The 72,089-nt window shown below is 40.7% G+C and overlaps 1 protein-coding gene across 1 annotated transcript; it reads right to left on the bottom strand.

Moving 5' to 3' along the window:
• Positions 1-1,186: 1,186 nt before the first annotated feature.
• On the bottom strand, positions 1,187-20,088 carry STRAP (serine/threonine kinase receptor associated protein). The gene is made up of 10 exons (XM_081082438.1): positions 19,684-20,088; positions 18,792-18,927; positions 10,913-10,994; positions 10,309-10,381; positions 9,358-9,454; positions 8,386-8,523; positions 5,320-5,456; positions 3,158-3,307; positions 2,544-2,609; positions 1,187-1,872 (listed from the first exon to the last, which is right to left on the bottom strand). The coding sequence occupies exons 1-10, from the start codon at positions 19,793-19,795 to the stop codon at positions 1,811-1,813; spliced, it is 1,053 nt and encodes a 350-aa protein (XP_080938564.1). The 5' UTR covers positions 19,796-20,088; the 3' UTR covers positions 1,187-1,810.
• Positions 20,089-72,089: the final 52,001 nt, after the last annotated feature.

Below are 72,089 nucleotides of genomic sequence, written 5' to 3' on the forward strand. Positions count from 1 at the left end.
CTATTTTCAGATTTCCAACCTCCTTAACTTACTCCGTACACACAAGGCTATAAAGAAAACCAAGGCTAACCTTATGAGTTAAACTAGTAAAGTTCCTACAAACATACCCTCTGTTGTTAAAACAAAAGTAGGTGTTAATTATAAGCAACTCTATTACTTGGCAAAATGAAACATAAAATGACTTAATGGGGAAACCGGTACCTTAAACTGTGATAAAAGCGCACGAACTTGACAGCTGATCCCACACATCAGAGATCTGACCGTGAACATTCTAGTCACAGAAGAATAAGGCCTATCAGGACAGCGCTTCATGGCCTGGAACTCAACTTACAGAATAAAACTTAAGATTTCAAGCTATATGCCACCCAGTGGTGGTGTCAGCATGTACCTGTATAGGGTCTTTAGAGTTTTAAAAACTCTAAGTAGAAGACATTCCCTTGGATCATAAATACCAAGGTACTTCATGAGTCTAACCTAGGGCATACAGATCTCAACTTCCGTAGCATACAGTAAGTACCTATGACTCGAGTCTGGCAACCTGTGACACTGATAATACCGCTTCTATAAAGCGGAGGGCCAGCCATGTACGGTGGCCTTCCCTATGGCAAACCTCTCTTGGCCTTCTAAGGTGGTCATAACCCACAGTGCTTTCTTCCCGTCACCACCGGTCAATAACTTACATTCTTTGGTTGGAGAGAAAAAGCAATTTGGCAGAAATGTTATTCAATGTTCGAAAGTATTTCCAAAGCACGAGATTAATATCCCCTCCCTGTTTAAAAAAATAAACACAAATCTAAATTCCATTCATCCATTTTTTTGGAAGGTTGGTAACAAGGCTTTTTGAATGCCATCTGAATCTAAAAGTAAAATAAACATTGCAGGTCTACAATTATTCCATTTTTATAAAACCTTTTCTATCTAGGTCTATATGCACACAAGGATGCACTATTGTGTATTAATGTTCACTGAATTTCAATAGATTTTCAGGATGGTGGAATTTTGAGTGTTTTTTTGCTATATTTCTGCTAATTCTTAATTGTTTTTCTCATAATGACCATGAATCCTTTAAATAAGTTATTATTCTGAAAATTAGTTTGTTTTTAAGGCAGGTCAAGCGTTTCCAAGAAGGTGGTAAGCCAACATGAGCAAATTTCAAAAATTCAGTAAAGTAATTGAATCTCAAAATAGGGAAACAATGTTTACTACAGATTCTTTAATCAGATTATTTTGATACAGTTGTGATGTAGGTAATTTCCTTTTACAAAACTCAAATCTATCAATTTTCCCCAAGAAACAAACATTGTTTTGTTTTAGAGGCATTTTATTTAGACAACTAAAAACAATTAAATGTTCAGAAGCAGTGTACAATGAATGAGAAATCAAGCCAGTTACTTTATCATGAATTCCCCCTCTTCTTTACAATGAAAGACAAAAAAGAGAAGGCTTTCTGCTTTAAGGGAAAAGTCAGAAAAATAGGCCAATATATATTTCTTCTCCGTAATAACATAAACAGCTACAATAAATCTAACTGTAATAAGAGAAATTGGACGTTGGCTTGTACATATTCATTGAAAAGACAACAGGCCATCGAATTACAAGAGCATAACGTCACCTGCCTTCACCTGATACTCTTGCATGTTCACTTACAGGTGACACCAAGTTTGTTAGTTCCACACTGGAGCTAATTCATATTCCTCATAATTTACTGCTCCATGTTTGTCTGACGTAGACACCAACTCTGGAAGGCTGATGCTTTTCTCTGCTTGTCTTAGTCTGTAGTTGTATACTGTTTGAGGCATATGCATGATACTCAGGCCTTCACTTCAGGAGTTGAACTATAGATGGAATCTGAATTCTCTGAAGCAATTTCTTCTACAATTACAAAACAAAACAATCACATTAGTTAACTTTATAAAGAAAAGAAGCAAATCTACATTTCTGTGCAATGAAGGAGTTACAAAGTTTCTTTTAGTGTTCTGGTGAAGGGAAGCAAAAGTAAGTAAGTGTATATGCCATTAATGACTAAACTCATGCCAGTGATAAAGCGATGAGGAAGAATTCATGTGTTTTACCCCTTAACTCTTTTATTCCATAACTTTACCTCTAAGGGGCCCCTTTCCTCAGCTAAATTGCCAATGAGTGTGTCATATCTCTGAAAGATCTAGCTCCTTCATTTATTTGAACTCCACAGAATATGATACAATAAGGGCATATACAATTTGCAAGTCTAGATTTGGTAAAGAACACTTAGTATTTAATAAGCACTTAATCAATGTTAAATACAATTACAACTGTAACAATTTACTTATTTATCTTAGCATCTGCCTCCTGAGTTCGACTTTTAAGTTCAATAAAAGTAACCACATTAGTGTCTCCATAGTACATCCCTGTGCCTACTAGGGATGTACTAGTATGTATTTAAATATTTGTTTTATAAATGTGTATACTAGATACATATTTCAATATGTTCATATTTCATAAATTTCCTTTTGTCCCTAAGTCAAACTCACATAAACACTTGAAGTTAATTCATTAGTATTTACCTAGCTCCTCTTCCGTTGTCTCTGGAAAACTGATCTTTGGCTTTGCCAGCTCACCACTATCTTCTTCTATAAAAGAAAAGCAATGATGATGATGTGAATTACAATATTACCAGTAATAGAAAGTATCTAATATGCAGGAAGAGTAAGCCAAGGCTATTCCAAACAATGAGATACAAAACATAATAGGAACAACAAATTCCTTAGTAATTATAATAGTATGTCTTCCCTCAAAAATTATGTTGGGACCAAAAACTAAGTATTTTGATTAAAAAACATGTCTACTTTATTAGTAAGGAACAGGGAGTAATGCCACTCAGAGATTAAATATATTTACTTACAAACTTCATATATTGTTCTCTAACAAATTTTGAATTAGGTCGATTCCATTCACCAAATTACCCAGTGTACAAATTCAGAAATAGAATAGATTATGCAACAAAAAATTTAAACAAACAAGAGAACACAGTAGCCAATTTATAATCATAGGCTTCTCTTTGCTTAAACCATGTTATATACTTTAAAATCTATAAAACACAGAAACATTGTAATAAAATGATTAAAAATGACACAAAATCATAAAGTTTAATGTGACAGCACTGAATACAAGTTCTTACCAGGAAGCACACATTTCCAAAGGCCATATGTTTTTCCTACTACAGTTTGCCATAGTCTCAAAGTTCCATCTTCAGAACCACTGGCATAGAGTTCTCCATCAGGACTAAATCTCACGCAGTGAATAGGACCAAAGTGTCCCTTGTAGGATTCTGAAAGAGGAGAAGGGCTATTAGATAATTTAATAAATATAGGTTAGGTATTGATACTTAAGAAAATACTGTCTAAATTACTGGGAAGATATGAAATTCCTAAGAAGAAATACAAGGAACTATACTTAATTAAAAATGGTTCTCATTACCAAATGGTATATCATGTCTACCATTTATCCGTAAGATTATCCCTTTCCAATTCTAGCACACATTCTAGTTGCAGGTGGTCTCTCCCTCTAAAATAAAAATAAAAATGAGGCTTTGTGTCCCAATAGAGATGAAGAAAGGGAGTAAATGAAAACCTCCCTAAATTTTACAGAAAGTAAATCTAAAGTCTATCAATTCAATCCCATATCCTAAACTCACTGCCTCTTTACCAGAGAACCAATTTTTAATTATGACTACAGAGAGCCACTAGATGGAGCTCTTTGATACACTCACACTTCGTCTTAATTTCCTACCAGACTATGTAGAGTCCACTAGTCCTTCTGCCACAGAACACTGAAATACCGGATCAATACTGATCCTTACATATTTTAATGTATAAAATTTAATGAGAAAATGTACATATTAGTAGTGGTGGTGATCTGTTTTAGTCATATTCTTATGAACTTTTCTCATTTACTTTCCAATGCCTCATCACCTTATTAGTTTTCAAAGCTCTTTGCTAGACCAATGTTCCAACTGTCTCCATATCCACTTAGCTCAAGGACTTTCAAGCACCATCTTCCCCCATCTCTGTCCTATCAGAGAATATCATGAGAGGATTTATCAAGAGTAAAAATTTTATCATGAGAATGAAAAGAATAAGAGGTTTGGAATGAGAATGGCTGGGCCCAAGAACTGGTTATTATTCACTACTAGAGGCCCAGTGCGCGAAACTGCGCAGGACCCCAGACCAGTCACGCCGCGAGACCCATCAATGCACCTCCTGGTGACCGGTCATTTGGTCATTACGGAGTTATGGCCACTGGCCTTTTATAATATAGATGATCTCAAATATCAGGCAAATAATTTTTCTTCTTTGAAAGAGAATAATACATGTGGCCAAAACATTCTAAAACTTTGAAAATTGACAATAAAAATAAAAAAGAAACTCTTACTTAAAAGTCACTTATATTCAAGTAATATAGGGTGAACCCTAAGTAATTAAACTAGATTCTATATGGTCCATCTGCCAAGGTTCCACTTATCCAACCCAAATTTATCAGCTTTCCCAAAGAAACAAAACGTAAAATTGTCTTTTGTTCTTTGTGTATCATACAACCAAGCTTAGTTCACTGGGTGGTAAAGCAGGATAGCTAGAAACAAAGTGGCAACTTACAGACAAAAAAAAAAAAAGTATAAAAACTAAAACTATTTGGGATGGCTAAAGTAGATTTTGAGAACCATACTATAAAATACCTAGTCCGTCAGATAAATGTAAAGCTAGGATGAGCATTAACTTCAAACTAATCCTACATGTCTTTCCCTTTTCTTTATTAAGGCGTATTATGAAAATGGAAGCAAAGTAAAGACTCCAAAAATAAATAAATACCAAAGTACCCCCCCTTTCAATTCAGATTCCTAAGATTTCCCAATAATGAGTTATAGTTGTCTCCCCCTCCCCCCGCCCCCACTATTCACTATAGAGCCTTAGGGATTCCTATGTTGGTAAAGAGAGGCAGAGCTAGGTAGAGGGAGCCACATACATACACTATACCTCAGGAAGAACTCTCCTTGCATCTGTTTAATATAACTTTGACATAAGATTGCCCCCTTTCAATAAATATACTGCACTATTATATACAATGTCAGAGAATGGTGAACTTAAAAAGGTAGAGTTCAGCATACTTTGTTTATAGTTCTACAAGCACTTGTACCCACAATGAATTAACAATCCTTTACTTTTTCACTTGGAAGCCACCAGTTTTAGTTAGCTGAAAAAATTTGCTGTGTTTTTCATCAATGAAACCTAAAATTTGATAAAGGTAACTACATCTTTTTATGGGAATAAAAAGAGGACAACTCACCTAATTCTTCGCCACTATTATAATCATACTTATAAAGTTTAAAGTCTTCACCACCTGCAACAAGAAATTCTTTTTCAGGATGAAGAGATGCAGAATTGATGGTCGCAGGAGTTTCAAAGGATTTAATTAGCTCCAAACTGGGGGGAAATTGAAATAATAAAGACTTATAAATTTTGAGTATTGCATAAATCATACAAGGAAATAATTAGTTACATTTAACTGGCCCTAAATTCTGAAACCCAAGGAACAAGTAAATATTCATTTAGTCAAATACAGTGATGTTAAAAACAAACAAAAAAACCTCTAAATAATATTAGCAAAAAGTTCAGAAGGCTACTATGCCCAAGTGGAGTTCATCCCAGAATACAAAGACATTTCAGTAGAGGAATATCCACATTTTATGCATTCCTGGAAATGTGTGCTGGCTAATTAAAACAGTATGTCTAATGTACTGGAATTTTTTGCTTTGAAAAAAATTAATTCTGTATTTTTTTATTTTCCCATGACAAACATACATTACCTTTGTAACAGAAAAAGTTTTTTACAGTAGGTAATTACATTAATGGGTTATGTATATATTACGTATTCTTAACTGCTGAGAATTTATAAAGCTTCAGTAACAGGATAAACCTACAATCCCATCATCCTATATAATAAAAGGCTAATATGCAAATAGACTGAACGGTGGAACAAATGAACCGGTTGCTATGACGTGCGCTGACCACCAGGGGGCATGTGCAGAATATGACGGGAGTAGACCATGGTGGGATGGTGGAACACGTGAGTGGGGGTGCCAGACCAAGGCAGGGCGCTGGTCGCTGTCATTGGGGCGAGCCTCTGGTGGTTACTGAAAATTCTTTGCTCCCACGTGCCGTGGTCCCAATTGCTCGGCACCATCAGCAGGTGTGGCTGCCAGCCCCAATTGCTCCTGAGGGCTCTCTACCTCCCCCTGCTCCTGAGGGGCGATCGGGGTAGCAACCGTAGCTCACAGCCGCTGATGGCACCAGCTCCACTCTCACCGCTACTGGCGCCGGCCCCAATTGCTCTGTGCCGTCAGTGGTGCGAGCAGGGCTGGCGCTGTCAGCACATGGGAGCAGCAGTGGCAGGAGTGGGGCTGCCAGCAGACAGTGGACTGGGGGCACAATGGGAAGGGCTGGGCAGGGGCGCAGAGGATGGGCTGAGACCTGCCCCTGTGCCTACCGCAGCCTTGCGGCCCACAGTTCCTTTCAGGGTGCACGAATTCGTGCACTGGGCCCCTAGTAAAATATAAAACTGCTAAAATTGGCTGTTTTTATTATCAGGCAATAAAAGAATAACTAAATTTGAGGCTATAGTTATATAATAAAAATCAATGCATAAAACAGCTTTCCCTGAATATAAATGAGTTTCAACATTGGCTCTTTTCCAGTCCAACCTTAAAATTCCTGAAAGGACTCCAATAGAAAACATTAGTGCATTCCAGCTCCTAAATGCTACCATCCTATTCCACAATAACACTTCAAAGCATGAAAAAGTTAGTCACGATGTAGATGGTATCACTGAATAGAACTTTCTGGTTCAAATGTTAGAATATGCAATAGGCCAGCAAAACCTCTGCCACCAACATGCAACTAGGCAATAGTCTATAGCAGGACTACATTTAGCCCAAATCCAGAAGTGACTAATTAACATAGTTGTGCAATTTAATGGCTCTGGGCAACAGCACTCTATTTTTATCAATTCACTGTGTTATTGAACTCCTTTATATTCTTAATTGCTCTCTTCCATTTTCACTACCTTCTCTTTCCTTCTGTCATTCAGTGAAGCTTAGCTTTGCAAGTGGTCCTTTTGACAAAGTTTAGGACTGCTGATCAGAGTATAATGTAGTATAATCTTTATGGAAATCAATTAAATAACATGTATACTAAAAACTTTAAATTCTTACCCTTTGTACTCTACTTATAGAATTCTATTGTAAGGAAACGCTCAGATGCACCATAATAGTCACTGCAGTTGCAAGTACGGAAAATGACACATAATTTAGTACAACCTATAATGTAATATACCTAGTAAAAAGGTTTTCCAAGAATTTCTAATGGCTAAGAATATTTAAAAAAAAATAAAAATAAAAATCACACTCATTAGGGTTCCAGCAAAGTGGGAGGTGGGGGGGAGAAAAGGACCCCACAAATATACATATATAAAAATGCAGCTACCATTAACATTCTAGAATCTATGGGTAAAATTTTTGAAAATTATATTTTCCAAATTTTCAACAAGAACGTTTACTATGTTTACAGTCACAACAACTAAGTCTGTTAAAAAGAATCATTAGATCTACATATACTTGGAAATGGGGGGGCGGGGGGGAATCACTATTTTTCCAAAATTTTAAAGTGAAAAATAGGAGAATCAAGATCATAGTGGTTTTATATAATAATGAACAACATTAAGTATAGCACCAGCCCAGTTATCCTTTAATTTGACTAACTCCTTTGATTAAAGTATACCATATTCTTTAAAAATACATTATTAATGGTATGGAAACATTTCCCTCCATATTCTATAGCAGCAGTTTTCAGCTTTCTATGCCACAGAAGTTTAAAAACATACAGTACCTGACTATTTAGCCAAGGTCACTGACCTCTTTTCCCTTAGATCAGTGGTTCTCAACCTTGGTTGCACATTATAATCACCTGGGAATCTTTTCAAAATCCTGATTTCTGGGCCTCATTCCAGAGGATGAGAACCACTGCCTTAGATTGTTAAGAAAAAACAAAACAAACAAATAAAGAAAAAAGAAAAAAAAGACAGCAGCCAACACAATAGCTGTCCAGTGTAAATGAATCAAAAGTATACCTTCTTTTTTGTCTGACTGGTAAAAATACATATTTTTGGTGTGCCACAGAATTTTAGTTACTAGATTATGTGTGCCACAAGAGGAAAAGGGTTGCAATCACTGTTTATAGTATAGGCCAAAATTTGCCTTTTAATAAATTAACCTTTTCATATATACCTTCTAATATTTAAGTACTCTAGGTTGTCCTTTGTTAGCAAAAAGAAAATGAAGGTATTTCTTGGACATACCTTACTGCACTATGAAAAGCAATAGATCGTCCATAAGTTATTACCAAGATCTCTCCCTCAGGAATATATTCCATACTGCTAACAGACATATTAAAACTTAGAGATTTCACTTCTGTCATAGTGGCGTGATCCCAAAGGCTGCAAGAAAGAAAGGAAAATATGATTTACTTAAAGAAAAAAGTTTAAATCCTAATTACACCTGAAGATTAACCAATAATCACAACTGTGAAACAATCTCCATCCCAACTCATAAATTATAGATGATACACAGAGAAGTTTTGGTTCCAATACTAGATCAAATTATTTGGCAGTCTGTTGGTAAAGCCAACTTTCATATGTAAACACATTTCCCAAACAATTTAGCAAAGATTAAGATACAGTTAAGATACATAGGTCCCAATCTAATTAACTTCAGTGGTGCTCTAAATAATGGTTCTTAAATTTTTGTGACTTTAATGATGGCTCTTACTTTCCACAGAAAACTACATCAGGTGTCAGCACAAAATTGCGTATAGAATTTCAGGGGTTTCACAGCCTGTCTCTGACCCAGGTTAAAAGAACCTGCCTATAAATGTGTAGTTTTAATTAAGTGTCTTGTGAATTCTGCTGTTTATAATAGTAAATGGAGAGCTCCAGAAGAATGAGACCTATACGCTGTGGAAGTTTTAATGTTCAGAGATAATTCTTCCTACATAATAGTTACAAAAAATATTTTAAATGTTAAGTTCTACAGTCAACTATTTTTCTTTTTTAAAATTTTTATTTATGGATTTTAGAGAACGGGAGGGAGGGAGACAACACTGATTTGTTGTTCCACTTAGCTATGCATTCATTGGTTGATTCTTGTATGTGCCCTAACCAGGGATCAAACCCAAAACCTTGGCATATCAAGACGACACTCTACTGAGCTACCCAGCCAGGGAAAGGTCAAATACTTTTCAAATTTAAAATTATTCAAGAAAAATTACTTACCGAACAGTTTTATCATCAGCTGAAAGAATCTGTTTATCCTCACTGCACCATAGAGCCTTTTTAATTCCAGAGGTATGACCACTGATTTCCTTAGGTTCTTAAGGTGAAACAATTTAAAATACATTTGTTAACATTTAATCTCTAAAACTCAGCATTGGAACAATTCAATATGTAAAAAGGAAAGAAAAAAAACGTATTTTAAATTAGACTGCAACTTTATAAAGCCCAGCACAATTCAAACTTGCCGTCGACATAGAATCCAATTAATTTTTCTATATTGGAACAAAAAATTTTTCTGCATGACAAGGAATCCAAGAACTATGATTCTTGTAGCAAAAGTAAATACAACACACCCTCCAAGCTATTTTTCTGCTTTCAAAAGTGTTATCTATACTTATAATAGGGTAATATGCAAATTAGTGACCCATCAGCAGGAGGGCGGGGCGGTCAGCGGAGGCAAGCTGCAGCGAGCTACTAGCCCTGCATAAAAAAATAACTAATGTGGCACAATTTAATAAGAATATGGACCAAGGAACAAGACAACCTAAACGTATTCTGATACTATCACTAATCATGGACTCCTCATCCAAGCCAGTCAGTAGTAACAGGAAAAAAAAAAATACGGGGGGAGGGTTAAGGAATGTAGAGGCTGGAAGAGAAAAGGCTAATAAAAAAAAATGCAGTATTCCCAAGAATACAGGGTAGGGCAAAAGTAGGTTTACAGTTGAATATGCATTACACAGTAAGTCAACATTCAAAAATATAGCTGTACAGAAAAAAGGACTGGAAGACTATGAACCAAAAACTAAAGATATTAACAGTGATTAATGGATAATGGATTATTTTCATTTTTTCCCACATCCGAGTACTGAACATGAACATGAATTACTCAGGAAAAGTCATTTAAATTAAAAGGAAATAAAACCATAAACACATAAAAATTATGCTTACCTGCTTCAGGTTTGTTCAAGTCATATATGCGTAAGAGTTTATCTTGTCCCGCGGTTAACAAGTAATTACTATCCTGGAAACACAAACAAGTAATATGTTACTAGATTAACCTTTTTAATGGTTGTATCTCTTTGAAACCTTTTCAACACCAAATAAAATCCAAACAAAACTCACAGATGTCAAAAAGAGATGCAACACAGGCCAAATACTTCTGAGAAGATACTGTAGAGCATTTATCTTTTTCATAATGCCAAAGCCCTTTTAACTTCATAGTCCAAACGTGTTAACCACCTATCACATAAATTTGCCTAATCTGCCCTGATCCTGCTCCCCACCCTCCTGAGTAGCAGTTCTTCGATGACCTCAAATTTATCCTTTCCCTTCTGCAAGTAATTGGGAAACATTATTTGGGTATTTTAGATGTCTGCTGCTATTGATGCAGGATTGATAAAAGAGTGTCAGGGAATTTTAAAAGCCTCATATCATAAAAAAAGAATTAATTTGTATAGCTTAACCTACAATCAAATACTCCCCCCAAAACCAAATACAAACCAAATATATAAATAGAAATTTAACTCCTTAAAAAAACTTCATTTTCTAATACCTGTGTAAAATCCACAGACTTGACAATGTGTTTATGAGCCAGGGTCATCAATTCATCTCCTGAGACAGCATCCCACACTTTGCTAAAAATGGAAAGTAAAATTAAAAGTAAATATAATAATTGCCAAATAATTTAGATATTTGAAATGTTACATAAATACACTATAAATCTCCATTATTTCTACTATTCCACCATTGCTATAGTTCATTTGATAACATATTTAAATGAGTCTAAGGGAAAAGAAATTTCTCTGTAAAAGCCATATAACCAATCTAATTCTGACAGTAAAAAATATCTATGAATTTAAGTAAATGAGATCCATGAACCAACACATTCTTACTTTTATTTTAGCCTATAGCCATATTTTAACAAGACCGCAAAACATTTTAACCAATTTTTAGTTTCAACTTTCCAATTTTTCCTCTATTCTCTACTCTCATGTATATGGAAACAAAAATTGACAATAAGAAATCCTTTTAAAATGTACCGAAGAATAAACGACCCCGATACAAGTTACGTAAAATTTTAAGTCAACACAATAGAAAATATTTTCCCTACCTCTTCCTCCAAGTTGACTCTTAAATTCTCAAATCCAAGTCCAATTAACTTCCTCCCAAAGTACCAGCCTTTGCTCTATGTAATACTAACACTCAGGATTATTAATCTCAACTGTATGTTTCCCTGACCCATCCCAACCAAAAACATACGTGGTTGTGTCTATAAAGATATATTATGTCTGTGTATGTCAGGAGATAATAGTTATATAATACTTTACAAATATGCTGTACGGGATTCCCCCCAAATAAAAATGCTTAAACTTTGCATATGGAGAAGAGAACTTTTATTTATTTATTTATTTTAAAAATATATGTTATTGATTTCTTACAAAGAGGAAGGGAGAGGGACAGAGAGCTAGAAACATTGGTGAGAGAGAAACATCGATCAGCTGCCTCCTGCACACTCCCCACTGGGTATGTGCCCACAACCAAGGTACATGCCCTTGACCGGAATCGAACCCGGGACCCTTGGTCCGCAGGCCGACGCTCCATCCACTGAGCCAAACTGGTTAGGGCTAGGGAAGAGAACTTTTAAAAGTGAACAGCTATGCTCAATAAAGGTTTCCATTTTAATGTAACTGACATTTATTTTCAGGAATAAAGTGGAAAATAAACAGTAGAGAAAAAAGAAAGGGATATCTTTCCTTCATTTACTCAATAAATACCCAATAAATATATCCAGTTTTATATTTTACTAGAGGCCCGGAGCACAAAAATTTGTGCACTCGGGGTGGAGGGGGGTCCCTCAGCCCGGCCTGTGCCCTCTCGCAGTCTGGGACCCCTCAGGAGATAACAACCTGCTGGCTTAGGCCTGCTCCCGGGTGGCAGAGGGCAGGCCTAGGTGCAGCCCCTGGTTGGGCTCAGAGCAGGGCTGATTGGGGGGTTGAGGCACCGGCCCCTGTGACACTCAAGGCAGGGTCGATGGGGATGTTGCGGCGCCACCCCGTCACGCACAGAGTAGGGCCAATCAGGGGGTTGGGGTGCTACCCCCTGTCACTCACAGAGCAGGGCCCATCAGGGGGGCTGGGGCTCCGTACCCTGTCACGCACAGAGCAGGGTCGATCAGAGGGTTGGGGAGCTACCCCCCATCACGCACAGAGCAGGGCCGATCAGGGGGTTGCAGAGCTCCCCCATCACTCAGAGTAGGGCCGATAGGGGAGTTGGGGCACCGCCCCCCAGTCACATACAGAGCAGGGCGGAACAGGGGGTTGGGGCGCCGCACCCTGTCACACTCAAGGCAGAGCCGATGGGGAGGTTGTGGCTCTACCCCGTCACACACAGAGCAGGGCCCGTGGGGGTGGTTGGGGCGCCGCCCTCTATCACCCACAGAGCAGGGCCGATCAGGGGGTTGGGGCACTGCACCCTGTCACACACAGAAACGCAGGGCGATCAGGGGGTTGGGGAGCTCCCCCCTATCAGGCACAGAGCAGGGCTGATCAGGGGGTTGGGGCGCCTTCCCCTGTCATGAACAGAGCAGGTCGGATAGGGAGGTTGTGGCCCCGCCCCTGTCACACACAGAGCCTCAGGGCGATCAGGGGGTTTGGGCGCTGCCCCGTCACACTGATCCCGGTGCTGGGAGGCATATTACCCTTTTACTATATAGGATAGAGGCCTGGTGCATGGGTGGGGGCTGGCTGGTTTGCCCTGAAGGGTGTCCTGGATCAGGGTGGGGGTCCCCACTGGGGTGCCTGGCCAGTCTGGGTGAGGGGCTGAGGGCTGTTTTCAGGCTAGCGGGTGACTGAAGCTCCCAACCGCTCCTTTTTTTCTTTTTCTTATTTTTATTCTGGGCCAGCTTTAGCTCTGAGGCTTGGCTCCAGCTCTTAGGCTTCCGCTGCTGAAAGCAGGTATCTGGTTTGTTTGGGTTCTATAATCGAAACACTGTTTCAACTCCAGCTCTGAGATCCTGGCTGGCTGAAAGCAGGTTTCTGGGGTTTTGTTTAGCTTCTATATTTGTAACAATGTTTCAAACTGCAAGCTCAGAGGCTGGCAGCGGCAGGCAGGGAACGTTGGATTCCTCTGTCACTGAAGCAAGCAAGCCTCATGTTAGCTTCAAGCTGCCTGGCTGCCGGCCGCCATCTTGGCTGGCAGTTAATTTGCATATCACCCTGATTAGCCAATGGGAAGGGTAGTGGACGTAAGGTTAATTACCATGTTTCTCTTTTATCAGATAGGATGTCATTCTAGACTTAGTGCTAGGGCACAGGGTGAAAAGAAAGTTCTTGCCTTAGAAGAGCTATAGCTGAGGAGAAAAAGATCCATTAAGCAAATATAATTAAAATACAAACATATGTGGCTATAGAAAGAGAAAAAACACACTACTAACTATACCAGAAAGTCTGGAAAATCTAAGCAGTGGAAGTCAATAGTCTTAAAGAGCAAGCAGAAATACACTATGAACAAAAAACAGGGTATTGTAGACAAGCATTAACAGTATGTACAAAGGTTAAAAAAAACCATGAACGACTATCTAATAGTAATTATTACTAATACTATATAATAAAAGCCTAATATGCTAAGTGTCTGGTCATCCGTTCAACCAATCAAAGCATACTATGCTAATTATATGCTAAAGCAGCTCAACCGCTCGCTATGATGTGCACTGACCACCAGGGGGCAGACGCTCCCACTGGTAGGTTAGCTTACTGCTGGCAGCTGGCCAACCTCTTGCGTCCCTCCCCGGCCCTGATCCTGGCCTGTGCCCTCTTGAAATCCAGGACCCCTCGGGGGATGTCGGAGAGCCGGTTTTGGCCCGATCCTGCAGGCCAGGCCGAGGGACCCCACTGGTGCACTAATTTGTGCACTGGGCCTCTAGTGATATAATATAAATCTTGCCTATTACATAATTGAGCCATGAGTGGCTAAATAAATATATTCTGAGAGAAATAAAGTCAACTATGAGTAGTACTAAACTCTCAAGTAGTCATTTCTGTTTGCAAAGGAAACCCACTCTAATCTCTCTGATTTCCAATTCAAATCTGGCCCAAACCTACTTTTCCCAACTTCATTTTGTATTATTTACTGGTATCTAGTCATACCAGATTATAAACCAGTTCTCAAACAAGCCATATATTTTCTTCCTATGTCTTTATTGAAATTGTTCTCAGCTATCCAAAGTTCTACTCATCCTCAGGGCTCATTTCAAATGTTATCATTTTATGAAACCTTCCATTTATCTCATCTCCAGGAATCATTCCTTTCTTTTCTTTCACAGAACTCAGATTATGCTGATTATGTGTTTAATTCTGCTTTGCTTTTATTTTTAGCACGTTTACTTTTAATCACAAATAAATCAGGGATAAGATTTCACAAAGATTAGGATTCCAGACTGTCGTGATGACAGAGGTGCCAGATGTGAAAACACAACCATATCTGAAATTTCTATCCAGTGATTCACAAGATGCCAAGTCTCAAAAAAACTCTAGGCAACAGCCTTTGAAATACTAATTTTTAAGTATATTCAAAATCTTCAAAACCTCCTTAAAATCTTAAGATTCTTTTTAAATCATGTCCACTCACTTGTGAAAAGAACTGACATGAGCAAATCAGTAAGGGAGGAGGAGGGGGGAGGGTGTGAGGCAATGTACCTTTTTCCTCCCGTTTATAAACTACTGAAATTGAGGATGACAGTCTGACAGAGCATGTTTTTATCACTTGCACTAACTTTGGAATATTTCCATTATTTACAGTAAAAGTTGTAAAAAGGACTTAGAGTCCTCAAAAGAAACTGGAATAAACTAAATATATTTTTCAATCTCCAGGCAAGAAACAGGTATTAACTAGCTGGCTGCAGAACACAAATCAAGACAATGAAGCACCAGCACCAATATCCTTTTTTTATCAGCTGACTTTATGCATAACTCATGAAGTACTTATCATCTTCCTAAAGTCCTGATACTTTTTATATACCTAGTTTCTTGAACATAATAATGAATACCATCTGTTCAATATTTTCATATTCTGTGAATGGACTTACCACAAGTCTCAAAAGAGGGGCTACTTAAGGTCTTTAAAGCCCGAGCAAAACAAACTATTTGAGGGGGAGGAAATTGCCTATCTTAACATGTTAACCAAGTAGTCAAAAAGAAGATAATACCACCTGATTTATTGGGAACCTTATTCAGAGAAAAATTAAATCTTTCTATTGACTTCTACAAGAAAGAAAAAGTAATCATACACTTTGGTTACTTATAGTATAGATTCCTGGGCCCAACCCCAGGTCTAACTCAAACAAACTATGGAACAGAGCACAGGAATTTTCTCTGCTTTTGGCCCTCTGTCCAGATGACTCTCGACGGGAGGAAAGAGGTGGTGCTAAAACGAGCATGACAAGTAATGCTAACATTAGCTTTATGAATTAAAACAAATATAGAGGATAGTGTTTCAGGGACAGTGCACTCATCACCTGACTTGACTGTCCAAATCACCTCAAGATAACATTCTATGACCCACGATTGGCCCTGCTGAATATATTTTCTCCACAAGAAACAAGAACAAAATCTACCTCTGGATAAACATGACATTAATGAATTTTCTGAGAAACATAATAATGAGGGGAGGGGAAAAGAACTTCCTAAAAATGGTCTACACTATGATTAATCAGGTAAGTTCAGGGAGCTATTCTTTAGCTGGATCAAGTTCCATAATAGCAAAGCCCAGACAAGTCACTAGGAGGGGAATATAGACAATGAATGCACACACTCCCACACCTCACAGGCAGACACATAACAAATGAGGGTAAGACTCAGCTACCATTTATTGAGCACCCACTATACTAGCACACTATACTAGACTTCAGGGATACAAGTAGAGAAAGATCCCTGTGATTCTCCTATAACTACTTTGGCCTTACATCCATTTTACAGATACAAAAACCAAAGTTTAAGAAGCATTCCATAATCAAACTGGAAACAAAGTGCGGCCTGCACATGAACTCAGCTTACATCTTTTCCACTGTATCATGGCACCTGAAAGCTGTAACTGAGGGGAAAAACAGTATTTCTTCTTGATATTTGTATCTACTCAAACTTGTCTGCATGAAACCAAAAGGTTTCATGGCTTTACCCATGTGAGTTACAAAATAACATATGATTTTGGTCTAGTGGGGTTGGTAGCTATCACTGTTACCTTACACAAGCAACACTTATATATAGCTATTAGACTTTAGGCAATGCTCTAAATATTAGGGACATATAAACTCATTTAATATTCACAATCGACTTATGAGGTAAGCATTATTACTATTCTCATTTTTATAGATGATGAACTGAGAAAAGGTTAAATAAAGTTCCCAAGTTATTAAATGATGGAGCCAGAATTTTAAGTACAGAATCAAGTTTGTATCAGCATTCATGCTTTTAACACCACTTGTAAATACAGACACAAACTTGAAATGTTAAGAAAGCACAAAAATAACAAAATACCTATCCACAGTCATATCTTCAGATGTGTGATTTTGGTTATTAATGCTCTGAGCCATAAACAAACTGTTCCTCTGGCAGTAAGATAAAATCCTGACTACTCTTTTCATGACTCTCTTAAATATTTCAAGTGCCATTTTTCAAGCCCTTTTCTCTCTCCATTTCAGAGTAATTATCACATGAATAGTAATATCTATCTAATGCTCTATTTCTTTTCCTGAGGATTGGCATTATAATTTGGCCAAATATATAAGCTGAGATCTTCACAGATTTTATAGAGATGGGCATCTTTCCTAACAAGCTTTTGCACAGGTCTCTTAAAGATTAGAGCAAAATACTGAAGACCATCAAGCAAGAGGTGACTATTTTGCTCAAGTAATTAATATTGTTAGGGCCAGATAACACAGAATTGAGGTTAACAAAAATGGATCTTTCCAAAACTGCAATTCAAAAGCTTGTCTCTTTTAATGCTAATGTCCGTAGTGTCGAAAATCTTCTTATATTTATAAACTTAATTATGTTGAATTTAAAATAGTTTGAAATACCATTTTACTAAATATTAACTTATCACCACCAGACTAAGACTTAGTTTCAGAAATGACATTTTAGAAATCTACTTGACCAATATCTGAAATCTAGAGTTATTTAATCCCAATTTCCTACCTCTGGTACAAAATCAATGACATTCATTCCAAAGACAATGTTATGTTCCACGATTTAGCCCTGGCCAGTGCTGCTCAGTTGATTGGAGCATCGCCTCGTACACCAAGAGGTGGTCACGGGCCCAATTCTCAGTCAGGGCACACACCCAGGTTTCAGGTTTGATCCCAATCAGGGAGCCTATGGAAGGCAATCAATCGATTGATGTTTTTCATCTCTCTCTCTCTCTCTCTCTCTCTCTCTCTCTCTCTCTCTCTCTCTCTTTCTCTCTCCTTCCCTTCCTCTCTCTAAAATCAATTAAAAAAAAAAGAAAGAAAAAAAAGCAGGACCACTTTTACTCTCTAGACTCTTAAGTCTAATAAAATCTATTACAGGCATAATAGCTCTTGACATTGCTTTCATTAATTTAAATATTTAAGTATCTGCTAAGTGACAAACATAGCTAGGAACTAGAGATACCAAGATTATGTAAAATATGATACATGCCCAGAGGGGAAAGTGGGTCATTGCAAGCCACTCTAACTACATATACAAAAGCCACAGATCAAGATAGGTAAGGTGTATTCTGGCAACAAATAATATAGCTAGCCTGTAGCACATACGGTGTGCAGTGCCAGATGATGCTGATGAACTGGGATGAGGCCAAATTTTAAAGCTCCAGCAACTGAAATTTAACCTTTGGGCCAGTGGTTCTGAGGCCGCACATCAGAATCACCTAGAACAACTTGCGGGAAGAAAAAAAAAAAAAAAGATGCTGGGCACTCCATCTCCAGAACAAATCAGAATTTCTTGGATACACACACCTGAATATTGTAAATGTTCCTCGGGTTATTCTAATGTATATCCAAGGTCATGAACCATTAAAATCGCAGAAGAAAGACAGGAAGATTACTGGGTAGAGAAGTGACATGATGAAATGTGTGCTTAGGCAGACACGTGGCAATGGAAGATGAACAGAGAGAAAGAGAGTAGTGGCAGGGATGTGAACTAAGGCAGTGACAGAAGCCAAGAAGCTCTGTAGTCAGGAGTCCTGCTTGTAGAATAAAAAAAGATGAAGAAATCTGGGTGTTAAGGAAAAATCATAAAGAGAAAGACAGGACCAGGGTGGAATTTTGGTGAGAACCAACATCATGTGGTCTACATAGCGCGGAATGAGAACTGCATGAATAACCAAGGGTGGAGTTTGATTATTCCGGAACACAACTCGCAGAGACCTCCGAAACTGGGCATTTTGGATATACTTACGCTGTGAAATCCGCAGCTGCGGTGGCTGCTTTGGTGGCATCCTTATTCAATGTGGCACCCCAAACGGCACCCTTATGACCCAAAAAAGTTCCAATCCAGTCTCCTGTGTCCCCCTGGCGTAGCATAGGTTTACCGTCTAAAAAAATATTTAAGAAGATGTGTGATTTAGAGGTTTAGGTTATTTTAAACCTTAGATTCAAACATAAAATGATCATGTTCAACAACAAAGTGGAAAACCGCGTCTGCTCTCTACCCATTCTCTCCCACTGAGGTCACTAAGGAAAGCCCAGAAGTAAGTTAGCGTCTAGTTAACTACAGGGCGGGGCGAAGGTAGGTTTGCAGCTGGTATAGAAAACAACGATACGATCATTAACAATAGTGCACAAACAAGCTGCGTCTCGTGCACTCCACAACTGTATATACTCAGGGTAACTAAGTAACTCATCACCTTAAAAACTGAGCTCTCTGGGAAGCATTCGTAACTCGGTAAGCGAATACCGATCCGCATCAAAATCTAAAACCGAGTCTCATTCTGGATAAACTTGCTAAGCTAAATCTCAGTGTCCGTTTGCAAAATGGGGCTAATGGCACAAGGGAACATCCAAGGAGGTATGGGAGGGTCGAGTCTGTAAGATAAGGTATGACTGAGTCTGGCCCGTTTTCTCCATTTCCCAAACCTCTGAAAGGTATTCACAGCCCCACTTCTCCAGAAATGGCAATAAAAGTAAAAGGAGAAGCCTTCGTTGGAGAAGAGCCGCTCTAGGCTCCAGCGGCGGGACGCCCCGCACCTCTGCGGCGGCCCCCACCTCCCCACGGGCACCGGGGTGCCGGCTCCGCTCCCGGCCGGCCCGGCCCCAGCCCTCCGGAAACCCCGATCGGGGGCCCCGCTCACCTTTGCACGCGCTGATTAAGAAATAGCCGTACGGCGTGATGCCGCTGAAGGCCAGGTCCACCACGGGCCGCGTGTGGCCGGAGCAGGTGAGCGGAGTCTGCCTCATCGCCATGGCGGCGCGGACCGAACGAGCCGGACGGGGAGCCGAGGGTCGTCTGGTTCTTTTCTCTCGACCGCAGCGCCTCCGGCTCCGCAAGGCCCCCGCCCTGGCACCGGGAAACGGGCAAAGGAGGCCAATCCGGCAGCCCCGAGGTCAGGAGAGGGTTAGGGCTGGGTCAGGGAGTCAGCGACCGGCGACCGACCGCCGCCGCGGGAGGGAGAGGGAGGGAGGGAGGAACGTAGGGGAAGGGGAGATCCGGAGAACCCGCAGCCACGACCCACACCGTCCACACCGCCACCGGCCGGAAGTTACGTTCGATGACGCGCTGCGTCCGCCGGAAGTGACCTCTCGGCGGGAAGGCGGGTGTGCTGGGTAGCCGGGGAGAAAGTGGGACAACAGCGCGCAGGCGCGAGTCCCGCACACGTGGGGCACGTGATGCTGGCCCCGCGCCGTCTTGGTTTGGCGCCTGGGGGCGCTCTAGCTCTTTGGTGAAGTCCTTTCCGGTCTCCGACCACCCCCGAGACGTCCTCGCTTTATCGGGGCCAAGTTCGCCAGGTGCCGAGAAGTTGCTCAGCTCCGCCCAGACCCGGTACCTGCGGATCCTGGGGATGACGCACCGAGCAGCACAACCGGGACTGCGGTCGGTGTCTGAACACCCAGGCAGGAAAAGCAGAGCTGTGCTCAGTGGCGGTCCAAACCAGCAAAGAGCGTCCAAGAACTTTTTTGTTTTTTTTTCCAATTTGTATTAACTGTATAGGTAGCTCCTCTGGCATTGTTTACACAGCGGTTCTCAACCTGTGGGTCGCGACCCCTTTGGAGGTCGAACGAGCCTTTCACAGGGGTTGCCTAAGACCATCGGAAAACACATCTATAATTACATATTGTTTTTGTGATTAATCACTATGCTTTAATTATGTTCAATTTGTAACAATGAAACAGGGGGTCACCACAACATGAGGAACTGTATTAAAGGGTCTCGGCATTAGGAAGGTTGAGAACCGAAAGCCTTAAGAAAAGTAATTTCCCCAGCTACCCCTTCTGTTATGGACCATTCCTGTGTTGCTGGTCTTTTAGAGGTTGTTATGTGGCTTTCAATGCAGTGAATTTCAAATCATTTTTCTTTTGAGGAGTGCAGAGAACTCTAGAGCAGGGGTCCCCAAAGATTTTTGGTGGAATATTCGGATTAGTCAAATGTGAGCCCGCACTCCCAATGTACAGATAATTACGTACTAAACTAAATTATAAATTGTAAGTAGAAACTCCGGTATGGTCTTTCTACAGGCAGCCCATTTCGGGAATTGATGTTCTGTGTGTCAACCAGAACTGGTGACTGATTGCTCGTGCAAAAGCTGTCCTAGGCAGGAACGGCCCTTTCCTTGGGCAAGTTGTTTCTTTCCGTTGATGATAGAATTTAAACCGACAACAGCAGACATTTTTGTGACTTATTCACGCTTTTATCCCCAAGGCCATAATGTCGTGGCACATACCAATAAATAGTCACCCAGCATAAATGTCCTTCATGTTTCCTTATCCACCATCATCTTTTTGTGTGTGTGATAAACATGTATTACCATTCAAGAGTCAAGTCTGAAGACTTGAATGGGGACTTGATGTACTCCCCTATTCTATTTCCTTAGCATTTTGCTCAACACTTACTATATATTTTTTCCATTATCTTCTACTCCCTCTCTGTGCCAACCTCGCCCTATGGTCCAACGCACACCTGTACACATACTCCATGTACATACTTAAGAGCTCCTTAATGGCGATGGTTATGACTTTGTCGTGTTTGTACTCTAGTTCCAGAAGAGTGAAGGGCATTTATTCATGGATAGAGAATCCTCAACAAATGCTTGTTTAGTGATTACATAAATAACTGCATTATTGATGGAGGTAAATAAAGAAAAGATACAACGCAAGTTAAAACAACTACTGAGTAAAATATTAATGTCCACATATTGCTCATTTTGTGTAGGTGAATATATAACTGATAATTGCTTTGTCTCTAAAGAATGTATATTTCCTGCTCATTTATATTCTGACTTGTCAAAGTGTTGTCATGATCAGCTGCCTTCAAAGTTGGTTTAATATTAGAAGACAGATTAATGCAATTAATATGATTAACCGCAGTAAAAGTCTAAAGGAGAAATTGATATCCATATATGTGTAAAAAGTTTAAGTTACAATTTAACATTCATTCATGATAAAAACTTCTAGAAATAGAAGGGACCTGATAGGATATCCTAAAGAAATATCATACCTAATGACAAAACATTGAAAGCATTCCCTGTTACGTGGGGTACATGTGAATAGGCAAGGAGAGCCTTCAGGTGCAAATACTGGTTTGAACTTCTGAAAGGAGAGTGGGAAATAAAGAGGATTGCATAGAAACAGACTTAGACTACAATACAAATCTGAAAAAAGTCTTGTCTGGCATAACTCACTTCCATTCACGTTACATTGACGAGATCTGGGACATGTGGCCACACATGTAGCCACAATATAGTCTGGCTGGGCATTCACGTGCTCAGGAAGACAAGAAGAGTAATCATCTGAGTGTGCTGGGAAAGGGCTCAGGCAGTGACTTATTTCCATTTGCTTTCTTCCCTTTGAGTTATATCTTGTCTACTGCACTCTGTGTGCTTTCTACACTTTTTTTTTTTTACTTTGTTTTGAGTCAATTATCTTTCATTCTGCTTCAAATGTAGTTTTTATATGTCATTTGTTAACCTAAAAATAAGAGGTTAAAGTTAGAGGCAGCAAGTATTTATTTGAGATTTTTTTTTTTTTTTTAAAAAGAATTGTGGTTATTGGAAGCACTTATTCAGGCAGAAACCCAAATAGTGTTCATTTAGGAGATGAGACAAAGGGAGCGGGAATAATTACATGAATAGAAGAAAGGAATTTTTATTCTTGTTAATAAGGCAAGGAAGCAACTTCTAGAGGTGCAAATAAGCTAAACTATTCTTTAGGTATACATGGTAGTGGTAATTCTAAAGGATGTCTTTAATATTCAGTCTGGTGGTCAGGATGTACGCCTTCCTGTTAGCTTTGCAAATAGCTGCTTAGAACACACTGTTGCTTTGGCCCGTTCCAAAGGTTATTTTGTTCCTTTCAAACATTCTAAAGGTTTGGGGAGTAGGAGATGCAAAGCAGTTCCTCTGAGATGGCAGCTCCAACTCTGTATTAAAGTGGCTCCATTTATATTATTTCTCCCATGTTCATGGTGTTTAAAAAAAATATTTTTATTGATTTCAGAGAAGAATGGAAGAGAAAGAAATAGAAACATGAATGATGAGAGAGAATCATTGATCAGCTGCCTCCTGCATGCCCCACATTGGGGATTGAGCCCGCAACCGGGGCACATGCCCTGACTGGGAATCTAACTGTGACCTCCTGGTTCATAGGTCAACACTCAGCCACTGAGCCAGGCCGGCTGGGCTATTCATTTTTTAAAAAAATATGTTTTTATTTTTTATTGACTTTTAGAAAGAAAGGAAGGGAGAGAGAGAGATCGAAACATCAATGAGAGAGAAACATTGATTGCCTGCCCCCTGCATGCCCCCTACTGAGGATTGAGACCACAACCTGGGCATGTGACCTGACCAAGAATCGAATCAGCAACCTGTTGGTGAATGGGTTGACGCTCAACCACTGAGCCACACCGGCTCGTCCAGGCTCATGTTTTGTTTCTTATTTCAGTTTCTTTCCTTAACCCTTCCATTGCATCTTCATTTGTTTTCACATTATTTCTTATTTTGTCTCTTGTTATAGAGAGTTCATATTTTTTACATTTTTTAGAGCACATAGGGAAATTTTTGTCTAAACATTTCATTTTTTTTAGTAATTCTTTGTCTTTTACATTTATTTTCTTTTATTTAAAAACAATACGTTTTTTAATGCAGAGATCCCATACCACTCATCTTTATTTTATTTTTTTTAATATATTTTATTGATTTTTTACAGAGAGGAAGGGAGAGAGATAGAGAGTTAGAAGCATCGATGAGAGAGAAACATCGATCAGCTGCCTCCTACACATCTCCTACTGGGGATGTGCCCACAACCCAGGTACATGCCCTTGACCGGAATCGAACCTGGGACCTTTCAGTCCGCAAGCCGACGCTCTATCCACTGAGCCAAACCGGTTTCGGCCCATACCACTCATCTTTAAATGGTGACCATTGTACTTATGTAGTCTGTTACTTGTGCAAGAATAGTGTAAGTGTACTCTTTTTTATTCTCCTCCCTCTTTTATGGTAAATTGTTTTGTTTATATACTTAGAACTTTAGCTAGAAGAATAGTTTATGATTTTGAAATGAAATCAGCTGCTTGGAGGATGAGAAATCTCAAATTATATGTTAAGTGAAGAAAAGGGAGACTATTTGAATACATTGGGTACTGCTTCAACCTTAGGGGGTTTTTTTTGGTGTTTTTTTTTTTATATATCTTTTATTGATTTTTTACAGAGAGGAAGGGAGAGAGATAGAGAGTTAGAAACATGGATGAGAGAGAAACATTGATCAGCTGCCTCCTGCACATCTCCCACTGGGGATATGCCTGCAACCCAGGTACATGCCCTTGACCGGAATTGAACCTGGGACCTTTCAGTCCGCAGGCCGATGCTCTATCCACTGAGCCAAACCGGTTTCGGCAACCTTAGGGTTTTGAACAATAAGATCAGCTGTTATGGTTTTGTAGATAGACATAGACATAGACATAGACATACGGATAGTTTGTTGGATAAAATGAGACCTCCTCCCCTCGCCAACACCTACACTTTTCTGTGAGGAAATATTACATTGTCCGAAAGAATCCATTTGGAGCTGGCACTGTTTTCCCTCAATGATTTATAAAGAGTGATTCCAAACTAAAGTGATAGTTCTAGTAATATGGACATGCTCAGGGGAAAAAAACCCCCAGAAGATCCATATCCAGAAATTCAAGGATTACTTTTTCCCAAAAGAATAGAGTCAAAGTCACATCAATGTGAAGATTATGTCCTCCTCATATCCCACTAGATCATGTTGTGCTAAGAAGAAAATTAATACTCATGGAAGTGAGTTGTTCTTACAGGTGGAAGTGTCAGTAGCACTCACTGAGGAAGAGGCCAATTAATTAGATCACTCACCATCTTTTCCTCACAAAACCGAGCTCCCAGGGCCCCTGGAAAATCCCTGTGTTCCTCTGGCAAACCCCAGGCCCCGAGACACTCCATCACCTTCTGGCCTGTGTAGTTTAACCACACACTCCTTTCTCCTGTGGGGAGAAGTTGAGTTTCCCCAAGAAACCCAGTGGGGACTCTAGAGAGTGAAGGCTTGAGCAGCTTCTGCAGGAAGAAGGTTAGAGTTTGAGGAAATAGAGTTCAGAAACAAGTGGTGGCCATCTGAAGGCCTAAGTGCTGAGGCCTTTCCCCCCTTCCTTTCTCCCTTCTGTGGCACAAGAAAAAGAATGAAAGTCACCACTCCAGGGTTCTTCTACTGCGTAGTCATTGGGAGTACTTATTTAACTCTTATGTAAAAATAGCTGTCTAAGTGGCCGTCGCCACTCCAGCAGATAGGAAGTCTCCAAGAAGCCAGCTGTAAAGCAAATCCCTTATTCCTCTCCAGGGTTGCAGTTTTTCTCTGACACCTCCTGCTGGAAGAGCCTAATGTAGCACCGTGAGGAGTAGTATTTCTGTCTCTAGTCGCTTCTCTCTTGAATCTAGTGATTCTCACTCCAAGCTGTATGATAATACCATCCAGGCCACTTGGTAAAAGAGCTCATTTTTAAGGAGCCTGATTTAATTGTTTTGGACTGGAGTCTGGGGGTCAGCATTTTTAAAGCTACCCATGTAGTTCTAAAATGCAGCTAGCTTTGAGAGCCATTATTTTAGTCTGTCTTCCATATTAGTATCAAATTATTCTATCTAATAAAAGAGAAACATGGTAATTAGTGTACGACCGCTACCCTTCCCATTGGCTAATCAGGGTGATATGCAAATTAACTGCCAGCCAAGATGGCGGCCGGCAGCCAGGCAGCTTGAAACTAACATGAGGCTTGCTTGCTTCAGTGACGGAGGACTCCAACGTTCCCCGCCTGCCTTGCCGGCCTCTGAGCCTGCAGTTTGAAACATTGTAACAAATATAGAAGCTAAACAAAACCCCAGAAACCTGCTTTCAGTGAGCCGGGATCTCAGAGCTGGAGTTATACATTGTTTTGATTATAGAACCCAAACAAACCAGATACCTGCTTTCAGCAGCAGAAGCCTCAGAGCTGGAGCCAGAGCTAAAGCTGGCCCAGAATAAAAAAAAAGAAAAAAAAAGAAAAAAAGGAGCAGTTGGGAGCTTCAGCCCTCAGCCCCTCACCCAGGCTGGCCAGGCACCCCAGTGGGGACCCCCACCCTGATCCAGGACACCCTTCAGGGCAAACCAGCCAGCTCCACCCATGCACCAGGCCTCTATCCTATATAGTAAAAGGGTAATATGCCTCCCAGCACCGGGATCAGCGTGACAGGGGACAGCGTCCAAACCCCCTGATCGCCCTGCGGCTCTGTGTGTGACAGGGGGCGGGACCACAACCTCCCTATCCGCCCTGCTCTGTTTGTGACAGGGGAAGGCGCCCCAACCTCCTGATCAGCCCTGCTCTGTGCCTGATACGGGGGAGCTCCCCAACCCCCTGATCGCCCTGCGGCTCTGTGTGTGACAGGGTGCGGCGCCCCAACACCCCCCACCCCCCACGGCCCCTGCTCTGTGTGTGACGGGTAGAGCCATAACCTCCCCATCGGCCCTGCCCGGAGTGTGAGAGTGGCGGTGCCCCAACCCCCTGATCGGCCCTGCTCTGTCGGTGATAGAGGGTGGTGCCCCAACCCCCTGATCCGCCCTGCTCTGTGTGTGACGGGGCGGTGCCCCAACTCCCCTATCGGCCCTACTCTGTGAGTGACAGGGGGGAGCTCCCCAACCCCCTGATCGACCCTGCTCTGTGCGTGACAGGGGGCAGCGCCCCAACCCCCGTATTGGCCCTGCTCTGTGAGTGACAGGGGGTGGCGCCGCAACCTCCCCATCGACCCTGCCTTGAGTGTGACAGGGGGCGGTGCCCCAACCCCACAATCGGCCCTACCCTGAGCGTGACTGAGGGTGGCATTGCAACCTCCAGATCCGCCCTGCTCTGTGCATGACAGGGGGCGGCGCCCCAACTCCCCAATTTGCCCTGCTCTGAGCCCAACCAGGGGCTGCACCTAGGGATTGGGCCTGCCCTCTGCCACCCGGGAGCAGGCCTAAGCCAGCAGGGCGTTATCTCCCAAGGGGTCCCAGACTGCGAGAGGGCACAGGCCAGGCTGAGGGACCCCCCCTTCCCCCCGAGTGCACAAATTTTTGTGCACTGGGCCTCTAGTTTTATTATAATTTTGTGTTGTGCAAATCCAATAATGTCAGTTTATTGCCTAAAGCTTGGTTATAAAAGGGCCACAGCTTGTCTCATCCTTGGGGTAGTAGCCCTTGTGGGCAGCCTAGGGGGAGGGGGCTGTCTTCCTGTAAGCTTTGAGTTGACAGCCCATCTTACACCACGATGGCCCTCTTATGCTACATCAGCCACAGGAAGCTGATAACCACCTGTTGTTTTCAGGCACTACACCCGGGTCCCCTGTCACACAGCAATAGTTAACTAACACAGCATGCACAAGAGCTCAATGTAGGTGGTTGATGTGGATGCTCCCTTTTCTGAACTCTGTTCAGCTGTTGCAGGGACCCTGTCTCATTCTAGCTGATGTCTGGTGTGTGGACTAATGTGGACCTCTGTTGCCAGGGCTTCCCATTGCCTCTCTCCTCCTCAGTCCCTGTGCTGGCCTTCACCTCATGCCGGGTCAGCTGAGGCCTCAGCTGCCTTCTAATCTGGACAGGGAAGCCTGGAACTTGGTGTGACCCCAGGTCTGGCATCCCCCACGGCTACCCAGGCCCCTACAGAGCTGCCTAAGGATCATCCGATTTTAGGCCCATTTAACACTGAATCCTGGGCACCAATCCCCACCCTGGGCAAATATGTATTTAGCAACTAAAGTTTCACCAGGATGAAGCCCATAAAAGGCTTATCACAGCCAGTAGCACGGACTGGTGCAGGAAGGAAAGTAGGCGTGGGGTGGAGGGAGGGGACTATCCCAGGCCCCTGAGCCGCGGAGAGAGCAATGTACTGAGACTAGGTTTCTTGGAAATGCACAGCAAAAATGTCCCACCTGGCAGGAGGCCACGCTGAAGGTGCTTTGAACATTTGTCCCCTGTGCAGAGGGTATGACGCGCCAGGTGCTGGGAGCTGGGCCAGTGGCTTCTGCTGGCATAGGATGTGTCCTGAAGCCTGGGTCTCCGTGTGCTGATGGCCCGATAACAGAGGCAAAGGCGATTACATGGATGCACAGCCTGGGAGCCCCTTCATCTGTACCAGGTTGTGGTCTGGAATGACACCGGAGGGCAGTGAGGCCCCAGACAGTGCATGGCCTCTTGGGTAGGCTGAGCAGACTTCCCAGCCTGCCAACAGCTCTGGACCACGCGCTTGCCTGGCCTCTGGCCCTAGGGCAGTGGTGGGAAGAGGGTGGGGTATGTTCACCTGGAGCTCCTGGGAACCGTGCAGGCCTCTCCTGTTGGCACCAGCCCCAGGAAGGGCCTTGGTGCCTGAGGAATGCCCCGTGGGAACCCCAAGGACATGGACTAAGAGGCCAGGAAGGAGCCTGATCCTCAGGCCACAGCCACTGATCTGGGATGGACCCCCGTGCTGGCCCTTGGCCGGTCAGTGCTAATCCAGGACTCATGCCTGGATTCCAGCGAGGACACCTGCTGCCCAGCCCTCGGGCTGCCCTGGGCAAGGAGGCCTGTCCTCTTGCTAAACCCCTGGGAATCTCCAAGTGCAGGTTCAAGAATCAGCGCTGGTCAAGACCTTGTTCCCTCTGCTTTCTAGGTGCTGGGCCTGCAGTCAGGGTGCTTGGGGGCAACACGGCACCATGGAGCCCAACCCACACTCCTCCGGAGAGCTGGCTGTCTAGGGAGTGACAAGCCTGCTCCTAGCGAGTGCCCCTCACCTGCCAAAAGGCAATCCCCAAGTTCCCTGGTCCAAATAGAAAGCATACAGCTGCCCTCCAGTCAGCAAATGCCCATTGCAAGTCCAAGAGCTGGTCCTTATGCACCGGAGGCACCAACACAGGCTGCTGTCTGTGAGGAGACGGGTGGGGGTGGGGGGCACCGCTGAGGAGGGACTGAGAGAGGCCCACCGTTCTGGTGTAGAGCAGGGTCCTCTCAGCCACTCTGGAGTGTTGGCTGCAGGGTGTGTGTGTGTGTGTGTGTGTGTGTGTGTGTGTGTGTCCCAGTGTCTCCAGGAGGCAGCACCAAGGGGGCTAAGGATGCAGCCAGCCTGCAGAGCCTAAGGGGCTGAGCCTTAGTCCCTGCTGCAGGCTGATGTGTGATGAGTGGCCAGCTTCCCTGTGGCTTGTCTGTGAACTCGGTGTAAACGGGAAACACCTGCCTGCGGTGCTGGCTCTCTGACCTCATCCCTGGAATTCTAATCAGAATCAGGAAATACAGTGCTCACCCAACAACTTGTTATGGCCAGGTAGTATACTGACGGCAGCTATGCAGCCAGGCAATATCGTGACAAGCATCTCCAGGGCTGGATAACATTGCAAGGAGAGCTATAGGCCTCACAATATCACAGCAGGTCAGACAATATCGCACCAGCAGCTACATGGCCATGGCCATGAAGATAATAACAATAAGCTGGTGGGGGGAGAAGGGGGAATACTCACAATATGGTCTTGAATGGAAAGAGCCGACTTGATTTTTAACCCAATATTTACATTTTTACGTTGTATTGACTATATCAATGCATAGCAAAAAGTTTGTAAGGAAACACACCAGTGTCAGCAGTGGTATATTAGAGGTAGGTCAGCACTGGAATACTTTTGCCCACCCTACAGTGGGTGACTAGTGGTCTGCCTCCCACCGCCTGGCTCGCTGCCCAGTGACCCCGTTGGCAAACCTGGGAATTACCAACCAGTTTTGAGAGCTGGTGCCTCCAGCCAGAGCCTGCAGAGCGCCTCCCCCCAGGGCTGGCCAAGGTGGCCGTCTCTAAGGAGACATTACTTGGAGTGCCACATGTGCTTTCTGGAGACAGCTAAGGGCCTGGGGCGGTTGTTCCCATCTCTGCTCCTCAGGCTGCATTCTGACAGCCTGACCACTGCTGGCAAGGGCACCTTCCTGTTTGTCAGATGGAGCTGGGGATGGTCAGGGATTCCGACCCAGGGGCTCCTGGCAGCCACATCTCATTTCAGAAGGAAAATCCCTTTATCAGATCCCCAGAGTGAGGCCACCACAAAGCCTCCGCCCTCATCGTTTCCCTGCCCCGCCCTGCCCTGTCTCCTTTGAGGCCACGGCCTCAGTGCACCTGACACGAGGCTAGCAACCAGGGCAGCAATGGGCAGCGGCAGTCCATCCGGGCAAACCTCCTGGACCTGTCCCCAAGGTCCTCTTTTCTCTGACTTAGTGATCCAAAGCAGACCAGCCTCGCCTAACTCCCCAGCCCTTTTCTTGTTTCACTGACCCCAGTTTTAATAAATGTCTAAAAGTCACCTGGTCTCGTGTTGTGAAATTGTTTGCCTGTACAAAGTCAAGAATCCGTACACGACCAGCCATCCCTCAGCAGATCCGCCAAGTGTCAGGCCCCCTTTCCAGTAACGGTACCATCCCATCCAATTCTATTTGAATTAGGCCTACCTCAGTACTTAAAAGGTGGCCGAAATTCCCTTCAGCCTTTAACTTCCTTTTGCTTTTATATTTGATTTAGATCTTTTAAGCTTGCAGATGATAACCACAGGATTACTTAGCCTAGCTCGTGTACTCAAGGCTGAGGAGATGGCCACCGTCCCATGTATACGAGTCCTGCATTGGCAGAGACCTAAGAACCGGGTCAAATGGGATCAAATTCCCCAAAATCAGAGAGTGGGAGGAGAGGGGGTATTCCTGTGGGGGGCTACCCTGATGACATATCTGTGTAAGAATGATTTTAAATTTGTCCAAAATAATATATTCAGGGATAGAAATAAGTATTTCTAAGATTTTGGAAGATAATAGATATTTAGGAAAGATTTCAAAAATTACTGTAGCCCATGTATCGCCACTGTTTGCATACAGTGTATCAAAGAAATCTGAAATCCTTCCTACTTTTCTCTTTCTCTATTCCTTTCTTTTCAAAGTCAGATTGCTTGTCAGAAATGATTCCTCTCTGTTTCCCTTCAGTTAGATGATGACTTATTCTCCTGGCAGTACACTTTCAATTTACAATAAACAGTTCCCAGGGAATGAGTCAAATTTGGTAGGCTCAGAGCCGTTTTTCTGCCAGATCAACTGGGCCTTTTGCTCTCAGACACGTGAGGCACATTTCTAATGTCTAAATTTAAGGACTGAATATTATATTCAAGGAGGATTACTACATATCAGAAAAAAAAATATTAGCACACTGTAATTTTTCATGATTTTTCTGACTAAAATATATGTTCTTTATAAAAAAAAATTTAAAGAGTCTAAAAGCTCAAAGAAGAAAACTTAAAATCACACATAATTTCTCCACTCATGGCAAGTATCGTGCAAGTGGCTATAAAACCAATTATACGGGTTTGTACCTGGAGAAATCTAGTATTTCTGCATTTTCATCATTTTCCCTGGTGAAATTTTATTATTTGGAGTTCTAGTGCTAGTGATAGTGATTTCAAAGATATTAGCAAAACATATAGTATATTTTGGTCTTAAACTAGATGTCAACCTATATTTAAAAACAAACCGCTTTCGTGAATTAACATTTTATTTTCTTTACACGATGTTTAGGTTAAATATTTTTCTTATGTATGTTAACACTTAGGGCTACAAACGAACCCCGAGGCATAAACCATGGCCATTTGCTGCATCAGTCTTCCCTAGGATAACAGAAACTCCAAATGCTGTGCTTGCTACTCTCCAGTTTTCTGTGGGGCCTCAGCAAGTTAATTATCTGCTTTGTGTGCTTAATCCTCTTAGAGTGCAGCCCTCATCGCTTCTGCTCGAGACGCCATTCCCTGAGGATGAATGTTTCTCTTTATACTCTGAGTATAGAAATGGGGAAAAGTAATCAAAATAAGAGAACAGGGAACCTAAGTTTTGTATCAAACTAATAAGTAGGTCTTGGATGTCTGCAGAATTCAAAATGTCTGCCTCAGTTCTTTAGTACATTTTAGAGCATAATTTGAATTTTAAAATAAATATTCAAATGAAATTGATTGCTTTTCAGTTATTTCCCTCACCTACTCAAAAAAAAGCGCCATCTGTGCTTATTAATTGCTATTTGGTGTGAGTATAAAGTGAATTTTAAAATAAGTGGAATTATATATAATTTTTCAAAGCTTTTCACATTCATTCATTCAAAGAGCATTTGTGGAGGACTGTGATAGATTAACAAGACACAACTTTTATACAGAGTCTAGTGAATGAGACCAAAGAAGGTATAATTATAATGTATCAAAAAATAATTTATTTAGTGCTACTGTGTTCCAGGCAGTGTCTTAAAGGTTAGGCACAGAGCAATAAACAAAACATATAAGCATTATGCTTTCATGGGGCTTCCACTGTAGTGGGAACAGGCAGAGAATAGACAAATAATCAAGTCCTATACATGGTATAGAACATGGTGATGAGCTCTGCGGGGGGAGGGGAATGATGGAATATAGGGAGTGCCATTGATAAAGTCACATCTTAGCAAAGTCTTGAAGGAAATAACGGAGTAAGCCATGTGGACGCCTGCATGAACATTTCATGGGAAGGGAAACGCAAGGCGGCCGCCAAAGCTTGAGAGGAGAGATCATGTTGGAGATTGGTAGGAAATGCAGTGAGAGAGTTCATGGAGGGGCTGCTGGGGAAGGCATGTAGGTCTGTGGACATTGTAAGGATTTGGGCTATTAACAGAGAGTGAGATAAAGGCCGACTGGACACAAGCTCGGGGCATATCCCCGAGGACAATCCCCAGGACAGAGAATAGAAACTCATACTAGAGAGGTAGCAATGGAGGGGACCAGATTCTAGATATGTTTTGAAGGAAAAGCTGATGAAACATGCTGACAGATTGGCTGGAGGCTGTGAGAGAGTCACGTTTGGTTTATTTTTTAAATGAAAACACATTTATTAAATGCCACCATTACGTTGTGTGAAACACAGCTCCCATTCTGCTGTGACTAGTGTTTGTTCCAGCAGCTACCCTGAGATTGGTTTTTAGTTTCCAAAACCTACTTACTTATAGCTTTACATTTCTTTGGCATCTGTTTTATCAATTATTTGCCCTACATAAAAACTTTGTCATTCCAATGGAATGCAATTGAGAACATAGGGATCTAGTTTTAGTTAGAAAAAACAATAGAATGTAAAATCCTTACTCATCCAATTCTCTCTTGAAAGAAAATAAATCAAGTACTTTTATTTTATATCCAGCATTATGGTGAAACTGGAAGCCTTTCTTTACACACTTACTTCTACAAATTTCACAGAAGAGATCATGCCTTGAAGCATTCTTCTTGAATCTTATCACACGAAGCCATCACAACTGAAAATGCATTCAGTCATCCTCCAATAAGAGACAACCGAGCCACTACAAAAATCAAAAATAAAAAAATCTTCTGAGGGCAGCATCAAACAGACTGTCCAACTACAGGGGGAAGGCCGGGAGAGATGGGGGAAGAGAGGTAAGAGATCAACCGAAGGACTTGTATGCATGCATATAAGCATAACCAATGGACACAAGACACTGGAGGGGAGGGGAGGCCAGGGGAAAGTCAAGGGGAGAAAAAAAAAGGAGACATATGTAATACTCTTTGTAATACTTTAAGCAATAAAACAAAATTAAAAAAAAAGAAAAATAAATCCTCTGATTTAACGAAGCCACTTTTGTGCTTCTTTCCTTATGAAGTGAATGCTTTGCTCAGAGGAAGATTTCATTATTATTTTGTTGATCCACAAGTAGGCATGCAGCAGGTGAAGGAACCTGCACTGGTTTCTTTGGGCTGCCTTAACAAGGTACCAGGAACTGGGTGGCTTTAACAACAGAAATGCATTCTCTCACAGTTCCGGGGGCTAACAGTCCCAAATCAAGATGTTGGCAAGGGCCAAGCTCTCTCTGAAGTTTTCTGAAGTTTTTAGAGAATAATTTATTTTTTGTCTTTTTTTTTTTTTTTTTTTTAACAAATTGATAGCTGAGTCCTACTGCTGGAAAGTGGTATAATTGGTTTGGGATGAACTAGGTATCAGTGTTTTTATTTTTTTTCATAATTTTTTTTTTAATTAATCTCTTTAGAGAGAGTGGAAGGAAGAGGGATAGAGAGATAGAAATACCTATGAGAGAGAGACATCCACCAGCTGCCTCCTGCAAGCCCTCTACTAGGGATGGAGCCCGAAACCCAGGCTTGTTCCCTGACCAGAAATTGAACCTGGTGAGCTCCTGGTTCATGGGTCCATGCTCAGCCACTGAGCTATACCAGCCGGGTGTTTTTTGCCTTTGTCTTAGCTGCTGGTGTTGTCGGCAATCCTTGGCATTCCTTAGCTGCAAATGCATCACTCAGTCTAACCTCTGCCTGTATTTATGTGCTGTTCTCTCTGTGTCTCCTGTGTTTTAGATTACAGGTTTACTATAAAAGAATATAACTCAGGAACAGCCAGATGGAAAGATGTGTAGGTAAGGTATGTGGGAAGGGCTGTGGAGACTCCCCAGCACCCCCGCATGTCCACCAACCTGGAAGCTCAACAGTCAAGATTTTGGGTCCAAGTAATAAAATTATTAGTTAATGAAAAACTGAGTTGATAATTTTATACTGTGACATAGGCCACTTAATTTCTTTAACACCCACGTCATAGATTTCTGCCAGATAGCATGTATTTCCTCTCCAAGCCCCAATGTATATGCACACTCCATATGCCTGGTAAAGGCTCCTGTAATCTTCAGAAAAAGGACCAGACACCCTTGTTCTGTAATCACTATCAGGCTTCAACACTGTTTCTACCACGGATCCCACCGGATCTTTTGGATCACTTTTCATTCACCAGACCCTTATGCAAATTTGGAAATGAGCCACATGGAAGACCATCTCCACCTATTACATTTAATCAAGGTAATTCAAAACTTGGGTGGCCTCATTCAAATGGCGCAATGCCCTAGCTGTTTCCGAGGGAGCCAGGAAGTCTTTCATCACCTACGCTAAGAGACAGTGTTGCCTGGTGTTACTCGGCAGACCCTTTCATGTAAAGCAAACCTTGCCTAAACCATACAGGCATGCCCGAGTCCTACTAATTCTGTTTTAAGTGCCAGCCATAAGCGTCTATAGACCAACTTTAAAATCATTTTTCGTGAGAATTTTCAACTGAAAATATTCAAGAACACCCGGATTGTGAGTAATAGATATATTTTTATTATAACATTCATTACAAATTGATTTTTTAAAATTACATTCAAAATATCGTGGCGTGTTGGGATGGTTTCCGTTTTGGACACGTGGCCGTTAACTGGTTCCAGAGCTGCTTCAAGCTCTCTGCTTTGGGAATTTATTTGGGCTTGAACCTGCAGGAGGCGCTCTCTGTGAGCAGAGGTAGCTGGGGGTGGCAGAGGCAAAGGAAGTGAGTCAGGAAGGACACATTATTCACGGTTGTTCCTGAATATCACCTTTTAAAATATTCAGATGTCATCACCAACTTTACTTGTTCGTTAAACCGGAAAACTAGGACACATCCCTGCTACTGCCAGTCATTTCTGGGCCCTCGGACATGTCACAATTCATTTAAGGAATACTCTCTGCGTCCTTACACTGATGCTTACTGTCCGGAGGCTAAGGATTCAGTGATAAACGAGGGCTCCACTATCATGGTGCTTACATTCTGCCAGGAGAGACAAACAATAAACAAGTACATATGTTGAATGATATCTCAAAATGATAAGGACCGTGGACGAAATAAACAGGGTGATGTAACTGAGTTTCTTTGGTGGGGGCTGAGGAGGATGGCGAGGCTTCTTCAGAATGAGTCAGCAGAGAGGTAACATTTGACATGAAACCTGAAGGATGAGAAAGAAACTGTCATCTTAATACACATTCATTTAAAGTCCAGTGTGTCTACACCTGGTAGTAGGTATTGGGAAAGGTGCACTAAGAGAAAAATATGAAGACATGGTCCTAGCTAATGGACTGGTATCTAATGTGGAAGACAGACATATCTATTAATAACCAGAATTCACAATAGAAGTGCTAGAAGACAGAGGTCAACAAAATGCCAAGGTAGTACAGGAAGTGAGAGACAATTCTCACTGGGAAGATTTGAAAGACAAGCTTCACAGGTGAAGAGACAGCTGAGCTTGGCAATAATAATAATGGCTCATAGTCATCGTGCCTGTGTGTCAGCCACTATGCTAATGGGTTTACAGGAATTCTTTCATTTAAGCCTGCTATCCCTAAAAGGCAGCTGCTATTAATCATTCTCATGTCACAATAAATATGTGAACTGGAATTTGAACTAAGTATAGAACTCATTCTTACGTTACTATGTTCCTAAATAAGATAATCAGTTGGTTAGCTATGTTTTTCTCTTTGTAACATTTTTTTGATGCTGTGTATTATCTAAACGCCTCTCACCACATAATTTTGATTCATAGCAACCTTTCAAAGTATATGCACATAATAAAAATATTTAAAACTATGAGGGAAATGTCGTAACTCCTCACACTCAAGAATGCACAAGGTATTAAAGTGCATCACATGTATCTTGGTTTGTTTTCTTTCTTTTTTGATAGTGTACTTTATTTTTTATGAAAGAAAAAGAAACCAATAAGGTGGTTTGCTGTTTTCAAAAGAGAATTTTATTATTTTTTGATTGATGTCACCTGAAATTGATACCATAAAGTAAATGCATACGTATAGAAAAGAGAAAGTGAATCACTTTTTAAATTCTTTCCCTGTAAACCCATAAAGCCGCCAAAAGGTTTAAACCTGGGTATAGTGCTGGCCGAGAGAATTGGGATTCTTCCTGAAAACCTAATGTGTGAGCTTCAGGCTCTGGCCAATGCTTTCCTGGGAAAACAAGATGATAGTTTGTGTAATTTGTATTTGGAAGGAAATAACACTGGCACACATTATCTCTTTCTTTTCTTTTGCCTTTTATGAAACAGTAATATATTTGTGACCCTGGAGATGTAAGAATGTCACATGTTGATTTATTTGTTATTTTCTGCCTGTGATAAATGAGAGATGATCCTAAGAGTTATGTTCTGCTATATTTTAGGCAGTGATGCTGAGTCAGAGATAAGACTATATGAAATTTTTAAAATGAGATATTGAGTATTAATATTGAGGTTCTCTGGTTTATGTTTACTTCAGTGCTGACCGTAACTTTTTTCAACCTTCTAAAATTTATGTTCTAGCAGAAATAAATGGAGAAGCATAAACTGAATAGCATTGTCTATTTGACGGTCTCACTTTGGTAAGACTTATTCTTTAAACATGCGTGGGGAAGTTTTAGTTTGCTCATTTCACTTCCTTTGGCCTTCAAAAACTGGGGGGAAAGATGACACTGACAGGGGTGTAGATTTATCAATCAGTATTTAACCTAGAAACTGCTATGGGACCTAATTTGATATTGTAATGCATGAAATTCTATACATGGTATTCATTATTACATTATATATATAATCATTGTCTAATATATGCATACTAGAGGCCTGGTGTATGAAATCCGTGCACTCGGGGGGGGGGGGGGGGAGGGGGGGCGTGTCTCAGCCTGTCCTGCACCCTCTTGCAATCCGGGAGCCCTCGTGGGATGTCTGACTGCTGTGGAGGAGGGAGAGGCTCCCACCACCACCTCTGCACTCGCCAGCTGTGAGCCCGGCTTCTAGCTGAGTGGTGCTCCCCCTGTGAGAGTTCACTAACCACCAGAGGGCAGCTCCTGCATTGAGTGTCTGCCCTCTGGTGGTCAGTGCATGTCATAGTGACAGTTCAGTCGATTTGCATATTAGCCTTTTATTATATAGGACTAGAGGCCTGGTGCATGAACATTCATGCATTGGAGGGGGGTCCCTCAGCCAGGCCTTCCCCCTCTCACAGTCTGGGAGCCCTTAGGGGCGGGAGGCGACCTGGCGATCAGGGGAAGGCGATGCCCCCATCACACCTCTGCTCTGCCACTGCCAGCAGCGCAAGCCTCTGCTGGCCCTGGTTACCTGGGCCTCGGGTGGCCCTGGGTGTCTGGGCAGCTGCCATCCGAGGCTTGCCTGCCCCTCGGATCTGCCCTGGGTGGCTGGGCAGCCGACATCCGAGGCTTGCCTGCATCTTGGGCTGGCCCTGGTCGGCTGGGGGGCTGAGGGCGGGTTTGGCCACACACTGTGCCTGCTGCCCTCCCCCCACCCCCGACTGGGCTGAAGGGGCTGTGGGACTCTGGCAGGGCTGAGGAGACTGGGCACCGCCATCTTTGTGATGGAGTGGTGGTCAATTTGCATATTCCCTCTTTATTAGATAGGATTATATGTAGCACATTGTATCTAGTACATATAAGTATGTAATACATATATAGTGTATATTATATATCTTATACATAGAACATGTTAATATCATAATATATGATATTATAATATATAATGATTTGACATTATATGTATAAAAGCAATTTCCTCCTATCTTTAAACATCTGAGGAAAGAGAGACAAGTTGCACTGATTAGAACTGGAGAGACATCTGGTTGGCATTTGGATTATGTGGATGATCCAGAGTTAACCTACAGATAATCACTTGGTACTTTAGTCCCTGTAACAGATTGTGAATTTTAAAGACAATTGCAATGGTATCTTCTATGCCAGGGGTCCTCAAACTACAGCCCATGGGCCACATGCAGCCCGCTGAAAACATTTGTTTTTTACTTCAAAATAAGATATGTGCAGTGTGCATAGGAATTTGTTCATAGTTTTTTTTTAAACTATAGTCCAGCCCTCCAACGGTCTGAGGGACAGTGAACTGGCCCCCTGTTTACAAAGTTTGAGGACCCCTGTTCTATGCACATGTTTTTCAAGTACCTAAAAGGTGGAGTCTAGGTTCCTTCATTTTGAATGTGAGCAGGCCATTGTAACTGCTTCACGTCAAATGAGATCATAACAATGTCATCCATATCTATTTGTTTTCTTGGGACATTCACTATTGGATGATAACTATGCTACTATGCTATGAAGAGGTCCAAGAGGGTCACAGAGGGACCCATGTGAAGAGGAGCAGAGGCCCCAGGCCACAGCCACAGCTGAGCTCCCAGCTGACAGCCAGAACCAACGTGCCAGGCACATGAGTGAGCCACATTGAAACTAAATCCTCCACCCCCCAGGCAGGCCACCCCAGAGAGGAGCCACCCAGCTAAGTCCTTCCCAGATTGAAGATTTCTAAGTAAGCTAATTGATTGTTGCTTTAATCCCCACTGTGTTTTGGTATGGTTTGTTATGAGGCAATAGAGAACTGATGTAATCACCTGATAATTATGAGACCATATGACCCTGAACTCCATCTTGATGGAAAGAACTCCATCTTAGAGGTCTGGCTATGATTCCTTGCTTTCAGTAAAATTCCATAGTTGAAGTTAACCTGACCATACCCTTAAAGGAAAGAATGTACAACAATGACATCCTTTCTTAACATCATGTTCTGCAAAATAGTTGTTTTGTCAATTAAATGGTAAGTAGAATGTTTTCTCAAGTATTATTTTATAATCCCTTGGAGTGACATCTTGTGACTACCACAGGATCAAATGCTACCAGATGATGATCCTGGGACAGCTGACCTCCTCCTCATTCCCAAGCTTTACCCCTGACCCCAAGGCTCCTATATAAGCCATCTCTAAGACCCCTTTAGGGAGCCCTACTTCCCTTTTCTGGTTGACTCCCTTGTGCCCAAGCTCTTTCCAGTAAACTCTACCTGCTTGATCTTGTACTAAGTTCATTGCTCATTTCTATGATGTTGAGACTCAAGAACCTGGCATTCAAGGTCTGGTAACATTACAACATGATTTTGGAAGAGAGCTCTGCTTGTAGTTCCTGAAAGTGGTAGCTAGAGAATATAAAGAAATTAAGTATTTCCATTTTAGATAATATTAATGGGATTCCAATATTTTGACAGTATTGAATTGTTAAAAAATTGGTAGATATATTTTAAAAACCTCCACATCCATAGAGAAGATAACAGAAGCTATAGGATAAGAGAAATAATCTAAATTGAGAGGAATGTATGAGAAAAGAAGACCTAGAAAAAGTCCCAAGGAACCCTGGTTTTTGAAGGCTGGAAAAGGAGGAGTCAGTAAAATTGGTGGAAAAGAAGCTCTCTATGAAGTAACAGAATGAGCAGACAAAGTGGGCTGACAAAGGAATCCTTTGTCTTCCATGTAGTAACTAAGAAGCTAAGGGAAAGAGTGTTTTAAGGATGAGGCATCTGTCTAAGCTGATTGTGTTTTATTTTTGTAAGAAGTCAGAATTAAAAATAAAGATATTGAAAGAACATGTAACATATTATTAGGATCAAGATAAAGTCAAATTAATTTTACAGATGAGGGAGGTAAAAGAATGGCATATATACCTGCCTTTTAAAAGTTTACAAGTAAAGTTGAGAAAGAAGCTATATGTATAGAGGAGAATATCAGTGGATTTACAAATATATGATAGTTCAAAGACACTTAAGAATCATCTTAGTTGCGACGCGGGGGGACTCGTGTAGTTAGATTATAGTAGTTAGAATGGCGGAGAGCAAGACAGGGATAGAAGGATGAATGTGTACATGAAATGCACAGAGATAAATAGCGATTGGGCCGAGGGAACTCATATCCCCAAAGATCAATAGAATAGGAATAAAGATTGCAGGGAATTGAAGAACCTGTAGAAGCTCATCTAATGGAAGATCTTTGAAGACATGATAGCTTTCTGGTTGAATGACTAAAGGTTTAAAAAATCTGAAAAAAATTGAAACCTGAAGTTTTACAAAGACATAGTCTATAATATTCAAAGGTAGTCTGCATTAGTGAAAAATGCATTATTTCTAGAAACGATTTTAAGCATTTTAACATTAAATGTTTATTAATAATTCTATTGTTAATGAACCATCTATTTGAGCAGTACCAGACCAATTAGCGTTCTTTTTTCATAGCAAGGTATTATATGATCCACACTTTCTATGAATCATTCAACCCTTTATTTTAACTGTGCATATATAAGAGTTTTACAACTTTCCATTTCTAGCTAACTTTCCATTCCATTTCTAGCTAACTTTCCATTCATTTTAACTGTGGAAAAAAATAAGAGAATATTAATTTTTCTGAGTCTAGCATTTTCCCATGTATTCCATTCTTTTTCTAGATGTCAGAACTAATCTTGTTGTCCTTACACTTAGCTCAGGATTGGACTATGATCCCATGACTTGTCTGGCCAAGGAAACGCCAACTTCATTGGCTGCCTTTCAAAAGATCAACAGATGTTCCTGCTAACACTGCTAATCTCCTGAGTCAAAAGGCATCTAATAGAGACAGAATTAACAACATACTAGCTTTCTAAACCAATGCAGAAGAGAAAGTAAACAGTTCCCTAGACTGAAGAAACAAGTCCTTTGAATAAAGGCTTATCCATTTATTTTCTTTACAGTTAAATTCTAACATCTGAAGAGATACACTCCCATATCTATAGCATCCAAAACAACAATGCTCAATTGACATTGGCCTTTATAATACATCAATAAACCTGGAAACCATATTGCTTGAATGATTCAGATGCTAGCCTATTATTGTATTGATTAAGCCATCTTGTTTTGATTTGAAGTCATACACTTTTAGATAGCATGCATTTTCTTTTGAAACAATAGTAAGAGAAACCTTAGATTATTGCTGCCTAATCAAAAAAACCTTCAGTGTTTGCTAAATTATATTATAATAATCAATAGGAGATGGTCAGTTTTAAAAAATGTATTTCCCATTATATTTATGAAATATATATATTATTATAATTTACTAGAGGCCCAGTGCACAAAAATTTGTGCACTTGGGGGTAGGGAGTCCCTCAGCCCAGCCTGTGCCCTCTCGCAGTCTGGGACCCCTTGGGGGTGACCACTTGCTGGCTTAGGCCTGCTCCCTGGGGGATTGGCCTAAGATGGCAATCAGACATCTCTCTGGCAGCCCAGCAGCCCTTGGGGGATGTTCATTTGCCAGCGGGGAGCACACCTAAGCTGCAGTCAGACATCCTTAGCGCTGCTGAGGAGGCAGGATAGGCTCCCACCACCACTGCTGTACTGGCAGCCATCAGCCTGGCTTGTGGCTGAGCAGAGCTCCCCACTGTGAGAGCACACTGACCACCAGAGGGCAGCTCCTGCATTGAGCATGTGCCCCCTGGTGGTCAGTGTATGTCATAGTGACCAGTCATTCCCAGTCTTTCTGCTGTTAGGGTCAGTTTGCATATTACCCTTTTACTATATAGGATAGAAGCCTGGTGCACAGGCGGGGGCTGGCTGGTTTGCCCTGAAGGGTGTCCCGGATCAAGGTGGGGGTCCTGCTTGGGTACCTGGCCAGCCTGGATAATGGGCTGATGGCTGTTTGCAGCTGGTCACACCCCCTTCAGGGTGGGGGTCCCCACTTGGGTGCCTGGCCAGCCTGGATGAGGGGCTGATGGCTGTTTTCAGGCTGGCCACACCCCTTGAGGGTGGGGGTCCCCACTGGGGTGCCTGGCCAGTCTGGGTGAGGGGCTGAGGGCTGTTTTCAGGCTGGCGGGTGACTGACGCTCCCAGCCTCTCCTTTTTTCTTCTTCTTTTTTTTTTCCTTCTGGGATTTATTTACCTTCTATAGCTGTCACTGGAGCTGAGAGCCAGCTCCAGCCCTGAGGCCGTGGCTAGCTGAAAGAAGGTATCTGGGGTTTGTTTAGCTTCTATAATTGAAACATTGTTGCTTCCAGAGCTCAGAGCTGGGCCATGGCAGGCGGGGAACCTTGGCTTCCTCCATCACTGGAGCAAGCAAGCCTCATGTTCTCTTCAGCTTCGTGGCTGCCAGCCGCCATCTTTGTTGGCAGTTAATTTGCATATCTTGCTGATTAGCCAATGGGAAGTGTAGCGGAGGTATGGTCAATTTCTATGTTTGTCTATTATTAGGTAGGATATTTAATATTACAAGTAATAATATTACTAAAAAAAATTAAAAAGTAGCAGAAGGATGACAAAGAGCAATATATATGGACCCACATATTTCCGAGTAGCTGGAAAATAGAAGATATTAATTACTTAGGGCTTTGTATCACTTCAAAGATCACTCTTATCTATGACTCCATCTCAGTGATTCATAACTTTAGGATCTTTATTGGAGGTTAATATAGCCACCCACTGCAATTTCTTATAATGATTCCATCTTTTCACTTAAAATAGTCTTTTAAAATATAAATGCAGAACATCATCACTAGAAGACACAATTTTATACTTTAGGAGTTAAACTGAATAATTTAATATTGATTTAATGATTCAAGATTTTCTACTTGAACAAAATGGCCTATGGGATACTTATCATCTCTTTCAAATAACTATTGTGTTAATCGAGGTGCTCTGAGAAGCAGATGCCAAAACAACATTAAATAGGGAAAGCTTTTTCGGCTGGGGAGAGAGCCATCACCAAAGGCTACCAAATAGATTACATCTGATGCAAATCTAATATCAAGTGAAGGAGAAAGAGAGGAAAGACTGGGAAGAAAGAAGTTTGGGTGGGAACATGGTAGTCAAAGGAGGGTCCAGAAACGCTGTTTGTGAGTCTTGGAGCCAAAGTTGGCTGACAAAGGAGTCCTTTGTCTTCCTAGGCTGATCTGCTTCACTATTTCCCCTGCACTTACTCAGTGGCTGGAAGCCACCTGGGAGATGCATGGCCTCGGTTTGAACGCCGAGGTGCGTTTAAAGTGCAATGGCCGAGGACCGCACTCTTCCAGTAGTGGGAGATTTGTCAGGCACATGATCATGGTGGCCACCACCACCAAATCAGTGCCTCCAAACCCGGCTTCTTTCCTGATTTCTGCTCCTAAATTGTGAACTGCCTTGTGGAAAGCTCGGAATGGTCTGCTGACACCTAAAATTCGGTGATTCTGTGCATTCCAAAATGGACACATTAGTTGTCCTAACTCATACCACCATTCTCCTGAGTACGGAGGGCCATCTCCTTTGCCTTCCAGAGCCAAATACCGAATGAATCCTGTTGATCCAATCTCTGCCCCATTTTTTTCCCTTCTGTCTCTTCTGCAGGCTCCCAATGTCACCGCTCTAGTTTTGACCTCATTATCTTTATGATCCACTGTCTGCACTGTCGGCCTCCCTGCAGGTGCCCCCACCTCCCAGCTCTTCTCTCTAATCTACTTAACATGCAGCTGCCAGGTTAATCTTCTTGAAGGGCAGCCTTGCGTCTATTACTTCTGCTTTTAAAAACAGAAAACAAACCAAAACAAAACCCTTCAGTGGATCCAAATTTTATTACAAAATGAACGTCTATATCCATAGCCTGTCATTCAAGGGCCTCCATGATTAAGCTCCAATGTAGCTTTTCAACTTTACCTCCGGAAAGTCCTTTTATACACATCGCAGTTTCCTGAGTTATAGCAGGGCCACAGTTATGCTCTCAACTTCCCTAACATCATGAAATTCCCCCACAGAATTGCTTCTATTTTCTCAGTCAGTCTTGTCTGTGTTGCTTCCAAACTATCCATCACATCCCAGCTCAAATTTTATTTCCTCCCTGGATCTTTCCCCAAGTCCCTTAACTGGAAGTACTCCATTTGTTGACATTTGCTGGAATATAAAATATACCTGTAGTTTACAATGAAATTTGTGTTATGGGAGATGGGGTTGAGTGCACATTATAAAAAAGGTATTGAAATAGTTTTTGTGAAGAAAAATGTATTATTTGGTTCATGCAAATACTGAGTAATGTATTTGCATGAATACCGTAAGGAAGACAAATTCGGGTTGTGCAGAACTCTTAATCTTTAACCATGAAAAACAGAAATTACAAACTTCAAAATAAATGTTTTGGTGTCATGAAAAACTGGCATACAGTAGGCAATTATACAGCAAATGTACTGCTTAATTGGAGATCACATAATACAGTATAGCAAATTCCACTACAGTATTTCAGTGAGTGCTCTAACGAAACACCAAGCCACAATACAGTGGGGCCTTGACTTACGAGTTTAATTCGTTCCGAGACCGAGCTCGTTAAGGAGCTCGTTAACTCAAATTACTCTATCAACTCAATGCAAAAAATCGGCTGAGAGACAGCTGGTATCTCAAAAAACTCATTAGTCGGGACACTGGTAGTCAAGGCCCCACTGTATAAAGTAAACATGGCTGAGTTATTGTACAGATAACCGAAGTACCTTTAGGAAACATATTTTATTAAGAACCAGAACAAAACATAAAGCACAATAACAAACCTGAACAAATTTCAATATCATGTTTATACATGAACTGCTTGTTGAAAACTAGTACCTAGCAAAAATCAGGAAAGAAAGAAAAAGTAAATACATCAGCTTGTGCATGATATCATAGCAACACCTTTGTTGTATTTAGCTATGGTATGTTAGTAACAAATTTAAATATGAAATGTTTGTGGAATAACTGAATCACTATACTGGTTTGTGGTTTTTAAAATTTCGCAAGAAAGATGCCAAGAGGATGCAAATGCATGGGATCGACTAAATAGGCAATCAGAAGAAATAGAAAGAAAAGTAGTAGTTGACCAGGCAGACAAGGGAGAAAAGGGAATTGTAGGCGGAGAGAGGACCATGTGGGAAAGGCATCGAAGTGGGAAATGTATGTTCTGTATATGGAGGAACTGTGAGAAAGGAAACTGAAGTAGCAGCTAAACCATGAGAATTTCACATGCCATGCTAGAGTTTGGACTTCATTCTTTAGGCAATGGGAAATCATTCCAGCAAATGCAAAGATAAGACTTGTATTTCGGAAAGATCATTCCGGCAGAGTAAAGGTTAGCTGGGAGTGTGGGAGCCGGACAGCTGCTGTGACAGAGGGGGCAGGGAGAGGCTGTTACAGTGGTTCAGAACCAGGACCACTTGAGAGAGTTGGTGCTAAAGCCAGAGCCATGGGAATGAAGCAAAGGAGAGGGATCTGGTAAACATCCGGATGCTTTAAGAACAGGACTGGATGGAGTACACAGGCCTTGAGACAGAGGGAGTCTAGGAAACTCTTAGACACTTCTATGGTGGTGCCATCCATGATAGCAGTGCTCTAGCAAAGATGATGAATTCTGTTTGGGGACCGGAGATGTGGGAAAATAAGGGGGCTCATAAAGCAAACAGAAGAAGTTTTATTTAAGAGATACCTGGAGCCCTAACTGATTTAGCTCAGTGGGTAGAGCGTCAGTCTGAGGACTGAAGGGTCCCAGGTTCAATTCCGGCCAAGGGCATGTACCTTGGTTGCGGGCACATTCCCAGTAGGGAGGGTGCAGGAGGCAGCTGATTGATGTTTCTCTCTCATTGATGTTTCTAACTATCCCTCTCCCTTCCTCTCTGTAAAAAATCAATAATAAAAAAAAGAGATTCCTGGAGAACCAAGAAAGACTTGTTATAATACTGTGCTTTGTGCCATATTTTTCATTAGCTTGGGCCATCATTCTTCCCTTCCAGTAATTTTTTCAGAATCTCTTAATAGTCACACTATATGTAGAAGAGCCCTTCCAGGATCCTCTATTTACCCCGCCCCTACCACCACCTATAAAGGCCCCTTAACCTGGTACATGTTCCTTGTATTTACTGATCCTACAGAGCCCATCCTACCCCCTCTGCTCCAAGTATAAAAATTTAAAAAAATATATATTTTTTTATTGATTTCAGAGGGAAAGGGAGAGGAAGAGAGAGAGACACATCAATGATAAGAGAGAATCATTGACTGGCTGCCTCCTGCATACCCCCCCCCCCCCTCCACTGGGGTTTGAGCCTGCAACGTGGGCATGTGCCTTGACCAGGAATCAAACTGTGACTGCTCGGATCATAGGTCGACCCTTAACCTCTAAACCACATCAGCCTGGCTAAATTTTAGAAAAAGATCTAGGAGGCCACTATGTTGTTCTAACAGGAGATTATTTTTCAAACATATAATGAGAACATCTTGGACATCTCAGAGCCCTCTAAGAGTAACATGTTTCCTATATCTTTTGTATTCAATTGTGAACTAGTCCTTTTTGGTGTTGTATCAGTATAAAATGTTATAAAATTGAATTTTTAATTTCTAGATCCCAAACAGAATCTCTGAAGATCTTCACTAGCAAAAGATGCCATGCCCTATAAAAAACAATGAATCTTCACCTTTGTAAAGCAGTACATTGTATTTCAGAACAAACAGAGAGTTATTTCTAGAGGTTTGACCTCTAGCAAAGGTAGTGGATATTTAAAAGTTAAAAGAAACGTTCTTGTTTAACTGAATATTGAACTGATTCTCCATTCAAAAGCAAATGTGCCTGCTTAAAAAAAAAACCACCACAAACTATTATAAACTCACAAACAATATAAAACAGCTCACTGTTTCAAAAATTTCACTTTATTTATAAAGTATGAATTTATATCTATGAGGGTCATAAGTAAACTTTTTACATGAGTAAAAATTTGGGACATCTGACTTCATCCTGTCCCCTTACCAGTACAAACTTGAAAAGGTACCTCAGTTCATTGTTCAAACATGCTTCTAATGAAAAACAACTCTTTTCTTTACAAGGTGACTTTCTGTAATGCTCAAATTTCAACTGTAATCCTGTTGAAAGCAGCATGTGCTGAATCTTTCTTCGCTGTTGAAGAGTGAAATGTAAATGCACTTGTTTCATTCATAATTCTTGGGATCCTGAAATGGTCAAGATCACTTACAAATTTCTAAAATCAAGGGACTCACATGGCCCACAAACATGTACTAGTATGTGAGAATCATTCATTTTTTATTTTTTAAAATATATATTTTTATTGATTTCAGAGAGGGAGAGAGAGAGAGAGATAGAACCATCAATGATGAGAGAGAATCATTGATTGGCTGCCTCCTGCACGCCCCTTACTGGTAATGAGCCCGCAACCTAGCATGTGCCTTGACTGGAATCAAACCCAGGACCCTTTAGCCCACAGGTCACGTTCTATCCACTGAGCCAAACCTGCTAGGGTGAGAATCATTGATTTTTAACAGTAATGTGAAACCACCTCTGGGGTTGTGCAAACAAATCCTATATAATAAAAGTCTAATATGCAAATTGTCCCCTAGGGGAGACCAGGAGTTCGACTGCTCGCTATGATGTGCGCTTACCACCAGGGGGCAGCGTGGAACATGGCGGGAGGCGGCAGTGGAGGCACTGCTGGCTACTATGGGGCCCGACAAGAGCGGGATCATGGCGGGATGGTGGAGCAGGTGAGCAGGTGGTGCCAGGCCAAGGTGGGTGCGAGTTTGGGCCAATCGCTCGGCCGATCGCCCCACAGACTGCGACCAGCAGCGGTGGCAGGGGATGGGGCCACTGCCCAGCTCCCAGGTGCTGAGGGAGCTGGGCACGGGGCCCAGCCCTGATCGATTGTCCCACAGGCGGGATGGTGGAGAAGGTGAGGGGGTGGCACAGGCCAAGGCAGGGTGCTAGGTGGGGCTGTGAGGCTGGGGACACGAGCTGGGGCCTGATCTCAGCAGGCCACCCTGAGGGACTCCACCCGCGCACAAATTCGTGCACCAGGTCTCTAGTCTTGGATAAATATCAACTTGATTCATAACTTCTCTGAAAGCAGAAAATGAGAAGCTTTAAACTATAGGAGAATGCCTAAATTTCAGACAACACTTATTTACTTTGGAATGTATCCCAAAGCCTTGGAACTGATACTCAAATTATCTATGACACATAGGCCAGAATTAAGCATTTGAATTCTCAACACAGAGATCATCTTATATAGATGACAAACAAATTCATAGCTGCCAAGTTTTATGATTCAGTCAGGAGACAATTTATTGAAGTCTTTTCCATGATCTCAGTATTCTTGGACTTTAGTATGTGCAAGGCTGGGAAGTTGAAGAAACAATAAGTTATGGAATAATTTAAACTATGAAATATCAAATTCTACCTTTAAATATTAAATTCTACATGTCCCATCTGAGACATGTAGGTAAAGTTTGCAGACTTTTATTCTTTTTGTTGTTGTTCCTGTATAATCACAGATGTCTGAAGAATAGTTGGGCTGAGCACTGTTTCAGTAGACTATTGCGTGGTACTTTTTATTTGTTCTAGAGGGGGAGCAAATTTTGTTGTTGTTGTTTTTTGCAAATGTCACTGATCACTTTGGAAACGATAGGAAAAGTTCTGTATTTCAGAGGCTCATTAGAAAAAAAGTCTCACAAATATTTAGCATGTCATATACTCCAAGTACTATCCTGGGTAATTTCACTTTTACTTAATTGAAATGACTCAACTTATGTCAACTCCAAATGTGAAAAGTGTACTAGTTTTCCATCACTGTGTAATAAATTAAATAAATTGCCACAATTTTAGCAGCATAGAACTCCTCTCATTTACTAGTATTACCTCATTGTTCTGTAGGTCAGAAATCTGGGCATAATCTCACTAGGACATCACATGACTAAAATCAAGGTGTCAGCCAGGCCGTGTTGTCATCTGGACTTCAGGGTCCTGTTGCAAGCAGAATCCAGTTCCTGTGGCAATAGAAAGGAGGCTTGCATTTTCTTGCTGGCTGTCAGCAGGGAGCTGCTCTCAGCTCATAGAAACCTCCTGCATTCTTTGACACATGGCCCCTCCATCTTCCAAGCCAGCCAAGGAGAATCTTCCTTGTTCTGAATACTCCTTATGCTTCAAAATTCTCAAGGAAGGTCCTCGTCCCTTTTACAGGCTCACCTTAGTACAAGGTAGAAAATAACTTGCTGTTAAACAAAAGAATATGACAAAAGTAATAGGATGTCCATCAAACCACTATGCTATAGTATACCTGGCACCTATGATAATCTCCCTATGTTAAAGCCAACTGATTTGAGACCTTAATTGTATGGGCAAAATCCCTTCTTGGTGGCACCTAGAGTAATGTTTGGCTTAATCTTAATACAAACATTGTAGGAAAATGTGTATACACCAGGGGCTGGGGAATTCGGGGACAATCTTAGACTTCTGCTTATCACTCTCGCAAGTCTGGAACTAAAGTGTCAGCTAAGCTATGTTATCATCTGAAAGTCTGACAGTGGAAGTATGTGCTTCTGAGCTGACTCAGGTGTTGACAGAATTTATTTCCTTGTGGCTGTATGACTGAGGACCTTGGGTTTCTGTTGGTTGTTGGGTTGGAGCCACTCACTGGTCCCAGAGGTACCATGTAAGCCTCTCCATAGGTACTTCATAACATGGCTGTTTGCTCCTTGGAGGTTAGTAAGAAAGTTTCTTTCTCTAGTCTGTTACGTGAGCTAATCACAAGGGTAATATCCTATTACTTTGGTCATATTCTTTTGTTTGGCAGCAAGTTAGTTTCTGTCTTGTACTTAAGGGGAGGAGATTATGAAAGGACTAGAGGCCCGGTGCATGACATTCATGCACTCAGGCAGGGGAGTCCCTCAGCCCGGCCTGCACACTCTTGCAGTCCAACTGACGGCTTAGTGAGAGTGGGCCTAAACCAGCAGTCAAACATCCTTAGCGCTGCCGTGGAAGTGGGAGAGGCTCCCGCCACTGTGCTTGCCAGCCGTGAGCCTGGCTCAGGGTTTCTGGTTGAGCAGCGCTCCCCCTATGGGAGCACACCGACCACCAGGGGGCAGCTCCTGCATTGAGCATCTGCCCCCTGGTGGTCAGTGTGCATCATAGTGACTGGTCATTCTGTTGTTTGGTCGATTTGCATATTAGCCTTTTATCATATAGGATGTGACCTTAAAGTGTATCTTCCCAAAAAGTCTATGCTTAGAGCAACTATGGAAGAAGTTCAGATCAAAGTGTTTTCTTTTTTTTAAAAAGCATTCAGTGAACAGTGCTGGGAGATATGTTAACTGTACAATAGTTGTCACCTGGGTGTCAGTTCAAAGAATTAAAAGGGTATTAATGTTCATACTGAAGATCTAATGTCCAATTGCATGGGCCTGAATCTAAAATTCATCTTAAATGAACTGTGCAATTTTACCTATCTGTGCCTCAATTTCCTCCTCTGCAAAAGGAAGAAGATACTATTTTTCTCAAGGAGACATCATTTAAAATAAGACCTGACATGGGTGAAAAGGTGAAGGGATTAAGAAGTACAATTGGCAGTTACAAAATAGTTATGGAGAAGTAATTGGAGAAGGGGTCACTTCCTAAGTTATATAAATATCTAACTACTATGCTATACCTAAAACTAATGTAATATTGAATATCAACTGTACTTGAGAAAAAAAAAAATGGAGAAATTAAAATAAAATGGAGCCTGGCATAGTAAGTACCCAGTAAGCATTAGACATTATTATACTAGTATATTCTTTATTTAGCACTTGAAAATCTATATTGCATGTCATTCATAAATTTATCAAAGCCTATTCTTAAACATGTGTATTTTTTCTTCTTTTTTAAAAATATGTTTTTATTGATTTCAGAGAGAGAGGGAGAGGGAGAAAGGGATGGAAACATCAATGATGAGAGAAAATCATTGATTGGCTGCCTCCCGCACACCCATACTGGGGATCGAGCCCACAAACCTGCAACCCAGGCGTGTGCCCTGACTGGGGATGGAACCCTGACCTCCGGGTTCATAGGTCGATGCTCACTCACTGAGCCACGCCAGCCGGGCTATGTTTTTTTTCTTGATGTAATTATTTTGGTATATCTTCTCAACTTTAAGAGCACCTCCTTACTTCTTTTCAAGGATTTGTTGAGGTAGTCCACATTTATTCTTCTGTTTACATATTATGTTGCTGATTTCACTTTCACAAACACCTTTTTTATATTTAAAGCAGATATTTATAAAATAGCTCTCTTCTGAATGCAAGCTAACCTTCACAGTTTGAATCCACACAGGGCAGGATGCTCCGGTGCACTGGGTCAGGTTGTATCCGGAAAAGTCAGCGGCTCATCCAGGGAACCTGTGTAATAGGAACCAGACACCCTGGCTGGAAAGCTCAGCCAGGGTCACATGGGGCCCGAGGCTGCAAGGAATCCTCAAAATTTCAAGCTCTCAAGAATTCTCTGCACTCCAGAGTCCAAAAAGGAATCCCCACGTCTGAAGGGAACCCTGGCATTGCTCACCAGAGAACTGCTCCCCAGGGAAGTTTGACTGCACTGTGACTGGTGGGGATGCATCTAAGCAGGGATTCCAGGGCTAGGGGAGGGGCCAGCAGTACTTCCCCAGCTTCAGCCCCTCGAGGGCCCACTTTTAATTTTCAAACTATTAATAACTTGAGGGAAGTAAATATTAACATAAAATTTTTAACATATTTTTAATTATATGTGTGTTGTTCTTTAGCTGAGGTTGAGTGGTAGACTGTGGCTAAGGGGTGATAAAATCTGGTAAGTGTTGATAGTTAAAAAAAAAATATATATATATATATATATACCTAACAGCTGATAGCTCAATTTTATTTTCAAAATTGAACTATCAGCTGTTAGGTGTATATACATTTTGGGGGACATCCTGTATATAGTGGATGAGGACATGTGTGGGGGATGGGCATTTGCCGGAAGCCGGTCCATCCTTGCTGCTTGACACAGTCGCTGCAGGATAGAAACATCTGCACAGCATATGTTTCAAGGGACCTGGCGTATATAGCATACTGTTCTTAATATGTTTGCTCCCCTTAGCGCTGTGTGTTTTAACCAAGGTCACCTCTCCGAGAAAGGTTGTTTCCCCAGGTAGGAATTTTTCCCTGAAGTCAGGGAGGGGATGCCTCTCCGAGAAAGGTTGTTTCCTCAGGTAGGGATTTTTCCCTGAAGTTAGGGAGGGGATGAAACTCCTTAACTAAGTGCCAGGCGGGTAGTTAATCACTTTAACTACAAACAATCATGCTTAATCTACATGATCTTTACTCCCTGGAATGGAGATAAGAAACGCCCTAACCTTTATAATAGAAATTGACAGGATTAAAATCAACTGGTATAAATACGGATGTAACAAGACAATAAACAGCAGAACCTCTCTGGAGATTGAGACCAGAACTTGGCTGGAGATCCTGGCTAGGCTGCTGATCAACTGAACACGGTCTCCGTGTCATTCCTTCTTCGCCGACTCCGTCTACGCCTTTGGGAACCCCTGGACCTGCTGGGGCTGGACCCCGGCAGGCATTGATCTCATAATAAAATATCCAGCATATCAGAGGGAAGCTGGATCAAATTCACTGAACTGAATTGAGTAGGACCAATTCTGTGCTCAGCTCTACACCAAGCTCTACACAGAACAAAAATGAGAAACGCTCCATTTTCTATTCTGGGGCTTACAGTGTTGTTAAGGAAACAAAGCTCATACATATTAGACAGACATGATATAAGATGGCATAGGATTGCATTACAATTAGACAAGTGAGAATAGGGTATAAGTGATGTAGTCTGTCACAGCAGGGAGGAGGGGACAAGGAGGGCTTGCTAAAGGGACTTGGGAAAGGTTTGGATTTTAAGTAGAATCTGGAGATGTAGAGAGCAATGAAACACATTCAAAGATGAGAAATGTTCTGAACACTAGTTCCCTGTAGGAACTGATTCTAACCTCTTTGCAAGACAGCAAGGAGAACAGAGTGAAGGCTTTGTGTTAGGGAGAGAGTGGTAAAGCCTTTATTCGATCTAATCTCTATGAGGTCATCACTGCTCTCACTTGGTCACAGTAGACCTTAGGGTAATGGGCAACATTCGAAACATGGAAAACAAAATGCCAAAATGTGAAATGACATGATCGGTGTCAAGATTATACTGCGAGGTGTTCACATAGGATCCAGTTGTCCAATATTTTTTGTTTGTTTTAAACAAACAAACAAACAAACAAACAAACCCTACCATGATTTTTTTCAGTATTATACATATGTTTTTAAAATTGTGACTAGCCTGAGAACAAAGATGGCGGCATAGGTTAACGCCGGAGTTTGCTGCTTTGAACAACTACTTCAAAAGTGAAACTAAAAAACGGAAGGGACATCACCCAGAACCACAGGAACGCTGGCTGAATGGAAGTCCTACAACTAGGAGGAAAGAGAAACGCATACGGACACTCAGAGGAGGCGCAGTGCTGAAGTCAAATTCTGAGGTGCGGAGTGCGCGGAGCGGGCTGGCAGCGGAGGGCGCGGTTGGTGCTTTCAATCGGGAGGGAGTCGCAGACTCTGAGCTCCAGATACAGGCGAGTCTTTAGGGACTCAGACTCAAACGGGAGAAGCGGGACTGTCTGGCTTCGGTCAGAGCGAGTGCAGCTTTCTCTCCGAGGTTTGCAGCCTTTGCTGGGACTCAGAGAGGCAGAGCCCCTGGGGACAGGACTGAGAGCGGCCATAACTACTCTCTCCGGCCCACCCTGTTGATCCCGTGCGACCTGCCCCGCCCAAGCCCTGCACACAGGCATTTGCCGGATAGCCTCAGGCAAAGGCTAGATTAGCACCTCCCTAGAGGACAGAAGTTCTCTCACTGCTGACACAGCTGATTCTCATAGCCACTTGGCCTGGAGGTCAAACCCTCCCTGGAATTAGCTACAACAATCAAGATTTAACTATAAGACTGCGAACAAAGACCACTAGGGGGTGCACCAAGAAAGCATAACAAAATGCGGAGACAAAGAAACAGGACAAAATTGTCAATGGAAGATATAGAGTTCAGAACCACACTTTTAAGGTCTCTCAAGAACTGTTTAGAAGCCGCCAATAAACTTAATGAGATCTACAAGAAAACTAATGAGACCCTCGATCTTATATTGGGGAACCAACTAGAAATTAAGCATACACTGACTGAAATAAAGGATAATATACAGACTCCCGACAGCAGACCAGAGGAGCACAAGAATCAAGTCAATGATTTGAAATGCGAGGAAGCAAAAAACACCCAACCGGAAAAGCAAAATGAAAAAAGAATCCAAAAATGCGAGGATAGTGTAAGGAGCCTCTGGGACAGCTTCAAGCATACCAACATTAGAATTATAGGGGTGCCAGAAGATGAGAGAGAGCAAGATATTGAAAACCTATTTGAAGAAATAATGACAGAAAACTTCCCCCACCTGGTGAAAGAAATGGACTTACAGGTCCAGGAAGCGCAGAGAACCCCAAACAAAAGGAATCCAAAGAGGACCACACCAAGACACATCATAATTAAAATGCCAAGAGCAAAAGATAAAGAGAGAATCTTAAAAACAGCAAGAGAAAGAAACTCAGTTACCTACAAGGGAATACCCATACGACTGTCAGCTGATTTCTCAACAGAAACTTTGCAGGCCAGAAGGGAGTGGCAAGAAATATTCAAAGTGATGAATACCAAGAACCTACAACCAAGATTACTTTATCCAGCAAAGCTATCATTCAGAATGGAAGGTCAGATAAAGAGCTTCACAGATAAGGAAAAGCTAAAGGAGTTCATCACCACCAAACCAGGATTATACGAAATGCTGAAAGGTATCCTTTAAGAAGAGGAAGAGGAAGAAAAAGGTAAAGATACAAATTATGAACAACAAATATGCATCTATCAACAAGTGAATCTAAGAATCAAGTGAATAAATAATCTGATGAACAGAATGAACTGTTGATTATAATAGAATCAGGGACATAGAAAGGGAATGGACTGACTATTCTTGGGGGGGAAAGGGGTGTGGGAGATGCGGGAAGAGACTGGACAAAAATCGTGCACCTATGGATGAGGACAGTGGGTGGGGAGTGAGGGCGGAGGGTGGGGCGGGAACTGGGAGGAGGAGAGTTATGGGGGGGGGGGGGAAAGAGGAACAAATGTAATAATCTGAACAATAAAGATTTAATTAAAAAAATAAAATAAAATTGTGACTAGCCTTACATGTAATTGCAAATGATTATCAGAGGAAACAAAACAGTATATTAACTTCTTATCTAATTAAAAAATAACAAAGTGTAAAATTCTTCATATTGTCTTCCGGTTATGTAAGTTGAAAAAATACTTTTGGGTCCCGGCCAGTGTGGCTCAGTTGGTTGGGGTTTGTCCTATGGGTTGTGGGCTCGATCTCTGGTTGGGGTCAAGGCGATCGAAGTTTCACTCTGACATCTATGTTTCTCTCTCTCTCTAAAAATCAATAAAAAATATTTTTTTAAAAAGTACTTTTGGGTCTATACTTTCTTTACATCCCCACAACAAATCTTTGAATAAAAGGCAAAGTTTATGGACACATTCTATTGTAATAACCTATCCAGAAATTTATATTTCATTGTATATAAGGAGAATGTATTTCAAGTAGCTATTTAAAAATTGCATTAAATCATACAGGCAATATTATTAGTTGAGAAGGCTAGTAATTCAATGTTATTATCCAATTGTTTATAACCTTCTCATTTTTCAGTGTCTCTCATAAACTAGTGTTCTGCAATGAGCTATTGGAGTAAGTGGAATGATAGTTAGAAATTCTTAAAAGCTGAAATTTACTTCTGCCAGCTATAAATTCTTTATCTAGTAAATACAAGCTCATCTTGTGCTCATAAAGTAGGGTACTACAGTTCTTTTCAGCTATTTTAGTACATCTTGAATGTGCTTTCTTTCTAACTGAACTAAGAATTATGCTCATAAATTCTCTCTGAACTCCTGAAAGCCACAGTGAGCACTGCCTACAGAGAATCTATTCCAGTGAATAGCCCTGGGATCAGTATGCTCTGACATTGAATAAATGGATTTGATCTTCCCTTTTAAACATTCAAGGCTACGAGTAATGCAATCTCAAGAAAACACAGGATAAAAAAATCGGTGTGGAGAGTGAGGAATCCAGGCTTATATGTCTCACTGGGCCAGAAAATAGACTAATTGTCCTTTGAAACCTCTATCTATTTTCAAGTCAGATGTAAGAGAGGGATGGGGCCTCCCACGTTCACTTTAAATGTAGCTAGAGCCTGAGGGTTGCCTGGCTATTTCATGCAGGCTGTGCACTACCCAAGGCTAACTGGCTATAGGGACAAGTGGGGTTAACTTCAGCTCTCACTTGGCTTGCCAATCTATGTGCCTACCTGCGAATATATCTCCTTGGATGATGGGGTATCTTTTTATCATTCACACAAAAGCTCTGTATGAACTGGCACCGGCCCTACTCAATACCACCCTATTAGCTCCCAAAACAAGTGTATTAATTGTGTCTGGGGAATCCTGAACCACTGTCATAGATGTTTTCACTCTGTCTGTCCTAGTGAACATTGTGCCTCCTTTCATGTGTGAAGACCATGTGAAAAGCTGCAAGTTCTCAATTCATGTTTAAGACAATTCTCAACTCTCTTCAGTAGAGAAGAAAAATATTTCAGCTTCATAAAAGAGTATTATTTATGTTCATTCTCCCTTTCTGTCATGAAATAAAATAAAATATTTAGCTCCAAGACAAATAGTGCCATCAGTTCCTTACATAAATCCTCCTCACCTGCTAAGAATTCTGGGCATGACTTGCAAACATACTTTATAATTCCATAGTCAACATTTTTATTCTAACTCAGAAAGCTCTCCTTTGTCTTCTCTGCCTTTGCAAATCTCTCTCCCTCATTCTCCAAGCTCAGGACAAATTATACTTATTTAAGAATCATTTCATTTTTCTCTCTTCTATGGTAGCATATTCCTCCATCCTGTGTTCATTTCCATAACCCGCAGTTGGGTTGATACAGCCCAGGGTCCAGGCTCTAGCACAAGGCCACATAGCTTTCAGCAGGTTAGCTTGGGTGTAGTAGGAATAGCAGCAGCAGCCCCAGTAGGAAGAGAGCTTGGGAGAAGAGGCAAACTTGGTGGCAGCAGCAGCAGCATCAGGACAGTACCATGGAAATGAGGAGACGAAGCATTTATCATAAGGAACAGCATTGCTTCAGTCCTTAGGCTTCCAGCAGAGGCTACTGCCATTAGTGGTGCCCGTGGGCCCACTCGGAGAGTTCTTGATCCCACTGATACTGCCTGGGAAGGGAAAGAAATTCAGGGCAGCTAGGAGGACAATGTTCACCCTGTGGGTATTCATCCATACTATTATATGGGTGATAGTATGGATGAGTGCCTACTATTATATTATTCTGTTACTCATAACTCCTTGATTTTCTGCCTCCAGCTAATGAATGAGGAATCATGGCATACATCATCATCACCAACATGCCCAAATTGCCTTTATGTAATTCTGCTACCCCCTCAAGCTCTTTCTTGCTTTATTTTACAAATATTTACTTCTATCTCCATCTTTATACTCCTTTTTCTTTCTAGCATGATATTATCCCTTTTTTTTCTAATATCAAGAACCAAATAGGCCAAGCACACCAAAATACTCTATTGACTCTTTTTGAAATATGCCATTGGGTTTTCTCTGGTGTCTTTGTTCATATTCATCATCCCTCTAAATTAATTTTCCAATTTTATTGTTATATTAAAGTCAAACCCATCTTTTGATATGTAAGTCAAATTCTAATGCTTAGAGTATTTCCTGAAATAGGATTTTTTACTTCTTCACAGTATACATCTTACATATTTAGAAGCAATCTGAGGCATGATGAAACATTAAAGGCCAAATACATGAGCCAGGACACCAAAGTTCCTGGCCAGCAAGTAGGGGTCTAGAGGTTGGAGAGCTACATAGACCACCTCCATGATGTTAAAGCTAAGAACGTAAAGCAAGTGGGAAAGCAGGTCAGATCCAAGAATTATAGCCAAAATTTTGAATACAATTAGGGCATTGAGGCTAATGTAAAGGATTGATGGATGATCCAGGGGGTAAATATGGAGCCTAGTACATTTTTGAAGTTCATGTCTACCTCTAGATAAAGCTTTCTTGTTTCCCACAGAGTACTTATCAGGCTGTACTTTGAAAGTGCTCACTTCCCTTACTAGACATTGTGTTGTACTCTTCTTCATTTCACTTGTGTTGTCGATCATAGTGCTTTTTTACAAAGGGATATATTTTATTTTATTTTATTTTATTTTATTTTATTTTATTTTATTTTTTAATCCTCACCAGAGAATTTTTTCCCCCATTGATTTTTAGAGAGTGTGGAAGAGAGAGGGAAAGACAGAGAGAAATATTGATATGAGAGAAGCACATTGATTGGTTGCCTCCTGCACCAACCCTGACCAGGGCCTAGGCCAGGGAGGAGCCTGCACTGAGTTACATGCCCTTGACCAGATCAAAACTGGGACCCTTCAGTTCATAGGCCAGTGATCTATCCACTGAGCCAAACTGGCTAGGGCCACAGGGATATCTTTTAAATTGTAGTTTTGAAGATGAGTTGAACTTGTGGAAACTATCAAGAATTCAATTTTACACATGTTGCGATTACAGACTTGGAGGGCATCCAGAAGGAAATATCTGGCAGTCAGTTGGATTTGAAAGACTCAAGATCCAGAAGGAGTAAATGGATGAACAGATATATTTGGATGATTTCCACCTATGATGAAAACCAAAGAAGTATTTATAGAGATAAAAGAGGTCTAAGTTAAGGATTGAATATAGGAGATAGACATTTATTTATTCAACCAACATTTATGAATTATTTAAAATGCTCCAAGCACTTAGCTACAAAAAATTATATAAATATACTTAAAGGAGTAAAAAATAGTATCTACCATCAAAGATCTTTAGTCCTGTTGTGGTTATGCCAGACTAGTTAAGAAGGTGATTGCAATATATATTAAGTGGAGAAAAAAAGTGTATTTAAGAAAGTGGATGTGACAAGCAATGGTCTAAAATGGTTAAAAAAATGAAGTCAAAAGAAAGACAATTTTATTTGCCTATAATGAGAACATAGGTCACCTTTGAATATTTTTTTTTAGAGCAGAAGTGAGGCAATGTACATGGTGTTTGTCATATTGGTTCGGTGATGACATAGAAGATACATACACATTTTAGTAAATCTTGCATTGTTATTAGGTATACTTACTCAGTAAATTGACATATCTGTATGTTTCTTTTCCTTCAAACAAGTATTATTTTTCAGCCAAATGTGAAGATGTGAATAATCTAAATGTTTTGACATTCATTTTTAAAGATTGACTTTTAGTGGTCATATTAGTCCAAATCCTCTGGCTCCAGAATCCAATGTGAGTGAATTGCTTGGAGAAAAGTGTAATGAGGTCATATCTACAGGGTCCCATTTTATTCTTTCTGTATAATAACATACGTTTCATCTTCAATATAGTTTTATTGTTTTTCTTATTTTTTTTCCAATATAGTTTTAGACATCTAGAGAAGATCATTCACTGAGACCATTTCAAGGTAATCACTATTTTTAAAGATTTGAGTTAAATATTGATGATCCATTTTGTTTGCTGAAATTTTGTTCCAGTGTTACTTTGTTATTTGTAAACTACTGCTAGCAGCTTACAGTTTCACATTATTTAAAATGAGAAGGAAAACCACGCTCTACCACATCTCACCAGGAAAAGAAAATTACCTTTCCCAATTACTAAGTATTTAGAAAAATGTGGAGTCCACATGCAAAAATTTCACAACATATTGAGAAAAATACAATGAACCAGTTGTAGAGAAGTAGCACTAGCCATGCGTTGCTAAGAGATTATGCATCACTTCTGAAAGTACAAAGCTCAGAGTCTGTGCATAACCTGCAAATGTTAGTTCGACTGTTTTACTCTTTAGAATATAAATTGATAAAGATTCTGCTGAAAGATATTATTAATCAATGGTTATTCTATTGACATATCAATTATAAACACAAGTGAGAGACTATCCCTGCGGTCTTAATGGAAACAACCTCAGAGGATCTGAGACCAATGCTTTCGTTAGGGTAAAGGAGAAAATTAAGTTGTTTACTTCTGCACAGCTTCCTCATCTGGATTCTGGTCTGGTACACTGAAAAATTAATGATAGGTCTTTTTAAAAATTCCTTTATTAATTGTTACTTACTCTTCATTAAATGTTCATTTATATTACACATGTGGATTTAAATATAATTTGAGATTTTGATGTTTTTTTCGCAAATCCTCCATGATACTGATCAACACATGATTTGACAAATATTCAGAAATTACTGGAAACATTTCTTAATGAAAGTCCCATTAACTTCATTTTTAAAATAATTTGAGTAGTGAATACCTAGCATGAACTTTTAATCTGGTATAAATAATATACTATATGTTTTCACCAGTACACATTGACTAATTTAATGCTTCTAAATGAGGTTAATAGCAAGGTAAATCAAATTCAAATATTTATTAAGTAAGGGACTCATTTAATCAATTGAATGACCTACCTTTGCTGGATATTATTCTAGGTGTTGAGCATAGCACTGTGAGGAATTGTGAAGTCTATGGAATTTTATTCTACTTTCAAGCTAACAAACTAGCCCATTACCGCATCATGGATGCTGGCAAAAGACATGAAATTGTTGAGTCAGAGGTAAAGGACGTTATTACTCATGGCACAGGAGGCAGCCTGAGCTTCATGTTTGCTTGTGTCAATTTCTCATGACCCCCAAATTCCACAGGATGCCACAGTGGGGCCTGCATGGATGCCTACACAAGAACTGAGTTGTGTTGCAGGAGAAGAACACTGTGCTGTTTTGTCTGGGGGAGGATATTACCTCTTCCCTCCATAGTTGTTTGCTACAAACATAACCCTGAAAAAGGGCCCAGGTAAAGACCAGTGAGGGCCTTATAATCTTAGCATCCCTAGCAAGACTGTGCAGGGAATCTTAGGGCCCATTAGCAGATTGCCTAAGCTTCAGATCTTTATCCCTACAGAGTTTACATTCTTATATTAGGATTCTTTTTGGTTTAAGGGATTTCATGTTAGGTTGTTTTACTCCTTCTGACCTACTGTCAACATTATCTTAAAGTTTATACTGGTTTCTTCCCCATTTTTAGTTTTTATGTGCATTGATGCTTTATCTTCCATTGCTATTTATATCTTCTTTGTAAGTCACATTTTGTCTATATCCTAGAAGTCACACTTCTGTCCTAAAGGCTGGACTGAGTCCCTCGAGACATTGTCAGGCAAATTCCTCAAAGCTTCACTACCCATTCAGGGCATCTCTCATGCCTAAAGCAACTGTCCTATGTAGTCCTGAAGATTCAGGTCAGTCAGTTCTCCTCAAGCCATTATTTAGCCTGGGTCACCCTGACTTGGGCCTCAAGACTCTGGGCCTGTGTCTACTATATCCAGCTAGCTGTTATACATTTATGGTTCAAGAGGGTTGTCTGTTTTCTTTATCCCTTTATTTCTTCTATGCTTAGCTCTGGTTCTTTATAGCATGGTTGAGCACTGAAATTTTGCTTTGAGTGGAGCAGTATTAGAAAGAGAAAGGTTTGATGATATGACATAAAAATAAATATTTTGCACTATCCTCTGAAGTCCTCTTAAAAGCACTTCATCTGAATGCTATTCCAGATAGCATTGGGCACAATAGCCAGGTTACTCATCAGTACACTATGGTCCTGGTAGTGATGAACATAGTCAAGAAGGAGAAGAGAGGGAGAAAGTATAAGAGGCTGCAGCTGTGTGGGTAGGCCTGTATTGTATGTTTCAATCAGCAACAGTTAATTTTTGATGTGACTTTGTATATGCATGCATGAGTCTATACATGACTCATGTTTAGAGGAGGTTATGTTTTGTAAGTACATCTATGCATACACACATATCTATGACTGAAATAACTCACTCATGGCGTATTAGGTCCAAGATATTTTCATGGTTTTAGAACGCTGAATTGGTCAGTTCCTTACCAGTTTCATTGTCATACAGAAATATATATTCTGTGTGGGAAAGAGACAATGTTGAATAGGCAAAGGAATTTGTATGAGAAAGAAACAAAAATTTTGAAAGAGACTTAAAATCTGTGACTAAATGAGAGAAGGAAATGACATTTTGAATACAATGCCCTTGTCAGGATACATTAGAGAAAATTTATGTCATTGACAAGCTAAAGAAAGAGGTATTTGTATGCTACTAACAGTTAGTACAATTTAAATGTGGGGGGAAGAAAAGTAAAGAGAAAACTGAAAGAGAACAGACTATATAGAAAGAACAACCAATAGAAAAAATTAAATGTTTAGCCACATGTAATGATTCTTAAATATTGGATCTGTGCTGATGTGGCGTCTGGAATTTTAGACCAAGTACTCATATTCACTTTGGGTTAAAATCATTATTCCAGATTTGAGCCAAGAACTTACCTTCATCATGGCAACACAGCTATGAGCATTATAAAGTATAGAAGAGTGTAAGTTGATCAGGCAGACATTCTACTGGTTTTATAATAAAATGCCCAAGTTATGGAGGCCTCACGGAGATGATGCTGCAGTCAGAATTGCAAATATTGGCTCAATAGATGGTTTTGACACAAAGTTTCAAGCAGGGAACCTGACTAAGTGCTTTTTATGAGTTAACATAAGTTAAGGGTATCTAAAAATGTTTCATAAAGTTGCATGAAGGGAATTAATTTTTTTTACTACCTTCCACAAATGCCCAGTTTCTTAAGAAATTGCTTTTCTTTTTGGCAAATTAGCCACCTACAGAATTCATTCAAGTCGCTGCCTTACCCACCAGCTGAAGCTGACTCCTCTGGGGACATGGCTGTGAGTGTACAGCTTGTAGTTAGTAGGCTTTAGACCACTAGTAGGGAGAAGTCCCTTCCAGAATCCAGAGAAATTCAAGAGGGATCAGAATACTATGAGTCATGCTTGGCACATACCAAAAAGTGCTTTAGGAAGGTGGGCTTTGGAGGCCAAGAAATGAAGATTAAGTGAGGATTGACATATTCCAGCTTTGGGGACTATTTGGCTAAGATATACTGAGCTCAAGTAGGCTTTTAATAAATACTTGATTGATGAACTCATCCATCAAATCCTCATGAATTGTGGAAGCTAAAACTGGATTTGTATGTTAATGTCATTACCATTTATGTATTATAAGACTGAACAAACAAGTAAGTAACCTTTGTTGGTAAGACATAAAACTTTATCTAAAGAACATGGATAAATAGATATCATAAATGACCCTGTAATTAAGGGTTTATACCTTGGGAGACAAGACACACCCATGACGGGAGAAATACTAAGGCAAGAGAGTACCAGATTAGTTCTGAACACATTTGTTTCCCTACTTTCTCCAGAGTCTTGAACTAGATTCTCTTTTCCTTTACCCTCTTTTATCATCCCTTTACCATCTTCAATTCTTAGTGTTGAGTTGGAAAATTTAGATCGTTTGTAAATTTCCATCATAATTTAATTTGAGAAATACAGTGTAGGCAGTAATTGTGGGGGCGGGACAATTGTGGTAGTAACTGTGGGGGATGGTAGTTTTCGGGCTTGTGGAAAGAGGACTCAGATAACTAGATATATGTGGGATGGGTATCACAGGAAGAAGGAAGAGCCTGAGTCAGCCATGTTTTAGGAATGAATGAGTAGCCTTGTTTTGCTGAAGTTAGTAGGAAAAGAAGACATTGGGAAAGAAAAAAATGTTGGAGAGATATAGGGCAGTGGGCAGAATGTAAACGATCATACACAGAGACTTATTTAACCTGTAAGCAATGAAAAGTCAATGTAAGTTTCTACATAAGTGTGTAAGTTATACCAAGCAGTTTTTATGAATAATTCTGGGTTGTTGTATATAGGATGGATTGACAATGTGAGGAGGTAAGTGGTAGCCAGACTACACAGTAGCCCCAACAAGAGCTAGAAATTAATTACATAATCATCTTATTCAGCTAACTCCATTTCTGATCATATAAGTGTGTGTGTGTGTGTGTGTGTGTGTGTGTGTGTGTGTGTGTGTGTTGGGGTAGAAGGTGAGGACATTTTGCACAGAGGTTTCTTCAGGTTCACAAGCTAATCAATAGTAGAGGCAGTCTAAAACTCAGGCATCCCCACTCACAGTTTGGGACTGTTTCCCCTATATCCCTGCTAGGAATCTATTGCAATGTCCAGAGCTAACAAATGAAGGCCTGAACTAGATACTGCCATTTGAAATTGAGATGAAAGACACTTGAGAGGAAGTGTAAAGTAAGAACCAATGAAGACCTGATGGTGATTGGATAGTATGTTCAGTTCCTATTGCTGCTCTAACAAATTACCACCGACGTGATAATTTAGAACAACACAGATTTACAATCTTACTATTTTGGAAATTCAGAAGTCTGACCTAAAATCATGGTGTTGGCAGGGCTGAATTCCTTCTGGAGGATCTAGGGGAAGATCTGTTTCCTTGAATTTTCCAGGTTCTAGAGGTTGCCACTGTTCTTGGCTTGTGGCTCCTTTCCATCTTCCAAGCCAGAAATGACCTATTGACTCTATCTGAAGCTATCACTCTAACACTGACTCCTCTATTTCCCTCTTCAATCCTTAAAGTATCCTTGTGATTACATTGGGCCCCCTATATAAACTATAATTTTATTGTTTTAAAGTCAGTTGATTAGCATCCTTAATTCCATTTGCAGCTCTAATTTCTCTTTGCCATGTAACATAATATAATCACAGTTTCTTGGATTAGAGCACGGCTGTCTGTGGGGGTTGGAGGAAGGAGGTGTCATTATTCTGCCTACCATGGATAGATTATACTAAGGTAAAATAAGTGAAGGATAATTTCAAGATTTTGAACTTGGGAAACTGTCAAGACAATGACACAATGACAGAAATAAGGAAGCCAAGAAGGAAAACTGATATATGAGTGAACCAACTTGAGAAATGTTGAGCTTTAACTAATGTGTTATATTCAGATGAAATTTCCCAATAGACAATTTTTGAGAACTCAGTGTTAGGAAAGTTGCTATTTGACTAGTGCCAATTACTACTATGGTAAGATCTTTTTTATGTTCTTAATTTTTCTATTAGTATATTTCAGTATATTCAATAATTTCTGCAGTGACACTTAAAGATAAAGTACAGAGGGGTGTTTGCTATGCAATAAAGAAACTCACATTATGATTAATATATTTCATTATTCTAGAATTTAGTTATTTTACCTTTAAAATAATTTTACCATTCACACACAGTTTTATGTTACATATTAAAAACTGAAAACACACCTCTAAAGTATTAGCATCAGTGTTTCAATGGAGTTCTATGCAACTTCAGATGAAAATCCTTCTATGTAGCACATACAAAATCATAGCAATTGGCCATGATTCAAAACATTTTCAGATAATCGCACATATCACTAACCGGCACCAATGTGTGTTATTCCAAATAACATTCCAGAACCAATGCCAAATTTATTCCGCCTAGTGTATTGCTTCACAAGTTTATTTTGTGATCAAAGCAATGCTGATAGCGTACAAGAAAAACTAGCAAGATAGCAAAACTTATATGACATAGTAATTAAAAGAGTATTGTAGTAGCAATAAAAGACGAACCAAGGGGAAAGATCAATAACCATAAACAGGCAAAATCTATACAGAGAACTTGATGTAGAATAGTTATGATGTATAATAGTTATTAATCAGTAGGGGAAGGGTTCTGGGTCACTTAAGGAAAAGGAGAAAAGTATTTCTCTATGTCACAAGAGACAAAAAATAAATTTCAGGTGGATGAAGATCTGTAGATGACAAGGGCACCCTCCACATGTTTAGAACAATGTAGCAGAACATGTTCATGTCACTCTAAGCAATGGCCATAAGAAAATAGCTAAACTTAGTGATATAAAAATGTAAATCCTATGTCTGACCAAGTTGTTATTTAAAAACTTAAAACCCAAATCAAAATTGGTAAATATTTTTGAAATACATGTAACTAATAGAAGACTACAATCCAAAATACATGAAGAGTTTCTGAAGTCAGTAAAATAAGATAAATAAGTCAATAGGAAAACAAGCAATGGGTAGGGGAAAATGGTATAGAAATAACTTCCAAAAGGCAACAAACAAGCAAAAAAATGCTCAATCTCACCTGAATCTAAAAAAAATATAATGAAAATACCATGATATATTATTTCACCACCATCACAATGGCAAAAATTTGAAATGATGATAATACCAAGTAATGGACTGTGTAAGTGGAAATAGCATTATCAACCACTGTCGATTGGCAAGGATGTAAATTGGTACAGATGCTCAGGAAATTAGCTTATACTTTCTTTAAATTGATCATGACCACTAACCCAGAAACTTTCAACTTCAGGTATATACCTCGGAGTCTGGACAAACATTTGAACGTAATCAAGGACATAGAAATGTAATCAAGGACATTTTTTCTAGTATTTTTTTGTGGTAGTGAAAGTTTGGAAACAATTTGAATTTTCATTACTAGTGTAATGGATAAATTAGTTGCTCTATTTAACACAGTGAAATACTATACAGAATTTAATGTACAATGTTTACATATGTTTTCGTGGACACATTTATATATTTTATACACGATACTCAGTGTAAAAAGAAAGGTGTAAAAACTATTTTTATACCATTTCTATAAAAAGTAAAAAAAATTCAAAACATTTATTTTTTATGAATATACACATAAATAGTAAACGGATAAAAATATACATGGGAACAATGTGCATTAACTTTATGATAGTGGTTATTTCTAAGGCAAAGTGGAAAATATGAAGAGCAGGGATTCCAACTTGTAGCCTTTTGTTTTCTAAAAATATTGGTACACAAATGGCAAAGCAATATATATTTAAATGTTGAAGTTATGTTAATGGGTGTCTACTACATATCCTCAGTGCAATATGTAGGTTTTTTTCACTCCATATATTTTTTAGTAGTTTTACTGACATACAATTCACATACCATACTTTTCACCAATTAAAATTGTACAATTCAATGGTTTTTAGTATATTCACAGGGTGTGTATATGGCCATGTGCAACTACCACCATAATCAATTTTAGAACATTTTCATCACTCCAAAAACAAACCATGTACCATTAGCAGTCACTCCCCGTTTCCTTCCAAACCTCTGCAGTCGTAGGCAAATACTAATCTACTTTCTGTCTCTATAGATTTGCCTCTTCTGGATGTTTCATAAAAATTGAATTATATAATATGTGTTCTTTTGTGATTACCTTCTTTCACTTAATATTTTCAAGGTTCATCCTTGTTGTAGCACTTCATTTCTTTTTATGGCCAAATATATTCCATAGATTGGGTATGTCACATTTGCTTTCTCATTCATCAGTTGATGGACATTTGGATTGCTTTACACTTTTGGGCCATTATGAATAATGCTGGCATGAACATTTGTATACAGTTCTTATGTGGCCATATGTTCATATTACCTAGGAGTGGAATAGGCAGGTCATATGCTAACTCTATGTGTAACCCTTTGAAGACCTGCCAAACTATTGTCCAAAGCAGCTGCACCATTTCACATTTGCATGAGTAATGTGTGACGATTCTCATTTCTTCCCACCTTCACCAGCCCATTATTGTCTTTTTTATTACAGTGGAACCTCGGTTCTCAACTTAATTCATTCCAGAAGACTGTTGGAGAAGTGATTTATTAAAAAACAGAATCATTTTCCCCCATTAGAAATAATGTAAATTGGATTAATTCATTCTAGACCCCCAAATGATTTCCTATTGTATGTAACCTTTCATATATACATGTCTAATGTACTCTTTAATTATAAACAAACACTTCATTTCTTAAGTTTATTGACCTTCCCCCCTCCCCCTTACTAGCCTTAAACTAATCACTTTCAGCACTAGTCACAGGGATCTCTTTCAGGAGGTCAGTATGCAGCATCTTCCCTTTTTCACATATCACCGTCTCTAGAATGCTGTCGCAGCATCTTCACCATTTGTTTATCCAAATCAACAGCAGTTTTTCTACCTCTTCAATTGCCTATGATCATTGTTTCTTTCACACCAGTAGCAACATTAGCATTTTTTATGGCTTCTTTATGTTTTAAAATGTGCTAATTATTTCTCCAAGAACAAAAGCAAAAAAACAAAAATAAAAACAAAAAACAAACCCCCCCACACAAAAAAAACACCACAAAAAAAAATCACAATACAACTTCCTAAGATGTTAACAACACAAGGTTTAGCGCTAAGCTGGCTCATACTGATGCATTCTCTCCTTTGTAGCCCGAGAGACACTTTTTGTCATGCTGAGGTATCAACATGAAAGGCTTGTCAGGTCTAAAAATGAAGTTTTGTTGGACATTTTTTTCTGTGAAAACTTGGTAGGGAACCAAATTGTTTGAGACGTTCAAGAACCGAGATTTGACTGTATAGTTATTCTATTGAATGTGAAGTGGTACCACATTATGCAAATTAAATGTTGATATAGAGGCTGATGGCATATAGAATCTGTTAACATTGAATTGGGTATGTATTGGAAAAGAATAATATTTTAAATATTTTTTTCAGACAAATATTTGGGGCAAAACTGCACAGGACATGAAGCAAGAGCAATATTCAATCGTGGTAGAGAGAAAAGCTGTTAGTTGATTGTTAATATAATTACATAAAAATATAAAACCTCCATTTCACAATTAGAAGGAAGAGACATGTAAGGGTGTCAGCATCACTGATGAGTCATTACCCATATCTATTTTTATGCAATGAAATACTAGCAAAATAATAGAATTGGAACACAGTGAAACAGAAAGGCTAGCTGGTGCTTTCCCTTGATAATTTAAAATAAAGAGATAAAATCTGGGACAGAAACTTCTAGCAAAAATAGTCTGCTTAGTAAATATTAAGGTAATTTAGGAAATATTAAGTTAAACGGCAAATCTGCTTATCTATTATAGACTGTTGTAATTCAAATTCATTTAAAAGTTTGATGAACTTTGATTATTAGGTCAAGAATCAGATAAGTACATTCTTTTACTTCCTGGGTAGAATAACAGTGCCAGAAAATAACAGGATGGGGAAAGACTTATTGACAAAGAGCTGGGAAGTCATAGTTGGTGTGAGTTGGGAGAATGAATCAAATCTTAGTTTCCTAAACTACTCTCATTTCAAATATCATATATCATTTAAAGAGAAAGTGTATATTTTTTTTATTAAATCTTTATTGTTCAGATTATTACATTTGTTCCTCTTTTTTCCCCCCATAACTCCCCTCCTCCTAGTTCCCGCCCCACCCTCTGCCCTCACTCCCCACCCACTCTCCTCTTCCATAGGTGCACGATTTTTGTCCAGTCTCTTTCCGCATCTCCCACACCCTTTCCCCCCCAAGAATAGTCAGTCCATTCCCTTTCTATGTCCCTGATTCTATTATGATCACCAGATTATTTATTCACTTGATTCTTAGGTTCACTTGTTGATAGATGCATATTTGTTGTTCATAATTTGTATCTTTACCTTTTTCTTCTTCTTCCTCTTCTTAAAGGATACCTTTCAGCATTTCATATAATACTGGTTTGGTGGTGATGAACTCCTTTAGCTTTTCCTTATCTGTGAAGCTCTTTATCTGACCTTCCATTCTGAATGATAGCTTTGCTGGATAAAGTAATCTTGGTTGTAGGTTCTTGGTATTCATCACTTTGAATATTTCTTGCCACTCCCTTCTGGCCTGCAAAGTTTCTGTTGAGAAATCAGCTGACAGTCGTATGGGTATTCCCTTGTAGGTAACTGGGTTTCTTTCTCTTGCTGCTTTTAAGATTCTCTCTTTGTCTTTTGCTCTTGGCGTTTTAATTATGATGTGTCTTGGTGTGGTCCTCTTTGGATTCCTTTTGTTTGGGGTTCTCTGCGCTTCCTGGACCTGTAAGTCTACTTCTTTCACCAGGTGGGGGAAGTTTTCTGTCATTATTTCTTCAAATAGGTTTTCAATATCTTGCTCTCTCTCATCTTCTGGCACCCCTATAATTCTGATGTTGGTACGCTTGAAGCTGTCCCAGAGGCTCCTTACACTATCTTCGTATTTTCGGATTCTTTTTTCATTTTGCTTTTCCAGTTGGGTGTTTTTTGCTTCTTTGTGTTTTGAATCTTTGACTTGATTCTTGCGCTCCTCTGGTCTGCTGTTGGGTGTCTGTATAATATTCTTTATTTCAGTTAGTGTATGCTTAATTTCTAGTTGGTTCTTTATCATAACATCGAGGGTCTCATTAGATTTCTTGAGGATCTCACTACATTTATCGGCGGTCTCACCAGACTTTTCGAGGGCCTTACTAAGTTTATCGGCAGCTTCTAGACAGTTCTTGAGAGACCTTAAAAGTGTGGTTTTGAGCTCTATATCTTCCATTTCTGACATTTGCGTCCTGTTTCTTTGTCTCCGCATTTTTTTATCTTTTCTTGGTGCACCCCCTAGTGGTCTTTGTGCGCAGTCTTGTAGTTAAGCCTTGATTGTTGTCGGTAATACCAGGGGTGATTTGACTCCAGGCTAACTGGCTATGAGAGTCAGCTGTGTCTGCAGTGGGAGAGCTTCTGTGCTGGATCCCTAGGGCGGTGCTAATCTAGCCTTTGCCTGAGGCTATCCGGCAAATGGCGCTGCGCAGGGCTTGGGCGGGGCGGGTCCCCGGGGATCTACAGGGCGGGCTGGAGCGAGCAGTTATGGCTGCTCTCAGTTCCGTCCCTAGGGGCTCTGCCTCTCAGAGTCCCAGCAACTGCTGCAAACCTCGGAGACAAAGCTGCCCTCGAGTTCTGATCGAAACCAGACAGTCCCGCTTCTCCCGTTTGAGTCTGGGTCCCTAGAGACTCGCCCGGATCTGGAGCTCAGAGTCTGAAACTCCCTCCCGATTGAAAACAACAACCGCGCCCTCCGCCGCCAGCCCGCTCTGCGCGCACTCCGCACCTGAGTATTTCACTTCAGCACTGTGCCTCCTCTGAGTCTGGGTATGATATTCTCTTTCCTCCTAGTTGTAGAATTTCCACTCAGCCAGCCTTCCTGTGGTTCTGGATGATGTCTGTTCTGTCCTTTAGTTATATCTCTGAAGTGGTTGTTCGAGGCCGCAATCTCTGGCGTTAACCTATGCCGCCATCTTGGTTTCTCCTGGTTTTAGCTGTTTTTCTTTTTTTAAATAAGACAGGAGCATTAGAAAAGTGTTCGTTATGAGAAAATCCACTTAGGGAGCACATAAAAATATAGATATGCCTCCTTTAGCAGTCATGTTGGAAAAAATAAACAACATATCTATATTTTAAGCCTTTGGATATGTTTTAAGTATCATTTTTTAAATTCATACAGTAAATGAAAATCAGTAATAACTTTAATGAATATACTTAGTTATAGTTAGTGAATATAACAAGGAAGAAAAGAAAATACTGTCAAATTTTCTTAAGTCTTTTCCTGCCTTCTTCACTAATTTCAATTTTGGTCAAA

This window comes from Myotis nattereri (genome assembly GCF_964212035.1).
Source record: "Myotis nattereri genome assembly, chromosome: 2".
Lineage (NCBI taxonomy): Eukaryota > Metazoa > Chordata > Mammalia > Chiroptera > Vespertilionidae > Myotis > Myotis nattereri.

What these genes read in the sequence shown, in the direction of transcription:
- STRAP (XM_081082438.1), bottom strand. Translation starts at nt 19,795, where the DNA reads ATGGCGATGAGGCAGACTCCGCTCACCTGCTCCGGCCACACGCGGCCC. An exon ending in GCTGATGATAAAACTGTTCG is followed by an intron (nt 8,524 to 9,357) that starts GTAAGTAATTTT and finishes TCTTTCTTGCAG; the next exon opens with CCTTTGGGATCACGCCACTA. An exon ending in GCTTTTCATAGTGCAGTAAG is followed by an intron (nt 5,457 to 8,385) that starts GTATGTCCAAGA and finishes ATTTCCCCCCAG; the next exon opens with TTTGGAGCTAATTAAATCCT.